This window comes from Rhinolophus ferrumequinum, chromosome 12 (genome assembly GCF_004115265.2).
Source record: "Rhinolophus ferrumequinum isolate MPI-CBG mRhiFer1 chromosome 12, mRhiFer1_v1.p, whole genome shotgun sequence".
Classification (NCBI taxonomy): domain Eukaryota; kingdom Metazoa; phylum Chordata; class Mammalia; order Chiroptera; family Rhinolophidae; genus Rhinolophus; species Rhinolophus ferrumequinum.
Window position 1 is genome coordinate 42,866,671 of NC_046295.1, and position 71,873 is coordinate 42,938,543.

The 71,873-nt window shown below is 43.6% G+C and overlaps 1 protein-coding gene across 1 annotated transcript; it reads left to right on the top strand.

Moving 5' to 3' along the window:
* The first annotated feature begins 6,311 nt into the window (after positions 1-6,311).
* PSAT1 (phosphoserine aminotransferase 1) lies at positions 6,312-27,778 on the top strand. Its single transcript, XM_033123244.1, has 9 exons — positions 6,312-6,466; positions 10,025-10,085; positions 11,009-11,078; positions 13,223-13,428; positions 14,261-14,433; positions 15,789-15,958; positions 22,240-22,368; positions 26,620-26,757; positions 27,391-27,778. Exons 1-9 carry the CDS (start codon positions 6,407-6,409, stop codon positions 27,494-27,496), a joined length of 1,113 nt encoding a protein of 370 aa, XP_032979135.1. The 5' UTR covers positions 6,312-6,406; the 3' UTR covers positions 27,497-27,778.
* The last annotated feature ends 44,095 nt before the right edge of the window (positions 27,779-71,873 follow it).

Genomic DNA, 71,873 nt, shown 5'->3' on the forward strand with positions numbered 1-71,873 from the left:
CTAAGGAATGCAAAGAGACCAGGTCCAGGAATCTAGAAGAGACCATAGGAGCGTGGACTAGATGGGTGGAGAGAGAAGTAGACAAACTACAGAAAAGCTTTGAGGTAGAACAAACTTGCTAAGAGACTGAATAAGACAATGAAGAAAGATTGAAGCCTCCTTTGAAACCTTGCTGAATAGGGTTAGGGATAATTCATTAACAATGGCAAGAGGTGAAGGTTTCAGCTTTGGGAACAGACCTCTTTGTTTCAGGAAAATATCACAGTCGGTCCAGTATCTATAAAGCCATTATTTCACTTAAGAAATCTTTATTGTGAGCTTATTCAGGACGAAACACTGTTCTGGGTATACCAGCAAACCAAGCAGAAAAAAGCCCTGCCCTCATAGAGCTTGCTTTCTACTACATAGACAATACACAGTAAATGACTTAATCATACAGCATGCCAGGAGGTGATTCATGCTTTGGAAAAAAAGAGAATAGTTAGCAGGGTAAGAGGAATCAAGAACACCAGGCATGGAGAGGCAGGTTTTGACATTAAATAGGGTAATCAGGGCAGGCCTCATTGAGCAGATGACATTTGTAAAATATAAAAAGATTATATAATATATAAAAATGTAAAAGGATATAGACATAGCAAACACTAGAAGCTCCAGGAAGGCTTCTGTATTCTTCATTCTACATCTTCAATAGTTGACCCTTGAACAACGTGGGTCTTAGGGGCACCGATGCCCTCAGTCGAAAATCTGCATATAACTTTTAACTCCCCCCAAAGTTAACTACTAACAGCCTACTGCCGACTGGAAGCCTTACTGATAACATTCACAGTCAGCTTAACATACATTTTATATATTATATGTGCTATATATTATATTCTTACAAGACAGTAAGCTAGAGAAAATATTATTAAGAAAATCGTAAGGAAAATACATTTACAGTGCTGTACTGTAATGGTTGATACCAAAGTTTACATGATCTGTTTTAGGCTAGGCAGTTTTTCTCTGAGTTTTTCCAAATTGTTGATTGAAAAAAATCCATGAACTGGACCTGCACAATTCAAACCCATGTTGTCCAAGGGTCAGCTATGTTTGTTGAATGAATAAATGAGTCTGAATAGGATAATCATTGTGACGTTTGGCTGTGTGTGAAGAGAGATGATTAATTGTGGTGATGAGGAGCACCTTTTATTTTCATTTGATTTTTCATACTAAGCATATTCCTATGCCATTAATAAGTCTTCATATGTGTCAGTTTTAATAGTGGCATAGCAGTTCACCATACATATAAAACATGCTCTATTGAACCAATCTTTCCCATGTTTTTCTGTCACTGCCTCCGGCCACACTGCCCTCCTTCCACTTCCTGTGTTTCATGTCTATTACAGAAAGGGCTTTCACACGAGCAGCTTTGAATTTGAATTCTTGTTACTTTTTATTAATCTTTGCTGACTTCCTTTACCAAACATAAGCCAAAAAATAAATTAAAACAATCACTGTTTATTTCTGGGGCAGTGTGTATGATCCTTTGGAGTTGGGACTGAGCTTGGGGTATGAGAAAAAGAAGGGATACAAAAAAGGACTTTCTGAGACCTGAGCTGGCTCCATCCCCATGATCCCTGGCTTAGGTCTGTCTCCTTCCTTTGTCTTAGTATTTGCCGTGGCCCCTATAAAGAAAAGAATACAACAACCACCAGATTACTAACACTACAAAAGTCACTCCAAAACTGAGACTTGATGGTTTCTGTAATAGGCAAACGTAGACTTCAGATAAGAGATTAAACAAGTGCTCTGTGGCCCATTTTCATGCTTCCACGTGGAATCCTGGAGCAAGGAAGTCCAGGTAGAAGACTGGTTCAAAAAACACATATGTATATGATCTGGGCCAGCATAGCTGGGTGTGGTGAATAGTATGTTTATGCTGGAGAGATGGAGCTAGGAGATCTGTTCCTTACCTTACAAAAACAAAAAAACAAACAACAAAAAAAAAACAGTAGTAAAATAAGTACATTTTCAGGTTAAAAACATTTTGATGCTTTTTCATACCAGAATCTGTTTAAGGATGTTAATAGATAGAAGCAGTGTGCAGTCTCCCTTGCAACTTTGCCAACTGGTCCATAGATTTCACTTCTCTTAAAATGACTCCTTTAGAGACTTTACTTGTGCAAAGCATGTAGTAGAATGCTATATGAATCATTTTACTGTTATGTTGGGGGTCAGAACAAAGAATGTAACAGGATTTTGGCTTTTGGGTTGTTTGTTTGGGCTACATAAAGCGTGATGACTCCCTCACCCTACTGCTCATTTTCTCTCGGAATAATGAATACAACTACAAAAATAGCAGCAGAAATTATACCACCTCATTCAAAATAGGTTTCTTCTTCCTTGCTCAGAGTTGCCCTCTCTTCTCATTTTCCTCTAAGCAGGACAGGCGATCTATATAACTAGAAATGGCAGCAGAGTCCAGCACCTTTCATAATAGTACGGGCTCAATAAAGAACACCTGTGAAAATTGACAAAATATGCATTTCATAAAGGATCTTCTTTTTACCTGCTAAACGAGAATTCACTTAGAAGGGAGAGGATCTCCTGAAATGCAGGGGTTCCCTAGGCTGTCTTTATACATCTGCACTGCAAAATAAGCAAGGGTGACAGAATAATATTTTGAGATTAAATTACATTTCTCCCCAGTGTTTTCCCATTTCCTGTTCCCTTATTCAAGCAGGTAGTTGAGTGTCTTCCTTGTTGAATGAGGGGCAGAGCACTATAAAACAGCTCTTCGGAGAGCCGGTGACCTGCATGCTGACTCAGGCCTGCAGTGAAGTTAGGCTTGGCCCTTCACAATATTGATCTGTACAATGTTTTCTGAAATTAAATTTGTAGATGTTTAAAAACTGGAAAATTAAAAAAAAAGTTTTTAAACCCACATGAAAATCATCTGGGTTCCTGGTTTTCTTTAAAAAATCATAAGACAGCTCGAGCAACCTTGTTTGCCTACGTGGCAACAACCAGCTGATCTGAGCTGCAGCTGTTGCATTTCGAATGGCATATTAATTGGGATAACATGAGCCACTGGAACAAACAGCTTCTCGGATTTCAGTGGTATCACACAGAAGAAGTTGATTTCTCACTTATGTATAACAAGCCTAGAGCAAGTGATTCAGAGACCTGCAGCTCCATCCTTACTGCTCTCCACCATCCCTGAGGGTCTTGGAGTTTTTGAGTTCAGACTGTGGAATCGGAAAAAAGAAGTGGAGAAGCACACTGTTTTTCAAACACCTTGGTCTTTTGGTGACATCATCTGCTTCATTCCATTGGTGGGACCCCGTCATTTGACCCATTTAGATGCAAGGGGAGCTGGGAAATTTGGAGCCTGGCTGGGCAGCCACTTCCAGGTGATGACTCTAATCTATGGATGGGGAAGCACAAAGAGGTGGTGGCCTTGTGCAACTCCACCACAAATGAGTGTGTGCATTCAATTCAGAGTCCCACTACCGCCTTTCTATCCCTGAGTGGCCCCGGAATTATTGGAGTTTGTGGCCCTGGCTTAACATGTTTGTGGACAGACTATGAGGAAGAAACATAGAAAGACATGGATTCTCCCTAGAATGAAAAAGAGATTCACTTGGGCTAGGAGGAAGAGAGACAATGGTTAGTGGGTCCCTGGGCAGAGGGTCTGTGTGCTTTACTTCCCTGTAGTATCAGCTAGGAAACTGCAAGACCTAGGAGGAATAATTGTATGGTACACATTGGCAGATGGGATGATAGCCATGCCCATCCCACCCGGCTTTCCTGTGTCCCAAGTGAGAGATAGAAGTAGAGAGCTAATAGACTAAAGTAGCCATATCAACTTGGACAGTAGAGACAACTCAGCCACATTTTGGGGGGACAGAGGATGGAATGGATGTGTGCTTCCCTCTCTACCCTACACTGCGTGTGGGGACAGAGTCCCAGAGAGCAGTTTCCAGGCTCTCGGCCTCAAGTGGAAAGGTGCTGGCTCGGGTAGGAGATGGCCATCAGCTGTGACTAACTGGCCATCAGCTGTTACTGGTTAGCCATTAGCCACTGATATAACTGCCGTGGCTAAGCTAGCAAGTGCAGATTGCAGCTAGCAAGTGAGTTTGGTTGGTTGGCAGAAAAGTGGACGGCAGGTTGTGGATCATGTGGCTCCTGCTTCCTGTGTCTCTAACCCAGCCACCAGAGAATATAGTGGTATGACTCCCCTATCTATGGCTCCGTGGGTGTTCCTTTTTGGTCTCACCATATCCTGCGTCCTTATGCAGGGAGCGGGAGCTGAGACCCCGCATAACACCCTGCGTGACACCATGGGACTGTGTAAATCCCTGTGGTTAGAGACTGGGAAGGATGAAGCCTAACTCCCCCACTCCCACAGTAGATTAGCAGCTAGGGGTCTACAGCAAAGTTATATAAAATAATTGATAAGTGACAGTTCTTGAACATCTGAGTTTATGGACTGAGATTCATACCCTTGCTAAAAAGAAAACCACAGGTCCAAAATGGCGTCACTTGTACTAAAAGCTACATACTAAACCTAGATTTAATACCTGCTCTAATTGCAGTTTCAGCCTCTCCCAGAAAAGTAATCTTAATCAATCAGTCTGGAATTTTCTGGTCAAGCACCAGTAAAGTCATGTGTTGCAGAGGTCCTCTCCATCCCCCATAGGAGAAAGAAGAGGCAATTAGCATGATTCAAAACCCCTGCCATTCCCTGTTTACCAACAGTATATAGCCTGGTCTAAAAATAATCCTTTTTTGTTTTTCTTTTGTTAATAGTTCCTTTATCCCATCCTTCTTCCTATAAAATCCTTCCATTTTGCATTTAGCGCCCTTCTAGGTGCTAGATGGGATGCTGCTCAGATTCATGAATCACTTAATAAAGCCAATTAGGTCTTCAAATTTACTCAGTTGAATTTTGTTTTTTAACACCTCCATGAAATTTTGCAATTTGCTGAATGAAGGTGCTGAGGAAGGCAGTGACCTTGTTCATTTCAGCTTTTTCTAAAAACTTTGCCATCCAACTCCCAAACCCAAAGCAATACCCCAGATCCCAGCCCCATCCTGCCCACTTACTCACCGCAAAAAGCAAACAAAAGCCCAAACCAGGTCAATTTACTATACAAGCCTTTTCAAAAGGGGTAGTTGACACTGGCTGGTGCTATGCAATGACCCAGGATAGACAGGCATTGCGTGTATTCCTGGCATATCGATTTTGCTCAAAGATTTGGGAAAACATTTTTAAATTAAAAGAAACTAGGTCGTATTATGGAGTAGAATGCCAAGTTCACATTATATAAAAGATGACGTTTTAGACTTCAGAGAAACTTCTTTCTTGCAGGGAAGGGGGCCTCCCTGTTTTAGAACCCCATCTCGGTCTCCCACTGCACTTTCTGGACACTTTTGCAGAAACGTTTGAGCAGCGCTGGCTCTGCGCCGGGCCTGGCTCCGGGCCTCTCCCCTGGCTTGGGCCTCGGCTCCCCAGGGGTATCGCCTTCCTGTTAATATCTCTTCTCGTTTCTAAACTCACAGCTTGTCAGCGCCCGCGCAACCTGAGAGCTAACGCCAGGTTTCAGCTCGCTCGTTCCAAAACCGTAAATGCAGAATCAGCAATTTTGAAGGACTTGCCTGGGGGGCATCCAGGTTTCCCAGACCAGTAAGCCTTCCCGAATCCGTGGCCGCTTCCATCCTTTAATCCTGTAGAAACTCAGTGCCCGAGTGCACGTGCAAAGAACCTTACCCACCACCCACCCATCCTGGGCCCATTCCTCACCCAGCAGTTCCAACCTTGGGAGCTCGGCGTCTCCACTGCAGTATCTGGAGCCGAGGGGGTGCTTAGAAAAGTTTGATGAATTAATGACTGCTGGTTCTGAAACAAATGCATCACACCCTAGTCCAGGCGAATGATGAAGGAAAGGTGGTTGGATGGGAAGAGCGGGCGCAATTTGCTCTGCGTCTCCCCCTGCAGCCAAGAGAGAGCGGCTTAGGGTCAGGGTTGCAGGACTTGAATAGGCCAGATGGAGGGCGCAGGAGCACCAACGCAGGTTGCCAGGGGCAGCCTCTTTCCTCCGCCCACGATCTTAGGGCGGGGGCGCAGAGGAGCCCGCTGGCTGGTGCAATCTTCAGCGTGCCTTGCATTGATCAAAAAGAAAAAAAAAACAGGGTTGAAATCGTAAACTGGGGGAGGGGCAACGGCTCCTTGCCTCGGCTGGTAAGCGCGACCAATGGAAATGTGAGCCCCATTGCACGAACCAATCAGCGCAGGACCTGCAACAGCGCGGCCAATGGGGACGGCAGTTCAGCGCTGGAAGAGGGCAGAGAGTCCGCGCCGGGGACAGACTCGCGCTGCCCACGCGTAGGTCCTTTCCGGCAGGCTAGCGGTCTGCCCTCTCGCACCATGGACGTCCCGAGGCATGTGGTCAACTTCGGACCGGGGCCCGCCAAGCTGCCACTCTCGGTAAGTCCCAGCGAGCGCGCGCCAAGAGTGCGCTCCCGGCGGGAGCACAAAAGCGGATGGTTGTGCATTTCCGCGCGGGTAGCTGTGCATCTTGAGCGGTGGCTGTGCATCTCTGCGCCGTGCGCTGGGATCCCCTCTCCCCGCCCCAGTCTCCCAAACGTTCTGCACCAGCACTAAGATCCGGAACTCTTAGTTCAGGATCTCTCGCAGGTGGGCTTCTGGAAAAATGCACTTGGGGAAGGAAGCTCGGCGAGGCATGCCTGTACAGCTGCTCCGAGGCGTGCACGACTTTGCCCGCCCGGGCGTGCTGGCCCGAGGGTGCACCGCACCTGTAGACTCCAGCAGACTCCTCTCTCAGTCCCGGGCGCGGGCGCAGCGAAAAGATAAAAAACTCTCATTCTGCGTTGGCCTCCCGGGATAGTGGCGCGAGCCAGGCATTGTTGAGGGGATGCATGAATGGACACCGTGTGAATGAATGGGGATCGCGTTAGCTGGAGGGAATTGCAAACTGGAGGCCCACGTTTACCACCCTCCCCCCACCCACGTAAACAGCGTTTGGTTTAGCCAGCAGTTGCGAACCTTGCAGTCTTCCATTCCACCCACAGAATCTACTCTTCCCTAAAACCTTTTTCTCCACTGCGTTTCACGCGTAATTTTTTTTGTTTTTTTAAACGGCTGGTCTCCCAAAGGCATTTGTGTATTCATACTCTCGTGGGCATTGGGCTGCTAGCCCAGTTTCCTTCACTTTGTTCTCTAGCAAATGAATGATTGAATTCTCTTCAGGCCACAACCAGACCTTTCAAGTGCAAGTGGGCACTCATTCCCTGCCTTCCCAACCTCCAGTCAGATTTCAGCTTTCTCCCATCGCTGACACACCCCCACACCCCAACTGTGAAGGATGTCACTGATGTGCCTTGAACGCTTTGAGAAGCTGCCGCCGTTGCTGTTAGATTTTTATTTTTATAACCAGGATGACTGATAATATGTTGTAGCAACGTGGGGCACATCCAAGTACTTTACAATTATCTATTGTTGAACAGAGTAGAAATCTCCCTTGGACAGAGCCCTCTCTGTTTTGTGGTAAGAACAGAGAATCTTACAATTTTAGAGAGAAAAGGACAGTTTGCTTTTCTAGGAGCGGCGTTCACAGTAGCTGGGAGAACAGGCCTTTTTTTTTTTTTAACTAAATTTATTTGGGTGACATTGGTTAGTAAAATTACATAGGTTTCAAGTGTGCTTTTCTATAATACATTATCTATATACCACGTTGTGTGCTCACCACCCAGAGTCAGTTCTCCTTCCATCATGGTATATTTGACCCTTTTACCCTCTTCTACCGTTCTCCTCCCACTTTAAAACAAAATTTTTTTATTGTAGTCAGTTTTAGGTGAGAATCTCTCCGGAGCTGTGGATATGATTTCTGTACCCTCACAGATTTCCCCTCTCATCGTTTGGATTCAGAATATATGTTCCCTGTGTAATTTGTTACGAATTTATTACAATGATGGCTGCCATCAGTAATACAATTATTAATTTTCCTGGGAGGGTTTTTGCCCTCAGATGTGCTCTCTAACTTAGAGAGGTGGGGAGGGGTACAGATGTTGCTTTGTATTTGTCTTGATTTAATTAATTGAATTATAAGGAGTAGAGAAGCTTTTCAAACTTTGTAATCACAATAAAAAAATGTATTTTACAAAATGACCAAGTACATGAATGTACTTATGATTAAAACAAAAGCCTTTATGAAATAGCCTAATTAACTGACATACACAATTTGTATTCTATGCCACTCTAGTCTGTTCAATTTCATGTTTAAAAATTTGGTTGTGACCCACAAAGGCATTCTGCAGTTTGAAAAAAATAAACTCCACTGCATTAGAGGGCTGTGCTTTTTGGGTGGACGTGTTAAATCTCTTTGTAGTGATTTTGGATATAAACTTGTAGGTGTCTTTTCAAGGAATACTGTCTATAAGAGAAATGCAGTGTTAAACCGAAGTTCAAAGATGCTTCTATCATGGATGTTACTGTTTACAAAGGGAAGGAATCCTTAAAGCTTATTTGATCAGCCAGTGCTAATAAGCATCCAAGAGTTTGTAAAACAATAACAAACTTTTGAACTCTCTTGTCAAGGGACTTATTTTTTTGTCTAATTCCTTATTATTCAAATACTGTTTTTTTCAGACAAGCCGCAATTCAGTTTAGATTGTTTTATGATGTCCTCCTTAGCCTGTACCTTTTAAGGAAACCATCTCTTGATGGCAGAATGCTTTGTAGAACTCTGGGCCTATCACCCCTATTTTGTGCACATACATTTTTGGAGCTTTTCTTTCTTTTCACTTTGTGGCAGTTCTCACAGAGACAGAAGTAGAGAGGGAATAATATAATGCAATCCATGGACCCATCTCGGAGATTTAACAACTGGGGACATTTTGCCAGTCTTGTTTCAGAACGCCCTGCCCCCACCCTCTTTCTCTCCTGCCCATAGATTATGTTAGAGCCTATCCCGGATACTGTGTCTTGGTCACTCATAAACACTTAAGTATGCATCTCTGATAAGGGCTTGCTATCTTTAAAAAAAAAAAAAACACAGGTGTTTTTCTTTTCAGTTTGTAGTTATTTGCATTTTACTTGCCTTTGTGGGGGAAAAAAAAACAATGGGTCTCCTCCCTAGGGAGCTACTATGTAGGAAAGGATTAGCTGCAGGCCCTCACACTCCTCCCCTCTCCTTTTCCTGGCCCTGGGATTGGCCCGAAACTGGGTCCTGTCTACCCTATTGCCTCCTGTAAGGTAGAACCTGGTTATAGGACTGCAGTGATCCTACAAGATGGGTCAGAGGGCTGGCCAGGGGCGCAGGGCTAAGTCACCCTCCTGAGCCTCAGCTGAGAGTCCACATCTGTAAATTCACAGCTAAGAATATCACCCTCCTGACTCAGTTGTTGGGACCAAAGATCAGAACGACAGCACACACCCTCCACCCCCGCCCCAACAGGAGTTTTAAGTCACAGCAGGTGCTTCTTAATTCATGCACATCCCATTCTCCCAGTCAGCACCTAGACCAAAAATACGGAAAATCGAGGTATCTGTTTAATTGGGCCTAATTGATTTTTTGGTTGTTCCCCAACCCAAAACTTTATACATTTTGTACTTTTGCTTTAAGACAGTGGCAGATGAGATTGTGGAGGGGACATTTGCTAGGTTTTTTCCCAGACATTTTTATCTTGAAGAGTTGTCATCAGAAAAATTGTATATATGGTCATTTTCTTTTAAATACAAGTAAATGTTTATATCGAAGTAAATTCATGCCTTTGGAAAAAACTATCCTAGCAGCAAGCACATTTGGTCATTTCAAATTCAACTTGTATGTAAATTGCACCTTCTGAGCTAGGAGAAAATGGTGGGAGGAAGGAGATTGGCTGTGAGCTGGCTGTGGGCGGGGATAAACTTCTGGACTCAACAGGCCTTGTGGGTAGACAGTCCCTCCTCCCCAAGTTTGTAGGCCTAGAGGGAGAGCTGTGCACAGAATATTCAAATCACCTATTTTCTTTTATTTTTTTCTAGGTATTGTTAGAGATCCAAAAAGAATTATTAGACTACAAAGGCATTGGGATTAGTGTTCTTGGTAAGATTTGATTTTGGATTCTGTGAATGTCCAAGTTTCAAAGGGAACTAATTTAAATGCATCAAGCCTGGACTTTTTACAGTCTTATAGGCCCTCGTAGATGTATTTTTAAATTTTGAAAACTTCAGTTGCATGTTTAGTGGAGGCAATCTTGAAATAGACCTAACAAATGCATATGGAGGTTCATACATCTCAGTTTAGCACTTCATAATTGGTTTTGCTATTCATAGGATCTGAGATCAGAATATTCTTACTCTACATTTACATACCAGTGTCCCAAACATTTATAATATTGCTGCACATTCATTTTAGTTTTTACTGCACTTAAAAATGAACTTACTAAAAGTTTAAAAGTACACAAGCTTTTATGAAGATCTTGCCCATTAATAAGTTTCTTTTCGTTATATTTGGGGAAGAGGACCGTTGAGTTCTAAAATTTACTTTCTTTTATTTAATTTTCTTTTTTTTCTTTTGGAAGTCCCAAAGGTTGCATAGTATTAAGAGACCATATGGTTGACTGTATGCTCATTGCTAGTAAATATTGTTCCTGTGAGTTTGGGACATGTATTTAGGTTTCTGTGAACTGTGAGTGCAGTATAAACTTTTATATTGTCGTCCCAAAGGGCAACCATTATAAAGACTCATTTTTGTGAGAAAGATGGTGAGAAATCACAGACACTGAAACTGTGCCACTTGAAAAATCATTCTGTGGTTACTGTAAGGCTATAATTATAATGCTTGTAAATTGAAAATCAAATCAATTTGGATTTTCCCCAAAGTGAGTGTTGGCCCACAATTTGAATACAAAATAACAGAAATTTCCACCTCTTGTTTACTTGCAAATTTTGTCTTTACTTTTGAAGTTGCTTGTATTCATTTGGTTTTGAACTGGAACTTTTTGTTGTTTATCTTTCCTGCCACAGAAATGAGCCACAGGTCATCAGATTTTGCTAAGATTCTTAACAACACAGAGAATCTTGTGCGGGAATTGCTGTAAGTTTAAAATTTTAAAGCTCAAACTGTGTTACTTTTGTTTGATAATATATATATCTGGGTGTCTTATATTATTTTCTATACTCTGCTGTTTAGAATATTCTGTAATTAAAAATAATCTTACTAAGGTCCTCCCAAATTCACTAAATTAGTTCATAATGCTTTTTATTTGTTCCCTATTCTGCATTTGTGTATTTTAATTTTATGTGGTATTTCCAGAACTATATCCAAAGTCATTATATCCAGGAAAGCTTTTTCATAACTGTGGGAGTTCAGCTGGCATAGAGGGGATTTAAATAACAAAGAAGGGGTCATAGTCGTCAGCATAATTAACTATAATCTAGTTCACTGGTTCTGGAAGTATGGGTCTCATACTACCTGTCAGAATTACCTGGTTCAGGGGAAGTATTAAAGAATTCAAGTGCTGAGCCTCACCCAGACCTGCTGAGTCAGAATCTCTGTAGAAACTTCGTTTTTAACAGGCTCCTTCACTCATTTTAATAGTTCTGAACTCCGGGCACTGCTGCTCAAGTCCACTTCTAGGTTATCTGCACTGCCCTTCTTATCCAGAGGAAATGTTACTCTTAAATAGATGGTTGTTTAAAGCAAAGATTTTATAGTATATTCACGTATACATACTTGTATGTTATGTGGGGGAAAAAACCCACTCCAAATACTAGTGCACGTGCATGGTAGAAAGTTTAGAAAAAACAAACTCACAAATTAAACTGGAATTTTCTATGACCCCACCGGTCAGGGGCAATCATTGTTAATGTTTTAGGGTCCATCCTTGCATTCTTTCATCGATCACTGGAATTGCACCAACTATTTCCTTACATTCCTTTTAAATTGCCTTGATGAATGCTTCGGAGGGGGTGGGCAAGGTGCCATTTTTGTGAGGAACAGTAGCAGCCCATTGCAGTGCGAGTATTCAGAAACGGCGATCGTCTGTTTGGCTTGGGCTGATGGGTCACATGTCGTGTTCACAGAACAATCCTGTCCTCTGTGGTGGGGCGCAGGGGGTATTTGGATTCTTGGCCCACAAGGCTGTGAGCATCTTCAGAGTGGACTCCCAGTTCAACTTACGGGCCTATCCTTTGTCTCCTAACCAAGTTCCTACCTTGTATCCCTGTACCTAGTCCTCTGTCCAGTGTCCTTCCATCCAGTTCTTGGCATTGTTCACTGCCCTGCATCTGTATGACATAATCCTGCCGTCTTGCCTGCATGCTTTGCTATCCTACTGAGCATATATATAGGCAGGCATGGCCAGAACCAGATGTTTGTGCACCACCTGTTTTCCAAAACCATCTCACGTTGACCTGCCCTTTGGCACTTATGCCTCTGTGCTGGAGCTCTGTCCCCTGGTCATCTGCCTCTGACTGCCTGTTCCCAAGCCCTGGCCTTGCTCAAAGTCTTGGATCCATGTTCCCTAGCCTAGCTCTCTGCAGCTGGCCTTCTCCAACTGCCTGTCGTCCTTCCAGCCATCATTTTAATTTTCCATGCTGGAGTCAGAACATTTCATTCTTATTCTCAATGTGTATTGGGTGCTTCGCTATGTGATTAGACCTAAAACATGATCAAAGATCCTTCCTTCTCCAGTGTCCACTTGGTTCTTGGCCTGGACCAGCACGTGGATACTTTTAGGACTTGGTTGCAAGGGACAGAAGAGAAGCCCAACTCCTGGCATAATCAAAGAAAGGAATGTATTACCTCGCATAATGGAGAAGTGCAGGAGTGATTTAAGAGCTCAAATGATGTCAGGAAGGTGTTTTTCTCCATCTCCTGGCTCTGCTGTCTTACGTGGTAGCTCATCAGATGGTCATCATTGGTTGCAGGATTAGTTCCTACATGTTCATTCTTTCCCTCAATAGAAACAGATCCTCTTTCCCAAAAGTTTGATCCAAGGTCTCAGAACCAAACCCCATTGGCCAGCTTGGGTCATCCCCTGAAGCTGGAGTTGGCTTCCCTTGAACCGTGGGACTGAGAGTGGCAGTAGATGATACCCTAAAGGAGCAGCAGGGTGTCACTAGCTTCTGTCCAAATAGTAAGCACAGGCTTTCACCACAAGGCCAATAAATGGTTGTCCAAGTTGTGAATACGTAAACCCTGTGAGTCTGTTTACTGTCTCCTGTGCTTCTGCCCAGTGCCGTTCCAGACAACTACAAGGTGATTTTTGTGCAAGGAGGTGGGTCTGGCCAGTTCAGTGCCGTGCCCTTAAATCTGATTGGCCTGAAAGCAGGAAGGTGTGCCGACTATGTGGTGACAGGAGCTTGGTCAGCTAAAGCAGCAGAAGAAGCCAAGAAGTTTGGAACTGTGAATATTGTCCACCCTAAACTTGGGAGTTACACGAGTAAGTGCTGGGAGCTGAGCTGAACAGTGAAATACTGACTGGGGGGTCCTCCCTCAGGTTTACCCTTGCCTGGAGGAGAAATCTGCAGTTGTTATTAATTCTTTCCTCTCCTTGTCAGCAGTTACTTTGAGACCATTTCGATTGGATGGCTGTACTAGTTAAGACTACTAACTGGCTGACACAGAACGAGTATTCAATAAACTCACTTAGCTGCAAAGCGTGGGGTCGGTTTGGCTTTAGGTATGGCTTGATCAAGGGCTCCAACACTATGTCCAGGTCTTGGTAATTCACTGTCTCTGGAGGTCCCAGAGCCAAGAAAGCTGTTCTCTCATTTTTAGAAGATGGCTATAGCCTCTTCTGACCTAATATTCTCCCAAGTTTCAGTGCCTTTGCTCAAACATTCCAATAACAGTCTCATGTCTTGTATGCCACATTCCAAATCAGTCATGTGACACTGTGCCTCAGTCACATTTTACCTTTGGGGCTGTGGGTGGAATTGGCTCCACTGGAACCACATGGGCTGAGAATGGGAAGGTTGAAGCCCCAAGAGGAAACCAGTGGACCATCAGTGGACACAGGATGCCAAGAAAAAACCGCCCAGTATCCACCTTGCCATTCTTAGAGGTTTAGCAGTCAGCAGGGTGGGATTGATCATCCTTTTAGGATGGTGGTGGTGATTATAATGCAAGATGAATAGGGTGCTTTCACTTCTGAATGCTTTGGAATCGGTCTTTCACTGCCAGGGGAGGGGTTTTATTCCTGGTCGACTCCCATCTACATAAGGGAAGAGGGGAGTGCAAATGCTTCATCTCCACCTTGTCTTCTGTGATAGAAATTGTGGACCCAAGCACCTGGACCCTCAACCCGGATGCCTCCTATGTGTATTACTGCGCCAACGAGACTGTGCACGGCGTGGAGTTTGACTTTATCCCTGATGTCAGGGGAGCAGTGCTGGTTTGTGATATGTCCTCAAACTTCCTATCCAAGCCAGTGGACGTTTCCAAGGTAGCGTCTGAAAGAGGCTGAGTGAGAGCATCCCAGCCTCTTGGTTTCTCGAAGGGCATTTTACTATATACTAGAACAGGAGAGGCTGGCAGTATTGGTTGTCAGAATGTCAGTCTTGACGTTCCCAGCCCTGAGTTGATTGCCTCATAGGGTCACATTTGAGTCCTTGGGAAATGTATCTGCCTTTGAGACTGGCTCTTAGCAGACTTTTTGGTCAACACATTGGGAGTGGCTTGCTGTCTTCAAGGGAAGATGCAGATTATTCAAGCTCAGGGGGCCTTTGAAGGAACCCCATCTTGCCTTGTACGCACCTCATCTCCAAGAGCATTGACAGGACACACTGACTTCATGAGTGGCACACCAAGGTGACCGTGACAGTAGTGCCCCTAAGTGCATGCAACAAGGGGATATTAATATCTGTAAGTGATTTAAAACAAAGTAAATGGTAGTCTGCCTTTTAAAAAATTATAGTAAAATGTACTTAACGCAAAATTTACCATTTTAACCATTTTTAAGTGTACAATTCAATGGCATTAAATACATTCACACAGTTGTGCAGTCATCACCACCATCCATCTCCAGAACTTTTGATCTTCCTAGACTGAGACTATACTTAGGAAACACTAACTTCCCAGTCCTCGCTCCCCCATGGGCACCGTATGTCAAAACTTCATTCATTTTTAAGGCTGCGTAATCTATTGTATATACCACATTTTGGTTATGGCCTAGTTTGTGGTATCAGTCACCACATACTGGCAATTCGAAGCGTCAACTACAAAATACTCCTGCCAGACCAGGTGGTGCCCGTTCTTCACACATGGGACGCTACTTGATTTTCCTAAAAGTTTTCATGGGGAAGCTTGGGGCAGGGTTCTCTATCTTACAAGACAAAGTTTCCTAAGTACTTTTAAACTTCTATTTTCTAAAATTTCTTCTCAGGCAGTTTGTTTTGATATTTCTTAGTATTCTTCTCATTGTTTCTTTATACAAACATAAACGGATTAAAAATTCTGTTTCTTTTGCTTATCAAGGACAGTTAGCCTCCCTATTTTAAAGACTAGCTTAGATGTAGAAAGGAAGTATGCAGAGTGAATATGAATATTCAGTGATGGCCTTGGACCAGTCTCTTACTGGGGAGAAGGACCAGGCAGACATGTAATCCACAGGCCCCTGAATTCGCAAATATTGAGTAGCAGTCCGAGATGCAGATTGCTTTAGAGAAGGGCATGCACTCTGAATCAGAATAAAATAGTTACTTCCTCATAAAAATTGTGCTTTGGAAAGAGGTTGGGAAGTTGAAGTACATTTATGAAAAATGACCACGCACATCTAAAATGGCCTTTACTTGTTTTCAGTTCGGTGTGATTTTTGCTGGTGCGCAGAAGAACGTTGGCTCTGCAGGGGTCACAGTGGTGATCATCCGCGATGACCTGCTAGGGTTCGCCCTCAAAGAGTGCCCCTCGATCCTGGAGTACAAAGTGCAGGCCGGAAACAGCTCCTTGTACAACACACCTCCCTGCTTCAGGTAACTCCAGGATGCGGCTTGTGGACCGGTTGAGGGGGTCTCTTTCTGATAGCCTAGAATCAGAATTCTCTGTCTAGCTCGTGTCTCCCTTGTTACCCTCTGCAGTATTGACCAGTCTTCCTTCTAGCCCTTTCCTGGGTGAGAGTGTATGTGTTTTTGTTTGATCTTGGTAGGCTTTCTGGTTCACCATTAACCCAAAAGCTCTCTGTAGGCGAAGTGCTGTGGCTGTATCTCAAACAACCAGTGCACATTTGGAGAATAATTTTCAAAGTCTGGGCCTCCCCCACTTTCTTCTCTTTCCCCGCTGGACCTGCAGGAAGCTGGCTGCCTGGCAGCAAATGTACTGGCTTGGAACAAATACCTTCCTGGTTTTTCACCCAATCTGCAGTGGTCCTGTTAACCTGGCCCCTTTTAGCCAAGTGAGAGGCTACATTGCAGCCCTTTCAGGGAGACTAAAGCTGTGGTGCCCGTGGTCTTTTTTTTTTTCTTTTAAGATTTTTTTTTTTTATTGGGGAAGGGGAACAGGACTTTATTGGGGAACAGTGTGTACTTCCAGGCCTGTTTTCCAAGTCAAGTTGTTGTCCTTTCAATCTTAGTTGTGGAGGGTGCCATTCAGCTGCAAGTTGTTGTCCTTTCAGTCTTAGTTGTGGAGGGCGCAGCTCAGCCCCAGGTCCAGTTGCTGTTGCTAGTTGCAGGGGGTGCAGCCCACCATCCCTTGTGGGAGTCGAACTCGGCAACCTTGTGGTTGAGAGCCTGCGCTCCAACCAACTGAGTCATCCGTGAGCTCAGCGGCATCTCAGCTCAAGGTGCCATGTTCAATCTTAGTTATAGGAGGCGCTGCCCACCATCCCTTGCGGGAGTCGAGGAATCGAACTGGCAACCTTGTGGTTAGCCCACTGGCCCATGTGGGAATTGAACCAGCAGCCTTCGGAGTTAGGAGCACGGAGCTCCAACCGCCTGAGCCACCGGGCCGGCCCCCCATGGTCTTTTAACTCCCAGGCTCCGATGGTTTGGGAAAATCTTTGTGACACCAAGAATTTAACAATTGCCTAAGAGATTTTACTACTAACTAGCTATGTGACCTTGGGCAAGTCACTTAACCTATCTGTACAGCAGGTTCCTTCAGAAGTAATAATAGTACCCTCCTCGTTGGGTTGCCCTGAGGATTAAGAGTGTGTGTGTGTGTGTGTGTGTATTTAACGCACTCGGTGAGTGCCTGGCACTTGCTGTTTTATAAATGTTAGTTGCTGTGTTATTGTTGTTTCTGTTGTTAGTTCCCAGAGCCTTAGCAGGGGAGGGAAGAGCTAGAGTTGATGGATTTATGTTTCCAGGGCAGCTATGATGTAAATCGTAATACATTATATGTATGACCCATTAGTCTCCCAAGCACTTTAGGACGTAGGTACTCTTCATTTTTCTAAGTGAGAATCCAGGCCATACTTCTAGGAAGTGGTATAGCTGGGACTTGAACCCATGCAGCTTGGCCCCAGAGCCTAGGTTTGCATACCCTGTACCATAGTGCCCTTCACAACCAAAATGATCCGTGTGGATTTGTTGGTGTTTAAAGGATACCATCTTAGGAGACTAGCTGGCTGTCGGAATCCAGCTCTTCCACTCCTGGATTTTTCTGTGATGGGTAGAAGTTCACCTAAAGGAGGGGGCTGGGGCTGGTGCAGGCAGTTGTTCCATCTGGGTCAGGACTTTGTTAGAGGTCTCCCCACTAGGGGCCACCTATAGAAAATTTCTTCCACATGATTTGCCATAGGAAAGGAAGAAGTTTTTTTCAAAGTTAGAATTCCGATGGAATCTCTACTGGTTTTCCACGTGGCTCACATGAGGCAGAGCAGTTCATTTTGTGTCCCCCGCTTTCCCCAGGGAATGGGTGGTCTGGTGCTAACTCTTCTGGTCACCTGTAAACCCCACTCTGTTTTACCCTGGTTGAAAGTGTTTTGAAAATGCCTGTTAGGGATGGAGCAGTTGGGGGTGGGTGCTGAATCTATTGCTCACCTCTGGGGTTCTAGGCAATGGAAAAATTGTGCTTACTGGCCAACTGGGAATTGAAAACTGGGAGTGTTGAGTGGTAAGGGACAGTTGGGGACCCTGAAGTGCAGAGCTCCGGAAGAAGGGGCTTAGGTGCCAGGTTGCATAGTGGCAGATGGTGGCTGTCTTACCTGATAGAAGGTAGGGCCAGGGCCTGGCTCTCAGTCAGATGAGTCTGTCAGGGCCAGGCAGGGATTACCACTGCGTTGGGAAGGTGGAAGGAGACAAGAAGAACACCATCTCTGAAATGTGGCCTAAAGGCTGGCATGTTCGGATTAGAGCACAGCCAGAGGAGCAGGGGAGCCAGAGGAGCTATCACACTTCTGGCACCTTCTCTAAGAGTTACCTTGAAGCACATTTTCAAAAATGTAGTGAATATATTAATACACTGTTTGTTAATATTAGGGTGAAAATCAGCAGGAACAGTGAGAAAGAAGGCCAATCTGTCTAATGGATGATGAAAGTGTCTGGAGTCAGACCTGGAGACACAGAAAGTTGTACAACAGTAACTTTCTTATAGGGTCACTTTCCAGCCTTGGGCCTCAGGCTTTGACCTGGCCTTAACCAGATGGGTTAGCTGGTCACCTGAATGGAGGGCGACAGGAAGGGGAGGGTGCAGGAACTCCCTCTCCAGAACTTTTCTGCGTGAGGAGGGGGCTGAGCCAGAGACAAGGGCCAAAAAAAGGGTAAAATTTCTTCCCCAGACAGATCAGAATAGTGATAATTGAGACCATCTGGGGGAGGGTTGTTAATATTTGATTAGTATCATGTAAATGTAGAAGATGAAAGAGACTGGGTTAAATGTGTTCTGTCCCAAGACAACACCTGGAAGTTGGGTTGCTTTATTTTACCCTAGAAGAAGAGAAAAGCGACAAAGTAAATGTATAATTGAGCAATTACTCTGAATCTATGATTTGAAAAAGGTAGAGTTCATTTGCAGTCCTTAAATATTCAATAATAGAAAATTGTTGCTCACCCCAGTGAGAATAAGCTCCAAATAGAGACATGCAGATTTGTGTAAAGCACCTTCCCCAATCCTTGAATGTAAGCTGCTAAGGCACTCAAAACACTCTGGAACTTTGTATTACATAGAAGCCCTTGAAAAGGTGCCAAGTATGAAAACAAGCCTTTTTTTTTTTTTTTTTTTTTAACTTTAAAATCAGAGCCTAATAGCTGTAGGCCCTGGGAAGTTTGTTTGAGCTGTGCTGGGTTACTAGCCTTCAGATACTTGCCTGTAGCCCTGAGCAATGAAGTGGGGTGGAATGAAGGACCCTTGGCCATTCTGTTTAACCCTTCAGTAGAATGTGTTAAGCCCAGTAGTGGATGAGCACAAAGATGCCTAGCTAGCTGTTTTTCTAACCTCATTAAACAGTTTTTACCTACTGTTATTAACTTAACCCTCAGTGTAACAGAGTAACTAATAACAAACAAAATAACCCCACTAATCCACTTGTCCACCATTAACTCCAGAAACTCACCTGCAGAGTTAGAATCTTCAGTTAACACCCCGAGAGAGTTTTGTGGGGACTTTCTGGTATGCTCCTCTAAGCCCTAGTGTACAGAGAGTATTTTGTATTTTAAAAAATTATAAGAGTAAGATGTGCTCTTAGCAAAGGTTTCTGCAGTGAGCAGAGCCTGCTGGGGTATAACCACTGTTAATTGCTTTGCTGTGTATCCTAACAGACCCTTAACTGGCCATATGCAAATATACAGAGGCATGTATTCAATTATGCAAATGAACTTTCCCATACATGCTGTTCTGTGAATTCCTTTTTTTCCACCCAACAAAAGACTATGGACATTGCCATATCCACTTAAATGCCTGCTTTTTTTTTTCTTTGAATTTTTGTACAGTATTCTATAAAGTGGGTGTGCTGTGTGTTTGCAGGTGGCGTTTTAGAAGTGAAGGCATAAATCTGTTAAAAGTTTTTCACTGATAGTGGGGAGAATTTAGACTAAATGGCAGAGCTTCATAAGCATTTTAGGGCCCCTGTATTTTGAAGATTTTGGATTGTATGAGGGTAGAAGTATGAGTTAATAATGAATTGGAAGCCACAGTAAAGTCACTGGGGCCAGACATCCTTCCACTTCAGGCATATCTTTTGGTCCCTAGGACAGCCCTTTGCCTCTTGGTGAGGCTTCATACACCTATCCTAGTGGTGCTGGCTCCAGACAACGTGTAAAATGGGCAGGCTTTGTGCTGACTGCCTGGTCAGATTTCATTAAGATTAGCTAGATAGCATGAGCAGTAAGCCTGGGATTGTGGACCTGGCCTGGGCCTTGCTGCAGCTTTGGATATGGTTATTGAAATAGCAGCTTCGGAACCCTGGGATATCAGCTACAGGTAAAAGCAAAGCATGGCCTCTGTAAAGTACTGTCAGTGAACAGGCACGAGGGTGGCTTTGCTTGGATCTTGTGGCAGGGTGTGTTTCTGTGGTTTGTGGCGAGTGAGCCGTTTGGGGTTAGATGGGAATTATAGAGTATTTTACAAAACAGAGGGGTTGGCAGGCAGTGTCATTTCTGGAAGACACCCGTGTCTGTACACGCCCGGGTGTGCTGTAATGCCAGTGTAGCAGCTGAAGTTGGCAGCTGTGTTTGTAACACTTGGTGCCAGCCTGGCTGCCCCACTAGCAGGTGAGATAGTGGTTGAGGGTCCTGGAGGCCCTAGTAAAACAAGCCTTTGTGACTTAGTGGGAAGAGCTTAGGCTTTGGAGTCAGCCTTGACGGGGGTTGGAATCCTGGCTTTATCAGTTTCCTCATCTAAAATGGGATGGCGGTGCCTCTGACCTCAGGATTATTGTGATCAATAAAAGGGAGAGCAACTAGCAGGATACCAGGCCCAAAGCAAACCTCAGTAATATCCATTGCCTTCTCTTATTTTTCTCCTTTGCCCCTTTGATTTTCTCAGTCTTTATCCAGAGAGCTACAGCTGAGGCTATATTTACCGTGTTTCCCCGAAAATGAGACCGGATCTTATATGAAGTTTTGCTCCAAAAGAGGCATGAGGGCTTATGTTCAGGGGATGTCATGTCATCTTGAAAAATCATGCTAGGGCTTATTTTCCGGTTAGGTCTTATTTTCGGGCAAACACGGTATCATGGGCTGTTTTCTGCTCTGCCCTCTTTTTCCTTTCTGCCACTAGCTGCTGTTTTTCATTTTTCCCAGGACTGTCTGGGGAGCTAGGCTGGGGAAACTTCTGGAGAGGCTACTGCATGGTTTTGGGTTCTGGCTGCTCTCTGCCAATGCCCTCTGGGCAGCCCACGTTAGCTTTTTCTACCTTCAGTGGGTAGAAACTCCTGGGTCCTCTGCCACCGGGTGAGACAGTGAATGAGCCAGTCAGTACCTTGGGCTTCCCTGGGATCAACCTGTGGCTGTTACAGCATTTTAACGACGGGCTTTCAGAAGATCACTGGGGCAGCCACCTACTGCTCTTCAACATGTGTGATTTCGGCTTAGTTTTGACCAATTAATAGTAAAGATACTACTGACTACCACTTGTGTGGCCCACCTGCCACGTGCCAGATCCTGCGTCAAGCACTTCATCTAGCCCGTGTCCTGCAGTCCCCACAAGAGCCCTGAGGTCTCACAGGTGAGCCAAATAGAATATTTGGCTCAGAAAGGGATAGTCCCAAGCTGTAGGAAGGAGGTGCAGCAGGGCCTCTTTGGACACAAATTCCACTCCATCTGCTGTATGTTTCTGATCCTGGTTTCTCTCCTGGAATGTTGGCTTCGTATTTTCATATGAGCTGCTTCCATATGTACCCTGGGCTCTTACTGCCTATCTCACAGTTTCATCACCACACGTGACTGCCTTGTTCTCCTCACTCCCGATTCAGAGAATCCCAGGGAAGGCTCTGATTGGTCCAGTTAGGTCCCCTGCCCAACTGTGAGACCAGGAGAGCAAGGGACCCTGCTGGGTCTGCTTGTTGGGTGGGAAGGTGGAGTTGGGGAAATCTCAGTTCACCCCCAGGGCAGAACTCTTCTCCCACTGCTAGCTTCCTCTGTATGCACCCTCAGAAGAAAAACACATGTACTTTCTGGGAGCTCTCAACGCCTAGAATTGGTGCCTCTTCTTGCTTCATGATGTGCACTTGTCCTTGGCCTACACATGGCCCCCTTCCATCTTGTCTGTGTCTAATGAAGTCTTTAACTCTGTTTTAGTACAACCTAACAGTTTGCTTGGATCTTTCCATTTTTGCAAAGTTGAACTAAATGAACTTTTTGTTTAATCTTTATTTTAGCATCTACGTCATGGGCTTGGTTCTGGAGTGGATTAAGAACAACGGCGGTGCAGCAGCCATGGAGAAGCTTAGCTCCATCAAATCGCAAATGATTTATGATATTATTGATAATTCTCAAGGATTCTATGTGTAAGCCGATGAATTTTATCTCACATTTTGCCTTTTGTGAATTTAAAAATGTGTATATATCCTGGTACTTTTGGCATGGGAAGTTCACTGCTTCCTTTGTTATGGGATGAATGCCCCTGTAATTCCAGGTTGAATAGAATTGGCTGTGGTATGAGTTGACTGCTCGTTAAACATTCTTGTGACGAATTGATTCATGAGTGTGTTGACCACTGGAGCAGCGCTTATGAGGGATACAGAAAACGTATGGACCTTGTATTAGGCTCCGAGGGCTGCTGGAACAAAGTACTATAAACAAACTGGTTGGCTTAAAATAACAGAAATTTATTCTCCCTGTTCCTGAAGGTTAGAAGTTCGAATCAAGGTGTCAGCAAGGCTTTGCTCTCTCCAGACTCTAGGGGAGAGTCCATTCTTGTCTCGTCCAGCTGCCAGTGGCTCCAGGCATTCCTTGGCTTGTTTCTGCATCACCTTCAATCTGCTTCTGCCTTCACTTAGCGTCTTTTTATCTTGTGTGTCTTCTCTTCTGCCTCTTATAAGGAACGGGCCATTGAATTTAGAGCACAAAGTGGGAGGGACAGAAAGAATGGTGATGCCTCTGGAAAAAATCCAGGGAAATAGACACAAAAAGAAATGTAGAAGGAACATTGGGAATCCTGTGAATTCTTTTTCCCCACGGTCCTTTTAACTCCAAACACCCAATTGGTCATTTCCCAGAAGGCAGACTGCCAAAGCCAACATGGCAGTTAAGTCTTCTTGTGGGGAATGTAATTATCTTCCCACCCCAAATTCCTCATTCACTTATGAACAGCCTTGACCCAGAACTTGCATCCTCTTCAGAATAAACCTCTTTCTGGGAACTTCCATCCACCCCCTGGGCCACTGGCCCAGAAAATGTCATCCCGGTTCATGACAGTCCTGTGGGATCTTGTTACTGGAGTAAAGAGCAGGCTTTCACGCTTCCTCTCCTTAGTGTTTGCAGCGGGATTGTCCCTGTACTAGTTGTCCTGCACTCACTTGGGTTTTCAACAAATTCTTCACTTTTCTTTCTGGCCCCAAAGGGGAGGTGAGACATTTTAAAAAGGAACACTGAGTACACTAGAATTAGAATTTGCCAGTTACCACTACCTTTGCTTCCCGTTTTTGTTCTCTGTTCCGGGCCCCCTGACTTGTAAAGGCAGCCCCTTTACTGAACACAGTTCTGGGTGGTTCACTGGGGGTTGCCCCAGTGTTGCCAGTGACCCTGGCAGGGAACTCGGAGATCAGATAAGACAACAGTAGAAGTCCCTGTGTTCACTGCATAGCCTGACCCCCCACACGACTCTGGTTGACCTCAAGATGAACCCCCGTAAGCAGTAGAGCATCTTGGGCTTAGAAGCCTTGCTTTGCACTAGCATATGCACGTGACCCTGGACAAATGACCTCGCTGCTCAAACTCAGTTTCCTCATCTGCTGTATTACAATTGCTGTAATAATGGCACAGACTTCTTTTCACTGTCATGAGGATTAAGTGAAAATGCATGTGAATACAGAACACATATGTCATACAGGGGTTAAGAACACCGGCTCTTGCACTGGTTTGTTGTCTAAGGCACTAGAAACAGTATTTGGCATATAGGGAGCGTTCCTTAAGACTTAGCTCTAAATATTATTATTTGTGGTTATTATGGAAAGTACTTAGGACATTCCTGACACGGTGCTTAATGTATATTAGATATTAATTTTAATGTTATAAAAATGTCTGTGTATAGAGTCCATATTCAGACATGGGGTTACCTTTTTTACCACCTTCATGTGGGGTGGAAAGAGAGGGAAGGAAAAAAAAGCCAGGTTTACATTTCTCTCATCCAAAAACTGGTTGTTCCTCATTGCTCAAGGATCCCACCCAGTTTCCAGCAGAGAATATCTGCAGGGCCCGTCAGAGTCCAGGCCCTACCCCGGCCAGGAACACCAAATCTCTAGCCACATCAGAGAATCTGCGGGAGTCCCGCCACCTTTGCAGATTCAAGTTCTCTGCCAGAATGCCAGTCTTTCATCTCCAATCCTAACCACTCCCATGTGCCCTCCTCTGACACCTTTCAGCTTTCTCTCAGGCAGAATTCCTTGTTTGGCTCTGCTTCCACAGCCCTTCGCTGTCACAGCACTTGTCCCAAGGAATTTTAATTCGTTACACAGCCATCTTGCTAGATTGGGAGCAGTTAATTCCTTTTAATCTTGTTTTTCCTCTTCTCACCCTCATACCAGCCACACTTTTGAGCACTATGTAAATATTTGTTGTGTGCAGATTTAATCTTTAATTTCTAGCTTTTATGACAGTATTGCTGTCATGATACCATCTACTTTCACAATAAGATGTGTAAACGGAGTGGGGGGGCGAACTATAAATACAGATTCTTCATTCTTCCCTTGTTTAGTTTTTTTTTCTTAAATTAGCTGTGCCTTTTGGTGCTCCATGTCTATAACTGGACCATCCCATTGGGAGCCTAAAGCAGCAGAATATTGAAAGATGGTATCCACTGAATTTTTAATTTAAATGTCAACCATGACACTTAGCACCTTGTAAAAAGGGTGGGGGCCTGGAATTCAGGCTCAAAGCCTATTATGAGATATTTGGTTTCCCTTCTTGAGTCTCTTCTGCTGGTGGGTGTGCAGTTGACTCCTATTAACTTTAAGAGGAGTTATGTATGTGCCCTCTGGGAGAGCATACTTTTAGTGGGGGCTTCCTCACACTGCTTTTATTTGCTGTTTAATTTTAATGAAAGACACTCTGTAGAAGTATAAGGCTAAGAGAGGAAGTGCTTTGAGAAAACAGAGAAAGGGTTATTACATATTTTACTTTTCATTTATTCCAGCAAAGCATGTGAGTTCCTCTTCCATTTGTCTCATTTTGGAGAGTCTGTATAAGCCTTGTGCAAGGTGCTGGGAATAAAAAGATCAATTTGTTGAATTTAACAGATACTTATATCACATTTACTCTGTACTAGGTGCTGTTCTAAATTTTATCAGTTGTCTTGTTTTGCATCAAAGAACACTCTAAGACAGTGACTTGAAACGACAACAATTTTTTTTGCTCATGTTTCTCTGGGTCAGCAGGTTTAGCTGGGCTCAGCTGGGTGGTTCTGCTGCTCTCACCTGGGACCACTTATTCAACTGAAGTCATCTGGTAATCCGCCTGGAGCCAGTGGTCAAAACTGGCCTCACTCACATGTCTGGGAGTGATGCTGGCTTTTGGCTGGGCTTCTGTTTCCATCAGGCTAGCTCGGGCTTACTTATGTGGCAGCAGCAATGGTTTTTTTGTTTGTTTTTGTTTTTAAACTTTTATTTATTTAAGTGTGTTTTTCTAGGACACGTCAGCTCCAAGTCAAGTAGTTGTTTCAATCTAGTCGTGGAGGGCGCAGCTCACAGTGGCCCATGTGGGGATTGAACCAGCAACCTTGTTGTTAAAGCACGCACTCTAACCTACTGAGCTAACTGGCTGCCCCAGCAGCAGTGTTTTACGAGGGCAGACATAGAGGCTACATGGCCTTTGAGGCCTAGGCTTGGAATTTGCACAGCATCAGTTTAGTTGTAGTCTGTGTCAAAGCAAGTCACAGGGCCAGCCCAAAATCAAAAAGTGTGGAGAACTAGACCACATCTGTGGCTGGGAGGACTGCAGAGAGTTTGTGACCATTTAAAAATATACCACAAAAATTCTTTATAAATACACTTGATGTGATCCTCACATCAACCTTATGAGGTAAGTTCCATTATTCTTCCCACTATTCAACAGATGAAGAAAGTGAGGCACAACAGGGAGGTTAGTAACATACTCAGGGTCACACAGCTTGGGACAGTACAGTGTGACAAGTGCTTTGAAAACTGCTGCTCATTATTTTAAAGTCTCAGCCGTTATTAGGACCAACATTTTGTCTCTGCAGCCTTGTAGAGAAAAGGTCGCTCACATTGCTGTGTGGCTGCCATGTGTTGGAAGCTTCATATATGCTGTACCACTGAATTGTCATAACTAGTCTGAAATACAGGTATTATTATTCCCCATATTCAGATGAGAAAACTGAGGCTCATGGAAATTAAGTACAAGTCATATAATAAGAGAATGCTAAGAGTGGTCTCCCTAAGTAAATTATAAATGTCCTGGGGCAGATCTCTTTTTAATCTCCTGTTTCCATCTAGAAAATGTTTAAAAAAATTTTTCTGTTGATTTGTTAATGGCAGTTACACATTTCAGAAAAGTGCTGGAATAAGAAACATGTTTTTCAGATGTCCAGTGGAGCCCCAGAATAGAAGCAAGATGAATATTCCATTTCGCATTGGCAATGCCAAAGGAGACGATGCTTTAGAAAAAAGATTTCTCGATAAAGCTCTTGATCTCAATATGATCTCCTTGAAAGGGCATAGGTGAGTACACATCCACTCTAGAAGCTTGGCAGAGAATGGGTTTCGGTTTTTAAATGCAGAATGATGCAGATCTCGGTGCCTGCCTGTCTTGGAGTAGCAATTATCGTGACTTGTTGGAAAGACTAGTTGTCACAGGGGTAGTCCTTCCTGTTGCTTATAGAGCCCTTAGCACGATTCCCAGGCTGAGAGCATGATGGAGCCACATCTTCCAGGAGCTTTTGTTGAAATTACCCTCGATAATCTCATAAATTGCTCTTAAAGCACAGGGGTTGCCATCGCATCTCTGGTGAGGCTGGTACAATCCCATTCAGTGTAAGAACAGATTACTGTTGCTCCAGCTGAACACAGAGCAGTTAATCCTGCATGGTCTGTGAAAATACATCCTCCACAGCAGAGGTGAGACACCTACCCTGTACTGGCTCCCTGCTCGTGACTCCCTGTGTATGGCAGGCTCATCGAACAGTTAATCTAGGTTGTGTGTGAGCATGATGGACCCTTGACTGAATTAAGGAGACTTTTCTAATTAGATGTTTGAAGCTCCTGGCTGGCCACCTGTGGGGTTGCCTGGAAAGAGGGTGGTTTTGATGCTAAATTAGATGATTTTGTTAACTGCAGCATCTTTGGTTGTTCTAGGTCTGTGGGAGGCATTCGCGCCTCTCTGTATAATGCCGTCACAATCGAGGATGTTCAGGAGCTGGCAACCTTCATGAGGAATTTTTTGGAGATGCATCAACTATGAACACATCCTCACCAACGTATACTTTGCCCTTGAACATGTACAAAATTTAAAGTAACTTAGCAATGGCTTCAAAAACTTAAACGTGATATTTTTCTCAGAGGAACATGCTTATAGATTTTTCCCCCCTCAAATAACAGCAGAACATCCACAGCTCTGCAAAGCTGGTGGGACATATCAGACAACTTAATTTTGACTTAAACTGGAAGCATTTGAAATATCTTCCTTTAGCTTTTCTAACGATTCTAGTTTAGGTTGTCTTTACTGCTACTTTTTCTAGCTAGATCTCAATATTCAAACTTACCTATGGGCTTAATTATACAATGTGCAGTTAATTGTTTTTGGAGACGCATACACACACAACATGGAGGGTGGGTGGGGTCCACTAGGTGCTGAATCTTAATCCTTTCCAAAATGACATCAGTGGGGTCTCCTGGGTTCCTCAGCTATTAATTCAGATCGACATTGACCTGTAGTGAGTATTTAGCAGTTCCAGGCGGAAGGGCAAACTAGAGACCTTACTTTATACTGTTACTCTCAACAAGAGATAAAAGTTACGTACTATGTGTTTATATAGCAAGGTCTGTTTTTAATACTGAATAGTTTATATCTCTGTGATTTATATTTCAGATAATGCGGTTCTCAGTGGTATATGTAGAGACTTGGAGAATTTGTTAGAATCCTTCACCTTGTGTATTATAGCGTCACATTTTCAGCAGCTGTGTCTCTTCTCTCCCTGCTCCCTTTTTAAGCTGCTTCATATGATTTAGAAGTTCCATGATTTACTTTCATTTTCCTTTCAGTGAGTAAAAGAGAAGGTTGGTTGGATGGTTCTTTATTTTTTAGTTATGTCACTAAACTAAAAATCTCTGTTAAACTCCCTTATCTATTGTTCATTTGACTGTTCTCATTATAGTGTTTGGTCAGAGTAATGCTATGAGTTCTGGAATATCCTTGCTGAAGCGTCTTTTCCCTATTGTTTATCAGTTGTCAATGTTTTTTGTTGAATACATGATGGACATTAAAAGTCCTAAAGCATCTAAACCTTTGTCAGTGAATTTTTTTACCCGCTTTTTAGACAGGTTGTTCTTTTTTAAACTTAATGATGGGAAAACTGAGTCTAAAAATAGCATCTGAGAAGGGTAATTTAATTTAGTTCAGCCAAAGGTGCAAGACTTGAGTCCTGTACATCAATTTTTTTTTAAACGATTCCGTGCACTATGGTAACTATCCATTGGCTTTTGGGATAGATATTATCAGCAACACAGTTCCTGGCGTCAAGTTTCGTAAACTCTGTTCCACTCAGGCCAGAAACGTGCCTGTAGGATGGTTTTATGCCATCGTCATGTTTTGTTGGATTGTGTACTGATTTCTCATCCCATCTATGTACCAGTTGGGTTATTTGGGTTCCTCTGGTGAAGGCTAAGCCTTCCAGTCTTAGTTTTCTCATCTATAAAAGGAGAATTGAAATAACTCTCCACTTATCTCAGGAATGTTTAAGAATTTATAACGGCTCAATGCAGAATGTGAATAATAACCGCAGTAAATGTTTAAATAGCAAAAGCCAGCCAGTTCATGGAATCCAGCTAAGTGTTCACATGTAATAGAGTCAATCTCTTCTCCTCCTTCATCCTTTCAGGTGACCATTGCGAGTCTCTGTGATTGGTACCACTCCCAAGTTCCTCGAATCTCCACTTCCTTTACCATTGCCATGGCCATCTCTGTTGGCCCAGCAGATTGTTTCGCAGCCTCCTGTGATCCCACCCACCCATCCCAGCGTAGCCAGTTACACTATTAATTCCCCCTGTGCTACCTAACAAATCCCGGGCTTCTTAGTCTGGCAAGCATAGCTTTGTAGCATCTGACCGAGCCTTTTATGTTTATGGTTCTTGTGTGGAGTGCATTTCCCCATGCTACAACATGTAAGCCTGAAGGTCTTGCCCCTACTCAGCAAGGTCAACCTTCCTTCAAGATGCCAGCCAACTGCCTGACCCTCTTTGTGTCTCCTTCATTGGAACAATTCTCTCTTCCTTAGTTCTTAAAAAGGTGTCCCATCAATCCCATCACAGCACCTTCATTCTGTTCTTTTGTGTACTGAGGTGTTTGCTTGTCTGCCTTCCCCACTAGAGCGCTGAGGAAGGAGCCGTGTTTCCTCACCTCCATCACCTGGCATCCTGCCTTGCCCTGAGGAGGTGCTCAACAGTTGTCTGTTTAACAAACGAAAAGTTTCAGTCATGTTGTCTTCCAGAATTTTACAAACAGGCTAAACTAAGGGCAGAGGTGTAATCTCACATGGATTTTTTTAATTTTCCAAAGCTTAGTATACGATATACTTACTCATTTTCTACTAAAATGGTTGGATATGACTGGTTAAATGAGAAAATTTAAAATCTTGGAGGGCTCCCAGACATCCTTAAAAAAGTCTGTGAAAGCTTTGAAAATGGTCAGCAACTGCCTTGGTCCACATACAAAGGGTAGTCCCTGTTATCTGAACACAGATTGCTGGAAGATGTTCAGTGAGTGAAAACCTTGACCTCACTATGTCTCAAGTGAATGATGCCAGTGTGCTGACCACGTGGAGAGAGGTGGAAGGGGAGCTAAGGAGGCTCCTGGGTCCGCAGGCTACAGGAGCTGGAACCAGTAAGTCTTTCCGTAAGATTACCAGCAGGGTAGACAAGTGCCGTGGAGAATCTGTAAGATGTGGTAGCCTCATGTTCCTTCAGATCCTCCAATTTGTGTTTCTTCCTCCAAACTGAATTTGAAGTTTCACTTCTCTCAAAATTCTTGACAACACAATCATATTAATGCCATCCAAGTGAGAAAAAACAAAGTCGTTCCCATGTTCCTTTTGTTTACCTCCACACACTTCATCTCCCACACAGGTTCTGTGTCTGCACAAGAAACAAAACTGTGTCTGTCCCTGAGTCTTCATGCCCCCAATAGACTATATCTCCATATCTAATGGCGTCTCGTTACAACTTAGCTGATGCTGAAAGGTTTGCCAATCCCTGAAGTGAACTGTGTGATACAACAAATAATTATTTTCTCCTCCTTCCTCTTGAACTGAAGCAGCCACTAAGACCCATAAAATGGATAAGACCCATTGCGAGATGTGTAATTCTGCCAAAGGCATTAGCAGGTCTGGCCTTATATCACTCCATGATGAATGTTTGTTGTGTTCTTTGGAAGGAAAATAAAACGAAGAATTTTCTTACATTTGATTGGAATGAACATAATTAAAAAGTGAAATGCTACTGGGTCTGTGAAGAAATCAATCACTTTAATTGGAGGGACGATTCCTTGCCTCTGTCGGTAATTGGGCTCTTGGTAATTTAAAATCAGAATCCATGACACTTGATGATAAATTGGCTCCTTTTGGGCGAAAGAAGGTAAGACGATCTAATTACACTGGATTATTCCAGAGTGGGCGGAAAAGCTTGATCAAAGAGCTATTGGAAGAGAGAAAAGCTGTAGTGAGCATAGAGTTACTGAATTTTTTTCTTAGCTATAGAATAAAATAGTTCATTTGATGTGACAAAAACAAGACCTTGTGATATTTGAAATCCTATAGATGTAAATTGGATTTTCTAAGAAAATAGGGAACTGGGCATATTAGAAAAAGTTTAGGTACACAAATGTTCTATAGTTAGATTATAGAAGTTAGCCTTATTAGCACATGAGAATATTGACAACTTTGGGCCTTACTTGGGCAAAAGTATGGATTTTGTACTTTGTTTAAATGTATAACTGGCTCTAAGGAAGTCAAATGTTCAAGTGAAAATCTAATTTAGTAGAAATGTAGACAAGGCCCTAATTAATGAAAATGTTGACTCGGTCACTTGGTATCCTAGGCTTTGTTTATGTACATATTGTCTAAGAATACCTGAGGAATAAGCTGGATTTTAGGTTGATGCACTGGGTTATAAATTATTTTGAATATGTATGTTTATTTTATATATCTATGTAAATATACAGGTATAGATAGATACAATTTCAAACTTACAGAAAAGTTGCAAGATTAGTACAAAGAACTTTTGTATATGCTTTCCCTAGGTTCACCAATTATTAATATTCCACTTCATTTGCTTTGGCATTCACTCTCTATGTATACCTTTTTTTTTTCCTGAACCACTTAAGGGTAAGTTGTGCTCCTTTACCTCTGAACAATGATGATTTCCTAACACTGATATTTTCTTACACAACCACTGCAAATGACCTACGTCAGAAATTTAACATGGAGAATGTTGTTGACTTCATCTCTAGTCCATATTCAGATTTTGCCACTATTCCAGTAACATAGCTTTTTTTTTTCACCCCAGGAACCAGTCCACAATCATGCAGTGCATTTAATTCTCGTATCTCTTTAGTCTAAATATGAAACAGTTCTTCAAAACTTTGTTCTTCAGGTTATTGGCAATTTGTGCAGAGCATATGCTGGCTGTTGCATAGAATGATCCCCAGTTTGGGTTTGTCCTGTTTCCTCATGATTGTTTCAGGTTATGCGTTTGTCATGCGGGTGTCATGCGGGGTCTCTGGTCCCGCTCCCCACATAGGAACGCAGGATAGGGTGAGGCGAAAAAGGAACACCCAGGGAGCCATAGATAGGGGAGTCATACCATTATAGTCTCACTTGGCGGCTGGGTTGGAGACAGAGGAGGCAGGAGCCACACGATCCGCAACCCCCCGTCCACTTGTCTCTGCCAACAAACCTCACTTGCTAGCTGCAATCCGCCTCTCTGCAATCCGTAATCCACACTCCACCATGCCACTCCACGCCAGGATACCACACCACCACGCCACACCACTACACCACCACCTTGCTAGCTTAGCCACAGCAGTTATATCACTGGCTAATGGCTAACCGGTAACAGCTGATGGCCAACTAGTCACAGCTGACGGCCATCTACTACCTGAGCCAGCACCTTTCTATGTGAGGCCGAGAGCCTGGAAACTGCTCTGTGGAGCTCTGTCCCCACAGCATGTTTGGCAAGGCTACCACAGAAGTGATGTTGTGTCCTCAGTGTCTCCTAACGAAAGGCCCCTGATGTCTGTCTGTCTCATTGGTGTCTTGATTAAGGTGGTGTCCATGAGGTTTCTCCACTGTCAAGTTATTTGTCTCTGTAGTTAAGAAGTCATTTATGGAGAGAGATTTTCAGACTCGAACTCTCCTGCTCTTCATCCAACTTTGAGTTGCATATCTGTTCCCTAAAAAGGATAATACAGGTGGATTTATTTTATGGAGAATGGAAAGTGATTTATTGCTTATTTTCCACCAGTAGTTTTACAACCTACTCACCTCTCTGCCAGTGGAAAAAAAACTAAAATATAAGCAAAGGTGTGCAAAAAAGTACATCAGGAAGTCAAAAGCCAACAGTTGGGGGACATATCGGGGGTGCCAAAAAAAAGTATGCACATTTTAAGAGATGGTCAGTATTGCTCAAGCAGTAGTTTGCCATTATCAGAAGTGTCGACGCTGATGGTAACCACTTTGAGCACCTCTTGTAATTGCTGAAGTCAAACGTGACTTGTATTCATCTTTTGTTATCGGTATATATTGAGTATTACAATTTTAATAGTTTTTTTCCTTTCTTAAAATGTGTATACATTTTTTTGGCCCCCTCTGTATATAGTGTAGGAGCCCTGAGTGTAACAAGTGTATCTTGAGAATGCGAATAGTATGGGTGGGCAAGTGTGTTTTTGGTGAAACAGAAAAGGAGGAAAAGAATCTGATCAGGATATAGGAACTAACTTGTATTATTTTCCTTCGTTGTCCAGTCAAGTTTGTTTATTTCTCAACATTTTCAGAAGCACAGCACTTCGACAACATAGACTTTTAATCTAATAGCTACATCATGAACTACACAGCATAATTGTACTTTGGAGGATGTCATGTAACAACCTAAAGTAGCTTCTGAGGACTCTAGCATAGCCAAAAAGTCCCCTTGATTTGCCAGGTAAAAAGCAAAAGGCATCTTAAATGCCTGAGAAGTGAAACTTGAGGTTGAAATGGAAGAAGGCATAGATCATTCTGGGGGTAAAAATAATTATCCAGCAGAGTAGAGGCTGGATCATTCCTTCCTGCTCCCTTCCCCCACTTTAAAACCATAGTTTCTTTAGGTCGAAAGTCCAAGGGTTGAAGCAGAAATCTTCAGGAGTTCTTAGAAAATGACAGATGAGCAGGTTAATAACCTCAGGTAGCGAGTGTTATGCTATAAAATACATTGGCGAAAGTACTTCTGAATTTCTGATGCATTTAAATTTAGGGCAATCGTAGTACATTTTCTAAAGAAGTATGTTCAAAGTAAGGCCCCAGCTGACTGTCACCCAGTCACTTCCCCCATCAGCATATTTATTATTCAATAGATGTTTGTTCAGTGTTTTCCATGAGCAAGGTTCTTATGGATACAGGGGCAAGCAAAAACAATATATGAGATCAATTAGGATTTTGTTGGTCACAATATAGAGAATTTTGGTCAATTTTGTCCAAATTGACAAAAGAAAAAAAAAGAATATTGATTGATAAAACTGAAAAGTCCAAAGGCAGGGCCAGCCCAGGTCTGGTCTGCTGCAGAGGCCCGTGATGTAATAGCCTTGGGCCCACCTTTCTCAGACTCAACACTTTTGCCCTCCTTCACGTCATGCTTCATGATAACCACTATTGTGACATTGCCTCTCCAGAATAGGTCTGTGTCTGCCTTCCCAGCCAGTGCCCAGGCTCGCTCTGCTTGACCTGCGCTAGGTTAGGTTTTCATTCCTAAACAAATTACTGGGGTCTGGAGGAAGGGATGTGCTTCCTCCAGATGGCTAGAATCTATCTGAGCCCATCTTTGATGCTGAGCTGGTCACCAGCTCCATCTAAACCATATGGAAGCCTGCATAGTTTGCCAAATTCTGCTTTCTGTTGCCCTTGTGTTGCTCACAGCCTAGTTGAGGAGGCAGACAATAAACCAATGTAAGATACGAAGTAAAGGAACAAAGCTGTGAGACCACGTTAAGGGGCACATAGTCCAGACTGGGAAGTGGGAAGTGCCATTTGAGTTGCGATCCAAATGGCAGAGCAGGAATTAGTCAAGAAAAGAGATTAGGGAGAGAAGCAATTTGTGCATTTGGGGGAAATTTATCATTTTACTTTCTCTTTGGAGAGTTGGTATATAACAAGATACTGAACAATCAGAATGGTATGCTGTAGAGGCCGCAGTTCTAAGGACCACTGCAGGAGAGCACCAGTAGGCTGCAGAGGGCCACACAACCTGGGGAGGGTTAGGGAAGAGGGGGTTAGAGGAGCACCCCGCCTTGGTCTGCTGTAGCGCCTGGTCCGCCTCTTTCCTGCTGGGATCTAAGACCAGCAGGGCTGGGGCTGGGACAGTTACTATTAACCAATTGCCATGGAAGTAGATAAACATGTAAATAACTGGCATGGCCCCAGAGGGGTTGTTGAATTGTGTGTGTTTATTTTATATATATTTATGTGAGAGATGGAGGTTGGAGGACTGGATTTCAGCCCTTGAGTGTACCTCGTTGTTCTAGGTCTCTTCTCACTGTCTACCAACCATCAAACCTTCCCTATGTGATAGTCAATAAATGTTGACTAAACATACAGATGACTATATTGGTAGCATGGGAAAATAATCTACATTCATGCCTGATTGATACAGATTTTGCCCTGGAGCAAATTCTCAAATGCTTCCCTAGATTCTGCAGAGCACCTTAGGCATTGATTCGCAACTAGAAGCTTCTAGAATTTGAATCGACAACTGCCCGAGGTTCGTGAGGTGAGGGGCTCTCAGCCTGGAGTGACATGTTGATTCCATTGTGCAGTTTTGGAAGCTCACATGGAAAATAAACTCAGAGATGTGTTTTGTTTGAACCATCCAATACTTATTAAATTAATGGCCACATTAAAAAATAAGGAGATGAAGCACTGACGTCTTGATTCTTGTCTTTTCTTTGAAGAGGTAGAAAATTTGGGTCTGCATTCAAGTGTGGCGACAATTGTCTGGAAACAGCAAGGCTGCCTCTTTAGATGGCATACTCTAATTTGCGTTTCTTCCACCTTGCCTGCTTCTTCCATATATGTTACTGGCCTGGCCCTTGGGTACTAGCTCTGCAAATAGCAAGATCTAAGATTTCTATTAAAAAACCATCCCAAGGTAAAAAGAGTAAGACATTTGATCATCCTTGGCACCACCCTTCTGGCCTTTTCGCCATTTTAACCTCCGCAACAGGAATGCAAACTTTATAGCTGTGTGAAGGACTCTCACAGCTGAACCAGAGTAATCCCCAATCCAGTTGACGTTAATCCCTTAGTTTTGTGCTGGCTGAAAATATTAAATAATCATTTCCAGTTACACCTCCTGTCATTTCCCGTTAATTTACAATTTCCTCCTCCAAGTTTCTGTCTTAACAGCCTGAAACCCAGAACTGACTGACCTCCTCCAGCTTGGATAAGTCATGTTGTAACCTCCTTTTAGTCTTTGAAGCATCTTCTCTTTAGGCCTAAAGTCCAGTCCTATAGGATTTCAAGTAAAAACTCCCATCCACAAGTCACTCCTCCATCCATCCAAGTCAGTCACATTTACTTATTCATTTGGTTAAATGGGGAACAGTATTGACAAGATCCTTATCCTCAAGCAATTTGGAGCCTAATAGGGAAACTGAAATGTGAACCTGCAATTGTCATACTCTGGGACAAGTGCTTACCAGATAGGGTTGCCAGATAAAATGCAGGATGCCCAGTTAAAATTGCATGGTTTATTTGTTAAACCTGATAACCTCACCACCAGGGGAAGTGTCAGGTGCAAGGGAACACACATGCAGAAGACCAGGGAGGCTTCTGAGAAGAATGCCATTGAGGCCCACGTGAGTCAGAAGAGCATGGAGGGTAGGGGAGTATTCCATGAAGAATATGCTATTCTGTACCTGTGAAGGCCTGGCTTCGAGCAGCCCTAGGAAATTCAAGGATGTGAATGAAGCTCAGGACGTTTGGAGCATGGAGGTGGAAAAGTGTGTCCCAAGGGGAGACTGGAGAGCCCATGAAGTCCTGCGATGGAATCTGGACTTGATCCTAAGCGCAATGGGGGCAGAGGGGTGCATTGTGGGATGTTAAACAGCAGAATGATGTAAGATTTGTCTGTGAGAAAATTCCTGGCTGGAGTGTAGTGGCTGAGGACGGGGGCGGGGTGGTATCTGGAGATGGGAGAAGGGCGAGTGGTGCCGGATGCCGTGATAATAGTGAGCCATGCAGTGGCTATAAGGAAGCGAGAAACAGATGAGCTACTTAGTGGACGGATGATTACATGTAGGAGATGAGGGGAAGAGAAAGGTCAAGTATAACTTATATAGTGAGTGGAAGATGGTTCCACTCAGTGGGACAGGAGACACGGGAAGTGAGTATTGCGCTGTCATTTGTTTGCTTCAGATACACTCCCTGTCTTTCCATTGCTCTGCTCAGTGTCACAGGGCTGACCCTGCAAACCTCCTCTCCCAGATTTTCTTGCCAACTCTTCCAGATAGGGTCGGCTGATAGAAAGTGTTGGCAGGAGGTTGGAGGGCAGAAGGAAGGGAGAAACTGGGCTATTTCTCCCTCCCCTTCTGCTTTGCCTCCAGGTCCCTGCCTCATCAGGCAGCTGCTCTCTGCATTTCCATGTACTGCCTGGCAGCCCTAGCTCTGGCTGTGGCAACACCACATCCTTCCTTGCCCCTCCAGCATTGGGGTGGCTTTGGCTTCTGCACTTGTGACTCTCTGGGCTGTCTTACCATCCTGTTTGCCCTTTTAGCTTTTCCATCATCATGATTTTTGCTGTATCTAACTGCCTGTGATGGGCTATTTTTCTGAATGGACATGAAGTAATACGGACATGTTGATTTTGAGGTGCCTAAGACATTTAAATGGAGACGTTTAACAAGAAGTCACATATATAGATCGAAAGCTTCAGAGAGTGGGCTTGGATGGAAACAGGTTTAGATGTTAATTGAAGCCAGGGGAGTGGATGAGATCTTTCAGGGATGTGGCATAGAGGGAAATCAAAGAGCCCCCTGAGAAACACCACAAAGAAAGATTGACTCAGAAAGAGACTGAGAGGGCATGGTGTGAGAGAGAAAGCTATCGGAGTTGGGCAGCACAGAAACCAAGGAAGCAGATATTGTCAAGATGGAGACATTGTTTATGATGGTAACTCTGCTTGGAGGTCACATGGCTAAAGATTGAGAAGTATTCCTTCGGACTAGTCAACAAAGAAATCATCGGAGAAGGGCTTCAAGGAGAGCAGTTTCATGAATGGTGGGGCACAGTGGGCTGAAGTGTAGATGGGAGGGGAGCAAGTCAAGAAATTCTATGGTGAAGGAAAAGAACAGGGGGGTGGATGGAAGGACACAGAACAAGCTGAAGGAGGGTGTTTCCCCAGGGGAGAGCCTTGTGCCTACCTACTTAACTGTGGGTAGGAAGGGTCCGCAGACTGCATGTCCCCTTTCTCTACTTTCCACACAAATCGTGGAGGCTGCCTCTCAATTCTATGGGTCAGCAGTCCTTGATTCATTTGACTTTGTCCTCTTATCTCCTGGTACATCTGGGTCATATGTTATGTGAAGGTTAACTTCTTAAATAGATAAGAAATTACTACGGGTTCATGTTCTTGAGAACTCCTCGAGGCTCGGACCATTTTGGAAACTTACACACTATTTCTTAAAAAGCCAAAGTAGCCCATTTCTCCTTTAGCATTGGGAGAGAGTGCTGTTCTTTTGAGCCCATTGAAGGAGTCGACGTGCACTTAGGAATAATATTGCTTGGAAAATGCAAACGGTGAGCTACTTTGGCTGTGAGGGGCCTTCAAGCCTGAGGCTTCCTGAGAGATGGCAGTCATACCTCCCACCAACCTCTGACTGCACTATGAGCACATCGAGTGGGATGGTAGGTAAAATCACTGCCATGGTTTAAATAATTTTTGTCTCTCTTTTATTCAGAGTAGATTTGATGGAATTTATGTAAAATATGTAAATTAAATATCATTATGATGGGGCTTGACTGTATCTCCGTGGACCCCCTTCTCTTATCCTTTTTCTACATCTGCCCCTTTAAGAGCTGGAGAACTGTCTACCCGGTCGATTCACGAAGCATGTCTTCCTCCTCATCTGGTCATTGCTGACGACTTGTTCTCTCCCCCACTCCTGGTAGTCTCACTCCTCTCCAAGTAGCTGTTAGGTCCAGGGAGGTTGGTTCACTTTGAGCACGTAACTGTCGACTGTGTGGATAGGATGAAATGACTGAGGTGTTTATACCGATGCGAGTCCAGGAGAATGAAAGAAAGAGCAGGGCTTTCTATGCTCCAGAAGTTCCGAGACGCACGTGCTCGGGTCTGTATGTTGCTATGCACCCAGTCTTGCCTTTCTTTTCTCTTTTGACATCACCTAGGTTTCTGCTCTCCTTGTCCATTCCTGGCGGTCAGTATCAGCCCAGGGGTGGTCCCAGAATGCTTCCTACTTTCAAGGCCTAATGTTCCCTGCTTGGATCGCCCTGGCATTCATTATAATAGGGAGTGTGTTTTTCTGCCCTGGGCTATCTTCCCTGGTGTTAATGTTGGGGAAGGTCGTCCAGAGGACCTGACTGCGGGTTGGCCCGCAAGCTGGATCTGGGCAACCCCAGGCTCCTCACCCCCGCCCCGTCTTCAGAATGTCCACTCTGCCCACCATTCCACAGTGGGTCTTATTTTCAAAGATGCAGCCTTGAGAGAGCCATGTGCTGCTGAGACCATCTGGACAGTGTACATGACTGAACCCCATTAAGGCCTCCATTTAAACTCTTAAGATTCTGGTGGGCAGTGCAGAGACCGACTCATCCTGTGGCCCAAGACAAGCCTGGTAAGTTCCTTTGCTTGTTAGAACTGCCGCCTACCAATCTGGAGTGGCCCGCCTCCTTCTTGCTCCCCAGTGTACGGGGGCCAGTTTGTGAACCAATGGATAATCTTAATGCTCTGTTTTCTTCCAAGTATATACAAATAAAATACTGTTTTTGTGATCAAAGTTATACAAAGAACCAAACATATGCTTTCCACTATATCCTTAAGGTACTCGGTGTTAAATTGACATGTTTCTTCACTCTTCTTGTTCTGTGGGCTGTTTTTTCATCCATGTCTGTTTTTGTTCAGATGATTGTCTACTAATTTATAAAAATAGTACGTAAATTTGGATATACTACTATGTTTTACTCTCAATTTCAGTTTGTATCCTTTGCTCTCCAATAATCATTGGAGTGCTAATTTCAATATGTTCCACAGGGATTCACAATAACAAAAACGCTTTTGAAAAATAAAATCTTAACATTTGCCGAGCAGTTTATACGGCACATGCATATGCTTTTAATTCTTACTCAAAACCCACCTTATCATGGATGGAATTGCTCCTACACCTGTGGGGTCAGATAGGGGCTGGGGGCTGGTTGGGCCACAGGTGTCCATGGCGATGGCAGCTCGTGGCCTAGCTCTGAACTGACACACCATGCTTTCTGCTACATTCTACCGGCCAAGGTAAGTGGCAAAGTGAACCCAGATTCAAGGTGGGGAGAGCTGTAAAGCCACAGTGCAAAGGGTGAGGCTACAAGGAGACTATCTGGAGCCATTTGTGCTATTTTGGAAGACAACTTCTGCCTTCCTCAAGGAGGTCCTCAAAAACCTTCTTTTTTCAAACATCCCAGATTCCGATAAATCTCCATCTCTGGCTTGGTGGTCCCTAAAAATTCCCAATCAATTCTGGTGAGGGGGCAAGTTGTGACAGGAGTTGTCCCTCTAAATTAGTAGCTCTTTATTGACATTACCTTGCCCCTCATACATTATTTACAAGGTTTCCCTGTAAGTGTGTGCAATTATATTTCTGTGTACATTTTGAGAAATAAATTGTACAGGTCTCTTTTCTTTCACATTTCTTAGAGAGGTGATAGAGGCAGTAAAAATGTCCACATTTGTGAGAAATTGGAATAATCAAGAGTTACCTGTATGGAATGCTGTTAACTATAGCAATTCATGCTAGAGTACCTTCCATTTGAGACACTCAGGGTCTGTTAACAGATTAAAAGTAGTAAAAGACACTGATCTAGAGAATTTTCATTATCTTGTACTTTGAAAACTCAGATTTTCATTGGTTTGAAAGGGCCGGAAAATACATTTTTATTACTAGGGGCATAGAAGCTTCAAGCAGTCTTCTTAATAAAGCAAGGTGAGTTATAAGGAATCCTCTGATGAAGGGTGAATGTACCATCCTCCATTTTAAGAAAAATACAATATAAAAGTCTTAGCATGGAAGAAAATCTTTATATGATCTTTTAAGAAAACCTCAAGAAAAATAAAGACATGACACTATATTAAATTTAAAGCCGATGACTTATAAGCAAAGAAAAGCAAAGACAGTCTGATTAAGGCTGGCATTTTTTTACATCTCCCCCATTTCTGGGGCCTTTTTAGATCATAAGCTTTTAGGGCACAGAGAACAACTCCATCTTGATGGAGTCCTGAGCAAATTCACGGAGAGGTTCTCAATAAATAGGCATTAAATTGTAAGTCCAGAAGGGGCCTTGAGAAGCCCTCTCTTTACTCGCGGGTAGTACTACTTTAGCCAGGGTTTTTTTTTTGTTTTGTTTTTTTTTTAATCTCAAAATTCAGAGACTCCTCAATCCGAATTCACTTCTCACCTTTGCCTTGTGCTCTGTGGTGGGCATCTGTAGAACACTGTAAACTCTGCTTAGGGACCCTGGCCTGCCCTCCTGACCCACGGTTTGTGTTAAAGGGCTGTCTTGATAGGGCTCTGGGTTCTGATGCACCTTGGTCACGTTCTTTTGCAGAAACTTGGGTGCCTGACCAGTCTGACCCTCAGTGTCATTTACAAGTTCTGGGGAGGATTAAATGAGCTCGTGTGATATCCAAGTGACTGAGGCCGAGTAGGTACGGAATGACTCTTTGCTTCCTTTTAATTAGTTGCAGAGAAGAACGTGACACCAGGGATGGCATACTGGGACTTCGGCTTGGTGCTTCTCAAACATCAATATGCATGTGTGTCTCCTGCTGATCTTGTTAAAAGGCAGGTTCTGACTCACCAGTTCTGGGGTGGCGCCTGGATGCTGTATTTCTTACAAGCTCCCTGGTGACGGGGCTGCTGCTGGATCATGGGCCACACTTGGAATAGCCAGGTTCTAGCTCCTGCCTTCCTCCCTGTCTCCCAGCAGAGCAGGACCTGCCCTCAGGAGGAGAAAATGTCTACAGTGTGAGAGTACTATAATTTACTTCCCTCTTGGGCAAGGGGCAGGTAACATCAGATCCCGGTGAGCAGAAGAGACCTGTAGGCTGTGAGTCTAGTTCCAGGCTCCTGGAATTGGAGGCAGATAGTCTGGTTTTAAAAACTGGCTCTCCCACTCTCTAGCTGCGTGACCCAGGGCACATGATTTAACCTCTCGGTGCCTGTTTCTCCATCAGGAGCATGGGGATAACCACAGTACCTCCTGCAGCGGACTAACTATTATGGGGATTAAATGAGATAATAGATGCATGCCCCCCAGCAGTGCTAGAACATAGTAAACACTCAGTGGGTGTTACCTTAGCTCTCATTTTTATTAGGAGACCGGTATTGTTAGAAGATAAGGTATCCACATGAGTAAATAACCTCTACAACCGAAGCTCCTACAAAAGTGTCAGCCTCCTTCCCTTCTGCACCTTGGTCATGCAGGAAAGAAATGGGTGGAGAAAACAACCCCACACTGAGAGTCCGTGGCCTCCAGCAAGCAGGCCGAGGGGTCAGTCCCCATCACATCGGTCCCTTCCTTTGATGTCGCCCCCTTCTCCTCTGTAGGAGGATTCACCTTTTATTGCAAGAAGAGAAGGAAAGTACGCTAAAACAAACCTGTGCTTACTTGGAAACTTCACAACTTTTTAAATTGAAAAAACTCCTGACCAGGAGAAAGGAGCCATTCAGGATGGACTTTAATTGGTTATTAGTGCACATACTGGGCGGTGGAAATCACTTGGCCTTTGGCTTCAGACCATGCTGAGAACCCAGGGCAGGCATTAATAGCTCATTAACGCACACCCTGTCACTGCTTTACTTCCTAATTAATATTGTTGGCTGTAGGGATAGGGGAACACAGCTATAAAATTGTTTTATCGCTTCAGCAAAGAGGGAGGAAAAAAATGCCGTTAGCACCTCATGCCTGTCACATTCACGGTGGGACTAGGAAATCAGAAGAATCAGCATGGGTTTTATTTTATTAATCTTACCTCAGGGTGGAGAAAGATGAGTCCCAATCTAACCCTAAGCTGAGGTCGGGAAGCTTGAATTTTGATGGTGTAGTCCGCCCTGGGGCTCCTTAATATCTCAGAAGTATGGGAAATAGAAATGAATGATCAAGTGTAGGGCAGAATAGCCTCATTGTCCTGTGATGCTTGAAGAGAGGGAGAGAAGAGGAGGAGCACTGCCATGGGCAGTTGGGCAGGTTGTGCACTCTACAACATCAGGGACATAGAATATTTGCATATATTATTATGACAATTGTCTGACAGATGGAAATAATTATCTTGAGGAAGTTTCTTTTTCTGTTTCTCTTAGAGGATAGAGAAGTGCTTCTCAATGGGGATGATTTTATCTCCTACTGTATTTCCCTGAAAATAAGACCAAGCCGGACCATTGGTTCTAATGCGTTTTTTGGAGCATAAATGAATATAAGACCCGGTCTTATTTTACTATAAGATTGGGTCTTTATAATGTAATATAATATAACATAATATAATATAATATAATGTAATATAATAACCAGGTCTTATATTAATTTTTGCTCCAAAAGACACGTTAGAGCTGATTGTCTGGCTAGGTCTTATTTTCGGGGAAACAGGTAGGATATACTTGCATTTTTATTATTTTTATTTTTTTTAATTTATTGGGGTGACAATTGTTAGTAAAATTACATAGATTTCAGGTGTGCAATTCTGTATCCCATCATCCATAAATCACACTGTGTGTTCACCACCCAGAGTCAGCTCCCCTTCCATCACCATACATTTGATCCCCCTCACCCTATACTTGCATTTTTGTTGTCACAGTGGGTGGTGTGCTACTGGTATCTAGTGGGTAGAGGCCAGGGATGCTGCTAACCAATTCTACAGTGCATATGGCAGCCCCCCACAACAAAGAATTACCTACCTCACAATGTTACTTAAATTGAGGCTGAGAAACCCTGGTCTAGACATATAGGCATGCCTCCCTGACTGTCAGTCTGGCATCTGTTCCCTGCTTGTCCTGGAGATATTACTGCTGCGAAGAGAGTGGGTTATTTCTGACTCTGCATCCAGAATGCCCCAGCAGTCCACAGTGTACCAGGTACTCACAAGGGCCGACATGTCCAGGTTTGCCTTCCATGCTGCCATCTAGGCCAATTTTGGAAGGTTTTATGGATGATAATTTGGGAGACACAGGTAGAAAAGAGAGAGAAGAGAGAACTCTTAGGCTGATGCCTGGGTTTAAATCCCAGCTTTTGCATGTGCCAGATGTATGGCCTGGGCAATTCACCAAAGCTCTCTGTGCCTCAGTTGCCATATCTGTAAAAGGAGGATGAGAAAAATAGTACCCACTTAATAGGGCTCTGGTGAGGCTCGATTTAATACATGCGATGTGTTCAGAGCAGTGTTTGGCATGTAGCAAACACCATGTAAGTGGTAGCCGTACCAGGTCTTTTCTCACATTCATTTTTTGGGTGCAGCATTTGTCTGCTAGAGCTACCAGACAACAGAACATTTGTTAAACAATATAAACTTATTTTCTCACACTTCTGGAGGGTGGAAATCCAAGATCAAGGTGTCAGCAGGGTTGATTTCCTCTGAAGGCTGTGAGGGAAGTACCTGTTCTCAGCCTCACTCCTTGGCTTGTAGATGCCTGCCTTCTTGCTGTGGACTCACATGACCTTTCCTCTGTGGTCATCCCTGGTGTCTCTGTGTGTCCTAATCTCTTCTTCTTAAAAGGACACCAGTCAGATTGAATTGGGACCCACCCTAATGGCCTCATTTTAACTTAATTACCTCTTCAAAGGTCCGATCTTGATATATAGTCACATTCTGAGACACTGGGAGTTAGGGCTTCAAAATATGAACTTTTGGGGGAACGAGCTCAGCCCAGAACACCTAGCAAGGGCCCGGTAACAACACCAACATGGTTCTGAATGTTTAACTCTGATTCCAAGTGAAAAGAAAGCCAGGGGGATCCGGAGTGCATTATGCTAGTGAAATAAGTCAGAGAAAGACAAATGCTGTATGATCTCACTTATATGTGGAATCTAAAAAGAACTGAACTCCTAGAAGTAGAGAACAGAGTGGTGGTTGCCAGAGGCAGGGAGCGGAGGGTGGGGGGAAATGGGTGAAGGTTTTCAAAAGGTACAAACTTCCAGTTATAAGATACATATGTCCTGGGGACGTGATGTACAGCATGGTGACTCTAGTTAATACTGTATCGTATATTTGAAAGTTGCTAAGAGAGTAGATCTTGCTTTCAAAAATTCTGTCCTCTTGTCCACTTAAAACCACCTATATTTTTCATACAACAGGTTCCAAAATTTGGTTAGAAATTATGGTTATTGAGCCCACTATGCCAAGATGGCAACTTGGAAGGGTCGGGAGGGAGTGGCAGGTGACAGGTGGGCAAAGCCAGCAGCCAGAAGGAAGAGAGAAAAAAAGACTCAGAAAATCCATAACTTTAGAAGAAATCCCCAAATAATAATAGTTTTTCATAACAGCAAGTACTAGCCTCTAGTTTACTGCTGGATCTATACCATGCTACTAGGAACATTTAATAAAAAATTTCCCAGTTGTAAAATGGAAATATTAATATCTGCTTACGTTCAAAGGTTATTTCAAGGAGTAATGCTAATATCAATAAAGCCATTAAAAATGAACTAAAGTATCTTGGAAAGTATTACTTTTCCTCTCAATCACTACCAAGCAGTGGCTCTATTTGTACTGAATCCTGGAAGTGTTACAATGATCGTCTTCATACCTGCCAAATACTCCTGCACACCGTATGCGAACGATTATGGCTCAGCTCTTGGGCCTCATCTAGGAACTACTGCATGAGAGGATCGCATCGATACACATTACGGCATCCTCAGGGGTCTTTGGCAAAGACCTTTAGATTACTTTGCCGAAGGCATTTGTTAATTATAATAGATAGCAGATCCTGAGTGGCAAGAAAAATGCCCTTGTCAGCTGGGAAAAGCCCCTCCAAAAATCAACAGATACAAGCAAGGCAGTCTGAATGTGAAGGTTGATTAGAAGTGGCTTGTATTTTCGACAATAAATTCTATTTATGATAGTCTCCCAGTTATTAAGTTCCTCTGTTTCAAGAGAAAACTGGGGCTATTAACTTCTCCAGATAGAACCAGGGGGAAGAGCAATTATTTCTTTTATAAGCAGAAGGGAAGGTTCTGCTCAATAAAGATCAATTAAACATCTCTGTTAAAAGGCTGCTTGGAGCTGGTGCCAGTTGAAATTCCATTGTATTAAAACTGAGCTGTCTCATTCCACTCTAGCCCTCCTCACCTCTGTGTCTTGCACTGGGGAAAACTTTAAGAGGACACTGGCGATTGTAAGCTCTATAAGGTGACAGCAGCTCTCACATCTGTGTCTGAATGATCTTAGATGTTGAGTAACTTTCCATGCATTTAGGACGGGCATCCCCAAAGGACAGCAGGCAAATCAATTGTTCCTCTGGATTCTGCCAAGCATCAGTCATCCTCATGAAAGGGTAAAAGAAGAATATAACAGTAGGTGCCTTGAAAGATTACTGATGGTCAGAGCTTCTAATTCCCACGATGCAGGAAGGGTTTTGGGGGCCCTCAGGGCCCATTTTATAAAGAAAGCCCTCCATAATCTCCATCAACATCTTAAATTTACTACTTCATTCTTTAAAATACTGTGCACTTCTATTCTCTGTTTCAGACTGTGTCCTCTCATGTAAATTTCATCTTTTCTGGGACAGAATTGACTGCTTTGCTTTCTGAGCTCCCATACGGTTTTCTTACACTTCAGTTATAACACCTGCCTGACAGTTAATTTTTCAAACATCTGTTCCTCATCCAAGATGTAAACTCCTTGTTTATCTTTTCATTCCCTCTTACCCATCCACCCCAATATCTGGTTTGATACTTTGCATATGACAGGTGTGTTGAAATAAGCTTGCATGCTGGTCTTGGATAAACGTCATTGCAGTAGGCATCTTGATAAGCATATTTCTGAAAGGCTGGCTGTGCACACTGGCCTGAGGCAGGGGAGAATCCAGACAGGAGGAATGAAAATGGCTCCAAAGGGACACTTCCATCTATAGTTAAACCCCAAAACTGTTCAACTTAAAAATCCCTAGCAGTAATGCAAACATCAAAGCTCTGCGCCTCTCTGTATTCTTTATTGCTGTGTAACAAAGAGCACAAACTGAGCAGTTTGCTGTATATAACTTTATTATCTCACAGTTTCTGAAGTCAGAAGTCCAGGCATGCTGTGACTGGATTGCTTGCTTTGCTGGGGTCTCCCCAGCTAATATCAAGGTGTGGGGACAGAGCACCAGAGAGCAGTTTCCAGGCTCTCGGCCTCACTTAGAAAGTTGCTGACTCAGGTAGTAAATGGCCATCGACTGTGATCAAATGGCCATCAGCTGTGGCTAGTTGGCCGTCAGCTGTAACCAGTGAGCCATTGGGCACTAATATAACTGCCGTGGCTAGGCTAGCAGAAAAAAATGGGGGCTAGCAAGATGGTGGCTGAGCTAGCAAGAGCGGATTTCAGAGAGGCGGATGCCGCCAGTGAGAGTATAGTGGTATGACTCCCCTACCTATGGCTCCATGGGTGTTCCTTTTTGGCCTCACCATATCCTGAGTTCTTATGTGGGGAGCAGGAGCTGATACCCCACAGGCCGCCCTGCACGACAATGCCTTTGCCGCATAAATCCTTGCAAGATACAAGACTCCAATAATACTTTGGATTACAAGGGAGCTTCATATTTTACTGAAAGGTGTGTGGGGGAATCAATCTTGAATTTTTTAGTCCAATGACCAAAGAATCACTCCATAGATTTTGTTCAGCTACTCAGATGAGTGCAATTTATCCTGATTTGATCTTATGTGATTTAATGTTTATTTTTTTCTGGGAAACGTTAATTCGAATGTTATATGGATAATAATGCTGTAATACCAGTATTATTTAAATCTTTAAAGCCATTTTATATAGCGTATGTAAACATCCTCGGGTAGAGTTTCCTCTGTTTTCTCAACTAGATTTGTTTGTTGCATGTTATTCTTCTTTTTAACAGAAGAGGGAGGCAAAGACTTAGCTAAGCAGTGTACCAAAGAGCCAGGCAGCACGGAACGGGATCCAGATTCTTTTTAGAGAATCTGGTAAACAGGAACAGGATGAATTCTGTCAGCTATGATTTAGGTTTTGTGAAAGAAAAAAAAAAAAAACACCCATAATTGGCAAATGAGTGTGCTTTGCCGATTTCTTGATTTTTTAACTTTAGTTTTAAAAGAAAGTACCAGTTGGGAACCGAGAAAAACAAATCCGCAGAAGGCGAGGGAGAAACCTCCTTTCTTTTATTAAATGCAGTGTTGGGAATCTTGTAATACCCTAAAAAAAGCTGGATGCACACGGTAGTTCAGGGTCCGTCTGAACTGAGTCTCTAAGCAAACTTCCAGGTTACCAGGCCACCTGGCTGAACTCCGGGCTAGTGAGAACTGGTGATGTCTTACTCCTTTCCACTCATAGCAAAGAAAAAAGCTGGAAGTGCTCACCACCATGCATATGTATCCCTGCTAGGGCTGCCCAGTTCTGACCCTCTTGAGAGAGTCTGATATCTCTCTCCTCCCCCAGACTCCCAAAGAGTTTCTATGGCTCACCCCTGGAGCCAACCAGTGGTGAAGAACCTGCCTGTAGGCCCTTACGATAGGCTGCTGCTAATGGAAAATTCAGAGGGGTTGCTCCTAATGGCGCTGCTCCTATCTATCTTTTATAGAGGCTGCCTCCTTCTGACCTTCTTTGGGTTCTGCCTCCTGTGGTTTTGAAGGGAGCAAAGGGGAGAGGCAGAGCCTTATTTGATGGGAGATATGAATATTTGGGATCGGTTCACTTCAGAGATTTATTTTTCCTTTATAGATATCAGAGTGATATCAGTTTATTTTTCTTTTTTCTTTTCTTTGTTTTATTTATTATTATTTTGGTGTCTGGTGTCATGGAAATACTAGGCTGATGGGAATCATCACAGTCAGCTGAACTGGGTTGAGTTTGCTGCCACTTAGCAGTGTGACCTTGGACAGGTTTCTGAACTTTTCTGGCCGTTCATCTGTAGCATGGGAATTATAATACCTATTTCCTCTGAGATTGTCTGAAGAGCCAGTGAAATATGTATATGAAAGTGCTTTTGAAATGGCAGTGTACTATGTGTATAGTGTTTGTTGCAGATAGCATCCCAGTGTGAATTTAAATGAAATTCGGAACTATGACAGTTAACATGAAGAGGGAGGGTAAGGAGGGCCAGGACTGGTGTGAGGCCAGCTGGGTGGCTAGGGTGCTAAATTTAAGGAGGCACTCCCTCACAGGGTCGTTTACATGCTGGTTTTAAGGCCACTGCCACCACCCCCCATTTTTGAAATGGGAACATGCAATATCTAATGTCTTCTGATTTAACAGTACTTAACAATACATCACAGCTCTTCTACAGCAGTTCTAAGCTGATGTAATTGTTTTTAACAGCTGCCTATACTCTACCATATGAGTATGCCATAATTAACCCTTTTGGTTCTAGGAGATGTTTATGTTGTTTCTCCTTTTTTACTCTTGCAAATGATCTGTAGTGAAAATCCTCCTACACTTTACTTCCTTGCACACTTAGAAGTTTAACTTGCTGGGTCAAAGAGAATGTGCATTTTGACAGCAGATTATGGGAGGGATGATTGTGAATATAACATGGGGTCTGTCCCTGGTATTTTTCATCCTGACTAACCTCCATTGGTTTCACATAAGAAAACACTTTTCATTTATAGCTTAGGGGCTGTAAGTAAAAAAGATCTGTTTTTCTAAAAAACCCTCAGTACTATATTGTGTGTTTGGCACAAATGTGACTGCTTTGGGAATGGTAGCTCAAAAGAGGAATGAAGCATTTCCCCTACTTCATATAAACCATCCTGCCCCTTTGGCCTTGTTGGAGTCCCAGAAACGGGGGTGCAAGAGGCATAGGCGCCCGAGACTGAGCAGAAGGAGCTGTGCAGATGCCGCGCCACCTCGTGGCCAGCTGGAGAGGACGGACTTGTTTACAAGCACAGGTACAAAATCCCTGGGAACTAGAAAAGCATTAGGGGCATTTTACTGGAGGCTGAGGTTCTGCATGAACAGCAGGGAGATTGGAGCCAGTGACATTTGGGTTATTGTTAAAGTGACTCCAGGAGTAGCTATAGGCTGGTGCCTGGGATAACTTAGGTTACTGTTGCTTTTGAGTGAATTTGCATTTTATGTCTCACGTTATATCTACATAAATTTGAACAACATAGAGGCAATATACCAGGAGCAAGTCATTTTCTAGGCAGTGCTTATCTGACTTCAGGGACCTCTGCCATAACTCTGTGGTCCATAAGTTGGGAACCACTGAGATGGGATATTGAAAAGCTGTGTGCAAATGAAATCATTACCTCAATGTCAAGGGGAGCATGTTCTTTAAAGGAATCCTGGGGTGAGTTCTCATCATACCTAAGAAACATCCTGTTACTCCTACTTAGGATCCTAAAATGCCTCCCTGGTGTAACAAATCAACTCAGGCAGCTTGTTAGCTTTTTCTCCATAACAAGTCCCCACTGTTAGGCAACAGTGGGGTCAGGCAGGTGCTATTATTACCACTATTACCGTGTTTCCCCGAAAATAAGACCTAGCCGGACGGACAATCAATTCTAATGCATCTTTTGGAACAAAAATTAATAGAAGATCTGGTCTTATTTTACTATAATGTAAGACTGGGTCTTATCTAACATAATATAAGACTGGGTCTTATATTAATATTTGCTCCAAAAAATGCATTAGAGCTGATTGTCTGGCTAGGTCTTATTTTCGGGGAAACACGGTAGCAAAGAGTATGCCTAATTTCTGCTTCTAAATCTTTGCTTCTGTTTTTCTACTCTCTGAAATGCCATCTGAAATGCCCCTTTAGTAATCTAAAGCCTACCATCTTCCAATGCCTTTCTTCTTTTTTTGTTTCTTGTTTTTTTTACATGTTCCCCAATCATAGCCTCCTCACATTTCTCTAGACGTTTCTGGCACCTGGCTTTAAATGCAGGATTGTTTTTTTTGTTTTTTGTTTTTTTTAAAGATTTTATTGGGGAAGGGGAATAGGAATTTATTGGGGAACAGTGTGTACTTCCCGGACTGTTTTTTCCAACTCAAGTTGTTGTCCTTTCAATCTCAGTTGTGGAGGGTGCCATTCAGCTTCAAGTTGTTGTCCTTTCAGTCTTAGCTGTGGAGGGTGCAGCTCAGCTCCAGGTCCAGTTGCCAGTTGCTAGTTGCTGGGAGCACAGCCGACCATCCTTTGCAGGAGTCAAGGAGTTGAACCGGCAACCTCCTTGACCGGGAGTCAAGGAGTTGAGAGCCCACTGGGCCATGTGGGAATCGAACCGGCTGCCTTCAGAGTTAGGAGCACAGAGCTCCAACCGCCTGAGACACCAGGCCGGCCCTTCCAATGCTTTTCTTAACAACCCCTGCTCCAAGTCCTCGCAGCCAACTTGGGCTTGTAGTGAGTTTCCCTTCCATAAATTCCTGAAGCTTTTATACTTGGTGTCATACATTTGATGTGGTCTCCTTTTTGGGCTTGTCACTTCATCTCAGATAGATTGTGAATTCTGACATCACGGATGCTTAATGTCTTCATAGCTTCTTGAAGGAACATTTTATACACCCAGTAGTGTAGAAATGTTTAACGTGCTGTATGATGAAAAAACTTAAAGCGAAGTGATTGTTTTTTCAAACTTGGATCTTCATATATTAGATCTGCTTCAAGTAGATTTAAAAAATCTTTCACTCATTGGTACATATTTTCATATATAGGTATATGAAATGCTGGCTATATTTCAAAAATTCATTTATATATATATATATATATATATATATGAAATGCTGGAAAAATGTCAGGCACATCCCTATTTGTCAGAGAGTAGAAAAAACACCTTGGTTTTCTGGAGCTGTGACACACGGGCAGCCTGTGCTCGATGGACAGGACCCTCATGACTCCCCACTTGTAGTTTTGAAGATGCCTGTTTCCCTAGTTGTGGGGGCTAGGTTGTCCTGTATCGTCTTACCTGTACCCCCATGTTAAATGCTTAAACGAGACTGTACATGGGTGTAGGGGCATAGTCTTCCACTTAGAATGGAGATGTAGTCCTGTGAAAAGTACTGTGTTTTCCTGAAAATAAGACCTAACCAGAAAATAAGCCCTAGCTGATTTCTCAGGAGGACGTCCCCTGCACATAAGCCGTAATGTGTCTTTTGGAGCAAAACTTAATATAAGACCCGGTCTTATTTTTGGGGAAACACAGAATGCCCACCAATGTGGAAAATCAAGTCAGTTGCTCATCAGAACAGATCTAATCTGCCTGGATCTGGGATTAAGACCCCAGAGCACCTGAATCATGTCTCTCCACGTTCTGGGGCCTGGTGCACTCCTCAGGAAACACTTGCTGAACGAGTGGTGCTCATACTCCTGGTGGATTCAGCCCTGCTTCCCCTTGTTCTTTTTTGTGTAGCCTTTTTCTATATGAACTATGTTTTTCAGACCTCTGGGTTAAGAGTAATTATTTAATGTACACAGTCCAATGGGCAAACTGCTAACTGGTAGAAGATCAGGGGATCTAATATCTTGGGAGAATTTATACCATTACTTAACTGCCTGAATACCAAGTTCCTTCATATTAGCTTTATAATAAGATGAGATGGGCCTCACATTTATCCCAAGAAGACAGGCTTATCCAAATCATCTGTATTTTATCAGGCACCAAACTTCAGGCCTCAGAAACACATTTTAAATAATTCTTGCCGTACCATATATTTTAAGTATCATTAAAAAGCCATTTTCTTTTAAAAATATGTGTGCAATATCTTTTATGAAACCTATAGCAAGCCTATGAAAAATTGATTATTTTTTCCATAGAGATATGTTCAAATGATTTTCATTCTGCTCACCAAATGAAAAATTGAGCATGCGTTATGTCCTTTATCTTATTTACTCTCTCTCATGAGTATAATCGCCATGTTCCCAAACAGAGAAATGGGTTACTCTGTTTGAGTAGTCAAATAATTTCCTGTGGTGGGCCAAGGGGTTGGTGCAGGTCTAAGCTAGGAAGTGTCGCTTTCCCTTTCAAATGCCTTCTTTTCCTATTCTGTGCCGCCTTTCAGTTGGCTCCATGTAAACTGGGTCAGAATATAATGTGGGTGCTGATGGAATGCACGCACGTGGGATGGAAGTAGATCACTTTAGGACCCAAGGAAAATGCAAAAGGAGCTTCATAGTCAAAGATAAGAATTGTTCTGTCCTTTCATTAGGAATTTTTTTTTTTAATGCAAAATATGTGCCAGTGCCCCCACTTACTTTTGTCTTTGAATTCTATGGCCCTCATTTCCACAAGCTAGTTATAGCAGAGGCTTCTACCAGCATTCCCTCCCTCCCTGTTCCTTAGGCTCAGAACTATGTTTGGGGCACAGGGGAGGAAGGGTATTGTCAAGGCTCGCCTGTGCCGAGTTTCTCAACTCCTCCCATCAACGCTTCCATCTGGGAGTCCTGGATAATTGTTAAGCCCCTAAAACAGAGAGAGGGTGTGGGAATGGGACACTTTGTGGGAGTGACAGTGGGATAGAGGTAGTGTCCCACTCATAACTAAGGTGGAAATAGAAACAGGCTTCTGAGCTGTGGTAGTTGTGCACACAGCCCTTGTTTCACAGACAAGAATGAAATAGGCAACACATTGAGGCTCAAGGGAGCTTTGTAATCTGAGGGCAGGGGAATGGGAGAGGCTGGGGAAATAGGGTTTGCCAAGCAGAGGAAGTAGGAAATGGAGCATCACAACATGGAAGTGTGCCAGTGCCTGATCTGATGCGGGAGAGATTGGAGGTGCATGGGGCTGGAGTAGAGGGCAGGAGGCAGGCAGTGTGTCCTGGGTGGGGCAGGGGAGACAGGAGAGAGATGATGGTGCTTATAAACTTGGACATTTAAGTTGGGCCCACATCGTGGAAGGTTTCAAGTACCACGATGGCGAGCATGAGTTGACTGCACACTGAAGGGCCATGAGCATTTTTGAGACTGAGACTTTTGAGAAGGCTTTGACCTGAGGCTTTGGAATCTTGAAGGGAATTTAGAAGTTGTCTAGAATTTAGTGGTTTTAGACCTGTGCTTGAATGACCTGTCCTTGGGGTCCCTTTCTGCTGAGAGTCTGGGAAAAGTAGCCAGCGGCTGGGATCTTCAGCTCCTTCTCCCACTGAATCAGGCACTTCCATTTCTGTTTTACTTATTGAGCTGCCACGTAACATTTCTTTCTTTCTTTTTTATTGTGATGAAAATACACATAACATAAAATTTACCATCTTAACAATTTAATCGTACAGTTCAGCAGTGTTAAGTATATTCCCACTCTTGGGAAACAGATCCTCAGAACTTTTCACCTTATAAAACAAATTCTATATCTTTAAACAACAATTCCCATATTACCTCTGCTCCCAGCCCTTGGTAACTATCACTCTTTCTGTTTCTATGAATTTGGCTAACCAAATAAGATTTATTTCCCCCCCAAAAAACATTCATGCAGCTGAGAAGGTTTGGGAGGCTGCTAATCCATTATTCCTCACCCCTCCTCCATTTAGATAGTGAGGAAACAGATCCTGGAGGCCTGGGAGGCAAAAGTGGCCACACAGCAGAGATAAGAGCACAGATATTTAAGCCAGATTGCCAGGTTAGAATTCTGGTTCTGCTGGTGTGTGTGTGTGTGTGTGTGTGTATGTGTGACATTGGGCAATTGGGCCATTAATGTAACTTGGTGCCTCAGTTTTCTCATCTGTTAAAGGGACATGATGGTAACAGTATCTGCTTTATAGCCTTGTTGTAAGGATTAAATGAGGTGATCTGAATAAAGCACTTAGAATAGGGCCTGGCACTTATGTAAGTGTTTACTATTATTCATGTTAAGTGACTTCCTAGCGTGACGTATCTCCTGCGAAGGAGAGCTATTCCTTGGGTCCTTCCCCCATTTCCCTTGGTGCATGTCTCTTGAATTTCCACTTACGGCTGAGTAAGTAGATTTGACTCACATGCTTTCCTTCTGTACACCCCTGTTTCTCACCGAGGCCATGCCATTGATCTTGAAGAATGCTCCATCAATATCTTAATCCGCAAGGGGAAAGTGATGTAGGACATATCGTACAGCACAAGAAGGGTGGTTATCCTAGGACATCAATTCAGCAAATATTGAGTGCTTTGGATGTGGAGACACTGGGTTAGGTGCTAGGGACACAGAAAGAACAAACCGGGCAAAAATCCCTGCTCTCATGGAGCTTGTGTTCTCATGGGGCAAGACTTTGCAATGCAACCTTTTAAATGTTTTTCTTGGACTCATCTAGTCCAGGAAGATGAAAAGTTTGCATAAAAATGCTCCAGTTTGGAAATGAATGCTCCAGACTTATTGCTAGTGGTGGTGCCTTTGAAAAATGGTTTGTAAAAATAGATACTAAAAATGGTGCAAAAATACTGGTGCTCTCAGGTTGAGACCATTTTTCAGATACAAAGTTTCCAAATTGATTTATCTCAAGTTCTTATTCAAGGGTTGTGCAGTATAGTATAGTCCATCATATTTAGAACTTGGTGAGGACAGCAAAAGGCTCATTTTACTTGTGCTTCAATCAGATGTTAGGAGAAATGTGGGATTCCACCTGCCTACACCACTCCTGGGCACATCCTTGCCTCCTTAATATGAGCAGATGACAGTCAGACCCAGAAGAAACAGAAGCAGGCATAGTGGGGTCGGGACTAATCTTGTTGGGGCAAAAAATAGGAATTGTCATCAGAGTAGGATGCATTGAAGCTCACCTGTTACAGCCTGGGGAACTACCCAGCTAGGAAGAAAAGACCTGTGATACAGACACTTGTGCGATTTGCTATTCCTCTGTGCCATGTGTATCACAGCTATTGCTAAAAAGTGTAGAACTTCTTTCCTGGGATCTTACACATGCTTCGTTTGTAGGCACTTCCCAACACAGCACTTCCAGGCTGCTACTGCCAGTCAGTCAGTCAAGGTTGGCAGGTGATATGCATCCCATGTGCCATCAGGAAGTGCTGGGGCTGAGCTGTTGGCCTGAAAGCCATCAGACACAATCACTGGCAGCCATGGCCAACTGTTCATTGCCCAAGAGAACTGCCGTTATCCCCGCTTCTTTCCCATTGAGACCTCTGTTTTGTTAAGGTGGGGTGGAGATCCCTAGGTCTCAGGGAACAGAGGTCTCCCTTCTAACCCTATGGGGATGGATCATGAAGGTCTAGGCCAGTTGTAATAATTCCATTCTCTTTTGCCAGCCTCCCTTGCAACTCTTAAGTGGCCAAGTGGCCAATGGCTCCGGTGGTGATTTTCAGGAAAGATTAAAAAGAAACCAAAAAACTCCCAGTAAAAAGACAGAAGAAAGTTTTTCTGCTGCTTCCTGCCAACATGGAATACTGTTGTGATGACACAATGCCTGAAGTGATAACAGCTAGTTTTTACAACACTGAGTTAATATCGTAAAGGATTAATTAAGATGCTTTAAAACAAAACCCTTGTAAGAATATCAGTTTATGGAATTATCTCCATAAATAACCAAGTATCTATGGCTTCAACTCTCAGTCACCTTACTGCTGAGGAAGGTGACCAGGATTCATCCAAAGAGAACCGTCTTTAGGAAATTCCCTAAGAAAAACCTTGCATGATCAGTTGGCTTCTCTAGACCTGAGTCTGGTTTCTTTTGACGATTTTTGTTTGTTGTTCTGAGGCTGTCCAGGCAACTGCTCCTTTAATAAGCTGGAGCCAAAGTAGCACCTCATGTACTCCGTCTTCATGGGTTGTCCGAGGACAAAGACTTGGTCCTTTTCTCCACATCGTCTGAGGGAGCTCACTGCCTCTGAGCATCCGACTGCCTCTTTTCCTCCTTTCTCCTCTTCTTGAATTGTAATGCTGATTCATAAATCTCGCTCACTGGGGCTGATGCAAGACGTTGTGAGCTCTTTTTTTGCCTAGGTCCATGTGCTTTTCTCACCCATACAAAGGAAATGGATGTTCCTTCTCTCTCTCTCTCTCTCTCTCTTTTTTATTTTTTGAGAACTTTGCGATCTTCTCTTTTGTTTTACTGATGATCTTTCAGAATTTCTGAACGCTTTCCCAGCTCCTCTAGTAAGCAACACACTTTGCTGCTGTTGCGCTTCACAGCTGGGCAATCCGTGGGTCTCCTCTTTTCTGACCAGCTGTTTAGGGAATGCCTTTCTGTGAAGGTGATATTTAGGGAGAGAACTGGTAGGTAAATATATCTGAGGAAAAACTTTCCAAGGAGAGAGAATATCATGTATAAAGGTTCTGAGATGGGGGAGAGGGCCCGGTGTGTTTGCAGAAGAATGAGGAGGAGAGAGTGAGTGGAGTGGAGGGACGGGTGATCGTAGTGGGGGCCATGGTCAGCTGAGGAGTGGGGGCCAGTCATGTGATGCCTCCTAGACCCCTGCAGGGATGTGGCTGTGCTCTGAGTGAGGTGGGACACCTCAGGGAAGTTTTGGCAGGGGGTGGTGGGGGTGTGGGGTGTGGTAATATAATCGACATATCTTAAAAGGAGCCATCTGCTTGCTGTGCTGAGAGTAGACTGGGGGGGTAGGGAGAGGTGGCACAGGAAGGGAACAGAGGAGACCCATTAGCATGTCACTGTAATCTAGGTAAGAAGTGGCAGCTTGCATCAGTGTGGTTGCAGGGTTGCAGTAAGAACTGGATTCTGGATGTATTTTGAAAGTGTGGACAGGATGTCATGGCAAAGTGGATAGAGTTATGTGAAAAAGAATGGAATCAAAGATGATTCTAGTTTTTTTTTTTCCCTCACCTAAACTAAGCCACTAGAAGGGTGGAGCTGCTTTTTCCTATGATGGAAAGAACAGGTTTTGGGGGAGCTCTGTTGAACAAGGTAAGTTTAAGATGCCTGTTGGACGTGTCAGTGGAGCTACGTAGTAATTCCTTGCATATAACCCATTGTCATGCACATCTGGAGTTCAGGGACAAGGTACAGGCTGAAGAGCTGCACTTGGAGCTCATCAGCAAATATGTCACACTTATTGCAGTGAGACTGCCTGAGAACACCTGGGGGGGGCATAGCTGGAGAAAAGGGGAGGTGCAAGAACGGAGTCATGGGATGCTCCAGAGTTTATGGGTTGGGGGTGAGTAGGGGCCTGAGACGGAACATCCAGGGGTAAGAGGAAGAGAGTGAAGTCCTGGGAGCTGAAGAAGGTATTTCCAGGAAGATGGAGTAATCAGCTGGGTCACATGTTGCTTTTTGGTCAAGTAGGATGAGGACTGAGAACTGACCCTCAGATTTAGCAAGAGGGGAGGTGTGGGAGTGTAGCTAAGATGCTCCCTTGGCGTCCATTTTGTTTGGCCAAGTGGCCTACAGGGACCTTAAGCTGACACTAGCCCCTTTATGAAAGAGTATACCCTAGATCACAGCCCACAGAATCACGAGTAAGTATAAGTTTCTGGTTTCCCAAACAGCCCCTGTGATCAGTAGTCTCCTCTGCTTTCCAGGGGCTTCCCCTTGTGTGCCCCTTAGAGAAGACCCCTGTGGAGCTCACCGAAACCCTGCTCTTTTGGTTTGTACTGCCCAATCTAGCCTTAGCCCAGGAATACCAAGACACTCTACTCACGGACTCCAACACAGGCATGTGCCCTAGGTCCTGCCTTTCTCTGTGGGCACCCTGCCTTGACCTCCCTGTGTGGTCCCTCGGAGTGTGCTCTATACCTGCCCTAGAACCTGTGAGCAACAAATTTCTCTATCTAAATTTCTTTTAGTCTGTTGTTGAACCATGACTTACCAACTCTGAGCTTCACCTAACGTTAGTTTAACAACATCATAATGAGGTCATCAATGAGGTTGGCAGGGCAGTTTGAGTGGAGAAGTGAGAGCAAAAGTCAGAGTGGAAAAGAGAGGAAGAGAGGAAGAGGGAGAGTGAGTTCAGATGAGTCTTGGAAGGAGTTTTGCTCTCAAAGGGAACAATGGGGAAGTAGTGGAGTCCAAGAAGGGAGAATATTCTATCAAAGCAAAAATTATACTGAACAAAGCTAAACAGGCAAGAAAAGTTTTATTTAAGGCTATTGCAATATGTGAGAGAGTCCAGAACTCATCTGAGCTCAACGCTGCTGAAGCTGAGAGTGGTGGGATTTTCAAGGGCTGTGGTGAGGGAGATATAGGCCATCCATATCTGCTAATTGGCTTTACCCAGGAGAATATTAAACTTTTCATATCTTTATGATACTAGGTAGTTTTACTACTTGGACCAAGGTGCCCACTGAAGTTAGGCTCCCATCCTGCCATAGAAACTGAATGATAAGTTCTCTCTTCACTGCATTTCAAGACATGGTTCTCAGGTCCTTGAGAAACACAGTCCTGGCTTGTAAAACTGTCAAGAGATTAAAATAAAAGATTCATGTACACTTCAAAGGGGCAGGGAAAGACCACGTTGGTCAATTTCTAAAACGGATACATCCTCTTTCTATTTAAAATGTCTGGTGTCTACAGGATAATTAAGACTCTTTCCTAGTCTGTCTCTGTGGCCTTATCTATATTCATCCTGCCTTTTCTGGAGGCCTACTGTTGCTCCTGGCATGTTTAGCTGTGCCTTACCTTTTCCTAGCTATTCGCTTCTTTCTGGTTCCCTTTCAGGGTCTTCCCTGTTCAGGGCACAGCTCTCTTCTCACCTCCACTGTGGGACACTTTCCTCCAGGAGAATCAATGAGTCTTTGCTCTTTTGGCCCCTAGAGTCTACACTGCTTTTATGGCATTGTCTCAGTTTTTAGGGCCTCAGATGATTTTGAGTTCCTCAAGGACACAAGCATATTTTATTCATCTTGTTGGTTCTACCTAAAGAATGTTTGTCTCTCGGTAATCATGTGGGGTAAGATATGATGTATTGACTGTTTCAGAGGACCTGTCGTTCTTTCCTCCTAAAACATAGATCTCATCAACTAGGGAAAAGGCACAGAGCATTTTATTTATAATATTTGACATGATCCTCAGCTAGTGTTTATTTTAAGTACAGGTCTTACAGTAGTTTCTGCTAAGAAGTATGGGTGATACGAAGGGAGTGATCGTCTATGTTTCTGCTTAAGGGCAAGTATTTGATTCTGAGTATGTAAGCCTAACTAGGACTCTATTTAGTCATTCTGCTAGTAAAATGCACTCGTTGAGATCTCCTGGCTATGAGGCCTCAGCCACCACATGGATTCTGAGTGAAGCAGCTCCTAAACGATTCCTATTTTAGATCGCATGGAAATACATATAGAGAGGGCATGTCAGTGTCAGTCAGCTTCTGTCCCCGAGATGTGTGAAATGAGGAGTGTGGAGTGTGGAACTCCAGGATTACAGATTGACAAATTGGTTTAATGTCAACTCGAGAGAGCTTCAATCACAGAATTGCTGGATTAAGGAATATAGCATGGCAGTCTCTAATGTGTTTAGGCTTGGCAGGAGGTTTCGTGGGGTACAAAACTTGAGGATTCAACTTTGGAGCCCATGAAAGGAGCTGATGCTTTCACCTGTTATTCTACTGGGGACTCTCTGTGATTATATTATCTTCAGACCTCTGAATGGGGCTGGAGAGGGGGAAAAATGTTCAGAATTAGCAGGGAAAAGTGAACATGAAGACAAAAACCAATAAGTGGTCGCAAAGCTGCCAAGAACGAAGGCGGTAACAAGACAGAATTAGTTCTTACTGACAACTTGAAATTGCCTGCAACATTAGAAAAATCAATCAGCCTGTGAAAAGCCGACTCACAGTGACCACTGGATGATGTGATGTTTGCAATTTGTCTGGACACAAATTTACAGAAGCCAGTGGGATTTAACCTAATACACAGCTTTTGGCTGGTATAACGCTTTTAAAGAGAAAGGTCAAAATTTGCTTCAACTAGGGTTATTTTTTTCTGGCCATCTTAAAATCAGTAGAACTGAAATTAGTTGATTACCCATTTCTCCAACCCAATATCTATTGAGGTTTTGCTGTCCTCACAATGTATTACGTCTAAGAAGGTTTAGTGTCTTTTTTTTCCTATTGGATAATCCTTTTAGATTATATTTCTCTGCTTTTTCTCCCCATCTCGAGTGACATTTAAGACTATTCTTATAGCCCTCAACATTTTGAATAAGTGTAGGAAAATATTAGCCTACAAAATTCATTCTTCTAACAGATGTGGATGCTGACATAGAGAACCTCCTCAAGGAGTTTTAATCTCTTGGGAGAGGCAGATGAGTCAACCTATAATTACAATACATGCAGAGAGAAAGGTGTTTGATTGTAGTGGGGGGCTGTCTTGGCAGGGATTATATTTTGTGGCTGCTAACGTTATCCCCAGAACCTGGCATGTAGATGGACCTTTGTCCAATTTTTTTTTTTTTTTAAAGCTCTCAAGGAGGTGGATGGTTTGAGAAAGGGAATTCCAGACATAGGGATAAGCAAGTACAAAGTTCCAAGAGTATGAACAAATCTTCAGGTATTAACGTGATGGCCAGGGTGGTGGAGAGCTGCAGGAGGTCGAGGGGTGCCAATGGAAGTGGGCTCAGATCATAGAGGAGCTGGAGTTAAAGAGTACCCTCTGACGCTGTGCAGACCTGTGGAAGTCACTGCACACAGCAAGTGCTCACAAGTGGTTATCACTCGGCTGAATGAATGAAGGACTTCAAGCCAGGGAGGCCCTTAGGTAGATTTGTGTCTTAGAGTCTCCTGCCACTACGGGAAATGGTCTGGAAGGGGTGGGTCTAAAACAGTGGTCTCAGCTGGTGGTGACTTTGTTCCCCAAAGGGCATTTTGCAATGTCTGGAGGTAATTTAGCTTGTATCACTTGGAGGTTGTTCCTGGTATCTAGTGTACAGGAGCCAGGAACGCTGCTACACATCTTTCAATGCAAGGGACAACCCCGCCTCTCAAAAAGAAGTCAGTCCCAAATGCCAACAGTGCTGAGGTTGCGAAAGCCTGGTCTAAAATGAGAAGGTCCTTAGAAACTACACAAGGTTGTAAGTTTACTGAAATTGCAACTGAAATGTACAGAGGAAATATATTTTCTTAAATTTGCCAAAGCTGATCTGATAATCCTTAAGAGCCCCACTTACTGGTTTGAAGGAAAAAACAATTAATGCAATTTAATCTAACGTAGTTTAGAACTTGGTATGATCCAATAATTGTAAAAAGTCCCTTTAGAGAGTGATCGGTTTTTTGATAATTGCAACACTCTCTCCTCCCCCACTTTCCAAGATTTTCTCTAAGTTAATATCTGAATTTGTGAGACCTCATATGACATCATGAAGCCTAGAAAATTCTTTGAAGAGCTCAGGGGCCACAGCTGGGTGGAAGGAAATGTCGTCCTGTGGTTTTCAACCCAGAAGAGCTCAGCAATATTTTTCGTTTTTGTTTACATATTTGGGTTCCATGGAAGATTTTAATTAAGGAAAAGTGTTGTTCTGCTAAAAAAAACATGTGAAAACCACTGATCTGAAACACGATCATAGCCATATACACTGGAATGTGAATTAAAGGCTTAGATCGGTTTCCTGTGACACATCAAAGAATTTTTATGGGTATCATGACATTTGTTTCTAGGTTTTGTTCTTGAGAATTGGGCTGCCCAAACCTTTTAGTCATGTCCAATTTTGTCATCATTGTGTAGATGTGGATAAAATCTTTCCATCATGGTCAATATGTTTTTTTTACAAATGTAGCAATTTCTCATTGAAAACTGCCCTCCTAAGGGAACATAATAGATTTCATGGTTCTCCGATGAAGAGGGAAGGTGCTAACTAGCCATGTGGCTCAAAGTACATCATTACAGTAACTACTTTCCTTTGAGGAAAAAAGAGCCAGTATTACAGCCCTGAAATTCCCTTTTAATACCAATAAAAAGGAATTTTCACACATTTTCTATGAGTAAAGTTTCTCCAGTAATTCCTTCTGTATGGCTGAATCTCTTCTGTTTCACCCGTGAGATTAGAGGACAGTAGATGGGAGAAGGGTTGAAAATAGCTGAAAGGGTTTATGATGAGGAAGTGATAATAATGTCAAGTATTATGAATATAATAACAGTTGATATTTTTGAGAACTTAGTAGGATCTAAGCATTTCTCTGAGCACGTCTCATTTATCAACTCTAATCCTCACCATAGCCCTACAGACAAGTGCTCAGACAGGAAACTGAGGCAAGGGGAGGTTAAGTACTGCTCAAGGTCACACTTGGCTTGAGTCTGATTTAAACCCCGGTGGTCTGGTTCCAAAGCGCAAGTGGTGGATTTTCTGTGTTGTGGACTGACTCTTCTCGCTGCTGTAACGCTTTCTGCATTAGGATCGTCCATCTGCCAGCATTAGAAAAGCAACATCGTGTCATCAGTGTCCTTAAGCAAAGATATGGAACACTTAGATCTTTAAAGAGCAAGGCAGAGAGATGTATTTTGTGGGGGATTTGGTGAAAATTCCACTATTAAGAACCCATTCCATGAAAGAAAATTCCACTATTAAGAACATTCACCATGCAAAGGAGCCTATTTTCTTAGTCACTATGTTAACTGGCAAAGCCTCTGGTGTTGATAGGGATGGAGAATAGAAATGCATGCACGTGTTATCTCGCGTGAGTTTCCCTTTTTATGTACTGTTTCTATAGGGCTACAGATGGTCCCTAGAATTGAAGCTTAACCAGCATGTACATGATCTCACACAGTCTGTGCTGAAGCATTTGAAAATGACAGCTCTGCTAACACCTGAGCTTTGTAGAGACCTTGGATCCAGCCCTGCCTGATGCTCGGCCATTTTGTGAACTTGACAATTATATGAGTCAATCAATTCTTTTATATTTTGGCTTAAGCTGGTATGAATTGGGTTCCTATCAGTTACTCCTAAAATACTTCTGAACAAAACAGAATGCTAGAAATGTTGAGTGGAGGGTCAACAGGACTGTTTGTCCCTCTTACCTTATTTCTCGACTTTCTTCAACTAAACAGTTTCTCATATTTGTGTGTTGGGAGAGGGAGAATTCCCACCTTCTGTCTTTCTTTAGTTCTTACGGTTGGACTGATAATAAAACAATCGATACAAGACTAGATTAACATGAGAAAAACTAATTTAATATATGTGCACAGGAGAACTACAACAAAATGCTGAGGCCATATAATGAGGCTCAACAAAATGATCAAACCAGGCACCTTTTTATACTATTTAGACAAACAACAAATTTGTGAGAAATGACAGGACAAAGAAAGTTGGTGTTCATTAGAAAGGAATCTAAGCAAGGTTTGGGTATTCTTTAGTGAGGAATTTAAAGTAGTAAATTAGAAAAGAGGCAACAAGATTTGATTGTATAGATTTTTCGATTCTCAGTTGTTTAAAAATAGGGGATGTGTTCCAGGTGTGGGGAAGACACCTGTCACATGGGAGATTTATTTCTTGCTTTCAAAGAGACAAGGGAGTGTCTAGGTGCCAAGTAACTTTAATACGAAGTAATCAGTATGCCATTGTGGGATATTTGGGGATGGCCCATCTTGGACCCCGACATGTGTAACTTAATGTTTAAGGGAAATAGTGATGTAGGATCTGCCGGCAATTTCTGGGTATAGGCCGGGATCGTGTCTTGTGAAGCCAAAGAATGGAAACACGGACACAGGAGAGGCAAACAGTTGTAAAGGAAGATAGTTTATTAAAAGCAGGAGAAGAGGTTGCAGCTCCCTAGCAGGAGGGGGTACCCGAAACTGGGAAGCCCAGTGATAGGCAAAAGTACTTACTTTTATACCTTCCCTTGCCCGTTTGGGGAAGGAGGCTGGAGCCTTCTTATGGAGTTCATCTATCAGGTTTGTCCTGTTTGTCTATCCTGAAGGGATTAACGAAATAACCCATTCCTATCTATCAGATCTGCTCCTTTGTCTGGCCAAAAGGGATTTGAGATAATTTATTAACCTTAAGGCATGTTCTCATATCTTTGTCCTGGAGTGAAGGAGACATTCCAGAACCTGGAGTTTCAGGATATGGCTGCTTTTTGTTTAGTCCACCAGGGACCCCCCTGTTTACCTAGCAACATGCTAACTAAACCTGTCTCAATAGTAAAACCTTCAGTACCCTAATCTAGGCTCAGTTCTTACTGCCAGAAAATACAAATCTCCTGTGCTTCAATGTTAAGTATTGTTCTAAAGTTTAAAGCTGCTTTAGTGAAACCATCTTCCATTTATTCCCCCCACAAGCCAAGCTTTATAGGTGGGCACTTTGTTAAATAGCTTTCTTAGAAGACAGAAGCACTGGGACAAAAATGGAAAGCTTTGCTCAGCCTTAGAACACGTGTAGACTGCACAGGAGGCTCTAGGATCCTCACAAATAAAGATCATCACAAAAGAATGATCCTTGTTTGTTTTTTCATGCAAATCAACGTTTCCAGAGGACCCCAACAAAAGCCACTGAGTGCTCTCCTGATAAATCCCTGCCTTTGCTCCAGGGTGAAAAGATGGTGTTTTACAACAGATCTGTCTTTTTGGCTCTTTGAGACATTCAGTGCTTATAACACCAAGATGAGTAAGAGTGGTTCAAAGGTCTCTACACAAAGGGGTGGACCCGCTGGAGTTCGGAGAAGACCAATTGTTTGTGTGCCACACTCTTTCATGTGCCTCTTCTGGTGCTTAAATGGAAGGCATTGGGTTCTGTACTGAGGAGGTGAGGAGCCCTCCCCCCACCCCCACAAGACATGCGTTTGTTGACTTTCCAGTGGGAAGATGCATAATAAGCAAAGAAAGCGATATGTGAATTGCATGACTTGGAAAATTGAGCAGTGCTACAAAGAAAACTAACAGTGAGGGGATGGGAGAAGACAGCTGATAGATCTGTTGGGAGTGACAGGGTGGAGAGATTTCAGAGAGTGGGGAGGGAGCAGTCAGTTTTCTAGTGGGGTAAGCCAGGTGGAGTAAGGGGACCGTTATCCATTTGTGCACCTGAATTGTTTCTAATGACAAGTAGCCTGAGTATATGAAGTCTCACTGGGGGTTTATGAGACAGGAGAGTTGTTAGGTAGACTTAGCAGCTAGTCAACTAGCAACTGGTTGGGTGTGATAATCATTCAAACCTTGGATTTAACTTAGCACTGAGGATGTGACATAGAGACCCTGTTCAAAAGTTGTTCAGGGTACGGCTGTGTGGAGTGTGGCTCATTGACCAGCAGCACTGGCATTCTCAAGAGCCGCTTAGAAATGCAGAATCTCAGGCCCCACCCCAGACCTTTTGAACTAGTCTGTTTAAACAAGGTCCCCAATGATTCGTGTTTTGGAGGCACCTTAACATAGAGGCACTGGCTTAGGTAACAGAGGCAAGAATGAATAAATCTGGAATCTGCATTCAACTTGCGCAAATTGATCATAAGTTTGTTCACGGAGATAGACAAGCAAATACATATGACTTAATGCGAAAGCCACAAGCATGTGACAAGGGGATGCCAGAGTACAAGAGAGGGTATCAGTGATGCTCAACTGGTGCCAGTGGGATGGGGCAGTGGAGGAAGCTCAAGGAAATCTTCCCAGAGCACCATGTTTCCCCCAAAATAAGGCTGGGTCTTATATTCATTTTTGCTCCAAAAGACGCATTCGGGCTTAGGCTTCTGTTCAGGGGATGTCATCCTGAAAAATCATGCTAGGGCTTATTTTCCGGTTAGGTCTTATTTTCGGGGAAACACGGTCATGACTCCAAAGCTAAGACAGGAAGAATTGGTCAAATGCCTACAGGATTTTGAAGTGGAGGAAGGTCACGCAGATTTGCATGTGAGGTATGAAGGGGTTTGTGGAAGGGTAGGTTGAGGAAGGTGAAGCAGAATTCAAGAGACCAGTGTTCCAAATGAGGCCTGAAACCTTGCAGCTGGATTCATCCAGGCTCAGGAAGGCCTCAGGGGGAACTGCTTGGAGGTTTAGGAAAAGACAGTATGGAGCATGACAGGCCTGGAAAGAGCATGATGTGTACTCTCTGTGCTTGAGTTGACTTTACTGAATCTTACCAGAAAAACCTGCATGAGTTTTCCCTCTCCATAGTAATTATGGATTCCTCGTGCACGCTGTTAAGATAGGGGATTGTAATGGTGGCACTAAATCTTCTGTTTTGAGATTTGGATCTCTGGTATAATTTGATTTAATAAGTGTAATTCAGCATGGGACTTTCTGAAAGCTTTTCTTTCTCGCTTCCTTTCCGCCAGGCCTTAAGGATTCTGCTTCCTATACATTTGCTATGCATACTGGTTTCAAGGTTTCTGTTTACTTCAGCCCAGTGCTGGCTCTGTGACTTGGGACAGGTTTAACGTCTGCATGCAATCCACTCCTGGCTTCAACTTACATCTACATAACATATACAAAGGTTGCAATAACCAGCTTAAGCACACCTTCCTCCATCCCCAACTACAGGCCAAAGCAGTTTACATCCTGCTTAGAAAATATAAAACTTGAGGCCGGCCCCGTGGCTCAGGTGGTTGGAGCCTGAGCTCCAGCCTCCTAATGCCGAGTGTGCTGGTTCAATTCCCACATGGGCCAGTGAGCTGCGCCCTCTACAGCTAAGATTGTGAACAACGGCTCTCCCTGGAGCTGGGCTGCCGTGAGCAGCCGGAGTGAGCTGCGGCGGCTACCGTGTGCTGCCATGAGCAGCCGGCGGACGTCCTGAGTGGCTGGCAGCCAGCGTGAGCTGCCGTGAGTAGCTGTGAGCGGCTGACCAATGACTGGCGACCGACTGCCTCAGCTGTGGGGAGCCCAAGGCTCGTAATGACAGCATGGGCCCGGGAGCTGTGTCCTAGACTGAGAAACCAGAGTGGGGTGTCGGGGAGGCAGGAGAAGGGGGAAAAAACCCCACAAACAAACTCCCCAAAACAGAAAACTTGAGACCAAAAGACTCAAAGCAGTAGTTTTCAGTAGTTTCTAGCAGACTCTGCCCAGCCGACCCTTCCTTTACTTGAATAAATCTTCCTTCTGTATTTCTACCCGACTCATGAGTTCTTTCATGGCCCATGAGCAAGCAGCCACAACACACTCCCCTCACCAGCTCCCTTTCTTTGCACAGCGAATGGCTTGGAGGTCAGGGGTGTCTTGACCCAGCTCAGAGCTAATTGGCCCTAAATGGTGGTTAGTGGAGTTAATGGGGTTGGGGGGCAGGCTGGCTTCAATTATTGGCAAATCATCACCCCTCCTTTCCACTCTGGGTTTCTTGCTCATAAATATATGTAGACTTCCGAAAAGTGTTAGAGAACTTTTGAAGGAAGGAGGAAAAACAGTGCCATTGACTGTTTGCTAAATACAGAACCATCTAAATTGCTAACAGGGAGAACAGATCTGAGACTGAATGACTGTTGCCAGGGACAAAGTCTGAAAGTCTCCTCGACTTCATTTTAGAATAGTGGCTTCCAGGAACTATTTTTTTTTTTTTTTTAAACAGAAGGACTTGTTTTCTTAACACAAAAGCTCAGTATGTGAAACATTTGAAAGTGGTGTTCCTGCTGTGTAGGGGGTGGGGAGGGTGGTGATCAAGAGTGTCTCCTGCATTGGGTCTCCTCTCTACCCAGGACAGTATGAAACCACAGGGTTCTTGAGGAACCAGTTGGAAATCAATGTTTTGGTATAAAAAGATATGGCAACTGTTAGCAAACCATATATATTCCTACAAAGCCAGTTGTGTTGTCCTCATGTTCTAAGGGTGAAAAACCAAAAGAGATGGAAGACAAAACAATTGACCACCATATAAATGCTTAACCACTTGGGTGTTAAAAACACATCAGCTGTAAACTGAGTGTGTTAAATCATGCAGAGGGGAAAGTCAAGTTCTTGGGAAGATGAGGGGATGTCTTTCAGTCCATCTAATTCACGACTTGCTATGGGGAGAGATTGATAGAGCACAGCTAAGTGTCTGCCACCTTCTTTCTGGAAGGATTGGTGCTGGTGGGAGCAAAGCAGCCACAGAAGAGCACAGGTAAGGTGGCCAGTGTTCCAGCAAACAACCTGGCAGGGTGAGTCAGTCTAAGTTTTCAAGGCAGCAATTTGGAGGCTGTTTGTTTGCTTCTTCCCAGTTCTAAGCTCCAGCCTCCCCTCAACGACAGAGAATTTGTCAAAAAAAGAAAAAAAAATTCCCTGAAGAACCTTACCAGGGAACAACAAAAACATCCATTGTAAACAGCAGGTTTGTCTTCTGACAGGTTTTGTTTGCAAATGATAACAATTACAGGTAATTTTTCATTTCAATCGGAGGAGCAGGTATTAAAAAGAGAGAGAAGGGGAGAGGGAGAATGAGAGCAGCCAGATCTCCCCAGTGCCTTATTCACTCCCAGGTCTACAACCTAACACGAGTATGGAGGGCTAGGTAGTGTCTCCTCATTCCATTAAGTGAGATCTAATTGTGGCTGTTCGGTCTGTTGGCAGATGCAGTTTCTACATAACAACAGCCCAGAGACAGAGCTGCGTGATTAATGCCTCCAGCTGTCATATGCCCCATTATCTGTGCATTTGCATAACTTAATGGTTTAGGACAGAGGAGAGAGGATGCTTAATTTAATGTTTAGCAGGCCCTTGATAGCTGAATAATTTAAGAACTGTCAAGGGGGGTCAGTCCTGCAACGATTCAGCAAGACAGCTATGATTTCTGCATATCGTTAAAATTCTTACTTAGGATAATTTTTTTTTTCTTTTTTAGGAAAAGAAAAGAACAACAATGCCTGAAAGGAAGCATTGCTGCTCCCCCCTTCTTTTGTTAACCATTTCCTCCCCAAGGCAAATAGAAATTTTGTTTTTTGACAGCGGTTAGATGTGTGAAGATAGCTGGGGTGGGGGAGAAATGTTAGACTCACCCCCTTTCTTGATCTCTCTCCTCCTCCCTGGACCCGGGGAACTACTTCTCTCCCTTTCCGATTTGTCTCCTCTTGTTCTCTTTGTCCCCTCAACCATCTCACCCTTTATGTCCTGTTTTACGACCTATTTGTAATCCTTCCCACCCCCACCCACCCAGCTTCTAGCTGAAAGACAGATGGGGGACCAGGGGGGAGAAGAAGGGTGAAAGGGAGGAGGAGCAGAATTTGCTTAAAATCCACTAACAGCCCAACCTGCTTTCAGTAGGAAACACTGTCAGTTTCATTAGTGGCTAATGAATATTATTAAACTAATCTGTCATTTGTTTTCTAATTATGTGTCACCAGGCATCACAGTGGCAATTGAGGTGACTGCTGGTGAACAATTTTCCTCCTTGAATCCTCTTTTTTTTTTTTTTTTTTTTTTTTTAAAGAGTAACAGCCAGGAATGATTAGCAATAATTTGAACCTGGGTTTTTTTGTTTTGTTTTTGTTTTTTGTTTTTTTCCTTTTCCTCAGTCTTAATTTTTCTCCCCCACATTTAAATAATGCTAGAATCTTCATCACCACCCATGCTTGGCAGCCCATTCCCGGGGTGAGATCCCGGCCAATGCTAATCTTGGGAAGAAACCCCACTTCTGAAGTTTCCAACTTGACTGACCCCACAGTTGTCCCTCATTTCCATCATGATTCTGTGGGGCTGGAAGTTGGGCAGAACTCCGTGGCTCCACATTGTGTGGAAGGGGTCACTCAGTGCCCACGTGGTGTGCAGGGTCCAGGTTGGCTTTGCGCATATGACTGGCAGCTTGACGGAGGGTCTTGTTGGACACAGGCCTCAGCTCCCCACCCCCTTCTCTCTCTGTGTGGTCTTGGCCTCTCCATGCGGTCCCTCCAGTAGCTCAGGGCTCCAGCAGTATCCAAAGACCAGAAGTAGAAGCTGCCAGTGTCTGAAGGCCTGACCTAGAAGCTCGCATAGCATCATTGCCACCATATTTTATTGGACAATACAGTCAGGGTCCATGCAGACTCAGTCTGCTCCCGATTTGAGCTGCTGAGTGCAGCCCCCCAAAATTACACATCCCTGCAAAGTGGCTCCTCTGAAAGCAAGTGGTTTCAAGTCGCAGTTGGGTCCTCAAAGCTGCCTGGTCAGCTTTTTCTGTGTTTTTCATTTCTCTCCAACTTCCTAGGTAGTTATTAGAAATACTTACTCCCGAAATGCCCAGTCTGGCTTGTCCTCTCAAAGGGCCTCATTTGATCTAATTCTTAACAGGTGGCCCTGCCTTCTATTTCTCTTGGCGGCATGACCATTCTGTCACCTGAACACATCTACTTCAGACCCCTCTCTGTGTCAGAGATGTCCCTCTCTCCTTCCAAGTTGGTCCTCCCACTAACTGCATCCTTCGTTTTCACTCTTTTCCTCAAGGTCTGACTGCTATTAATCATTCCTTCTCTGGGTTCCTTCTTGTCACCTTATAAACATGTTCAATTTCATCATTGAAAAAACACTGCTATGGTTTTTGAAAGAGTTTTCTGTGTGTATAGAATTCAGAGTCTCACTGTCTTTTTTTTTTTTTTCCCCCTTTCCCAATCTTCTCTCCGGCTGGTGGCATTCAGATTATTGGACCTTCCTGACGTCACCTTGGCAAAGTATTTAAGGGTCAGTTTTTAGCCCTTGCTTGCTTTCTGCACTGTTCACCGTGCCTTCCTCCTCAAAATTTCTCTTTCTTTAGCTGCTGTTTTTCTACCAGCTCTTTTTCTTCTATCCTTCTGTTTCTTTTTGGAATCATTTTAAGGTTTATCTTCTTCCTTGACTTCTCCCTTTACCAGATGTTATCATTTCCCTGAAATCAGTCCTTAAGTCTTTTCCCATGCTGTCTGTTCTCCAGTCATAATGCCACTCATAGAGTTGCTGCCCAAGCAGACAGATCTGGCCCAGACCTCTTTTCTGAGGAACAGGCTGATATATATCATAGCTACTAGGCATCTGGAGCTGGATGTCCCACGGATAACTCAAACTTCACATAGCTAAAGTAGGACCTATTTCTCTGCCTGCTCCATTGTCCCACTGTTTCAAACTTGCAACCTGCAATTCTTACACTATTCTTCCTTGCTTTCCACTTAATCTCTAAACTACACGGGTTCCCTCTAAGTATCTCTCACGTTCTTTTCAGAGCCTTCATGCCAATTCTTATTATTTGGTTAGGATGATGGCAAATAGTTAGATAACTGGGTTCCTTCCATTGTGTCTTCTCTTATACCTTATTCTGGTATCCACACA

Bases quoted from the DNA above. Each gene is read 5' to 3' on its own strand.
- PSAT1 (XM_033123244.1), top strand. From the start codon at position 6,407: ATGGACGTCCCGAGGCATGTGGTCAACTTCGGACCGGGGCCCGCCAAG. The intron at 15,959-22,239 runs GTAACTCCAGGA...TCTTTATTTTAG, and splicing joins AACACACCTCCCTGCTTCAG to CATCTACGTCATGGGCTTGG. The intron at 22,369-26,619 runs GTAAGCCGATGA...CATGTTTTTCAG, and splicing joins AATTCTCAAGGATTCTATGT to ATGTCCAGTGGAGCCCCAGA.